Source organism: Ochlerotatus camptorhynchus, unplaced genomic scaffold, assembly GCF_037179485.1.
Source record: "Ochlerotatus camptorhynchus isolate MF236.1 unplaced genomic scaffold, CSIRO-AGI_Acam_v1.1 ptg000077l, whole genome shotgun sequence".
Lineage (NCBI taxonomy): Eukaryota > Metazoa > Arthropoda > Insecta > Diptera > Culicidae > Ochlerotatus > Ochlerotatus camptorhynchus.
Window position 1 is genome coordinate 1,966,932 of NW_027040567.1, and position 72,089 is coordinate 2,039,020.

General features: G+C 39.4%; 1 pseudogene; it reads left to right on the forward strand.

Moving 5' to 3' along the window:
* Positions 1–25,472: 25,472 nt before the first annotated feature.
* On the forward strand, positions 25,473–38,524 carry LOC135697656 (uncharacterized; annotated as a pseudogene).
* Positions 38,525–72,089: the final 33,565 nt, after the last annotated feature.

Below are 72,089 nucleotides of genomic sequence, written 5' to 3' on the forward strand. Positions count from 1 at the left end.
AATATTGAATATCAATAACAGCCATAAATCGTACTTTTGGTGTGCCGCTTCCGCTTGGAAAATAGCCATGGTTATCCATAAACACCGAAAAGCGTAATGCAAGCAATTTTGATTTGCCTTGATAAACATTTTATACCCTTCTCACTATCATGTGCATGTAAGTCTACATATATATTCGCATGCCACAGGAACAATATGCACACACTCGGGCAACGAACAGTGTGCTTCACTTGTAACATAGGGGAAATGGATGTAATGTTGGCCTCTGTTCCCCCAATTTTGGCCCATACATAAATTCAGCAATCGACTTAAATTTTCAATATAGTGACCAAAAATATCCATTAGTACCGTCCCATCCGTTTATCCAGATAAAATTTATAAATAGCAGATTTTTAGCGATGGGCCCAATCTTAGATCCATAGGCCAACATTAGAGCCATTTCCCCTACTACACGGTATTGGATGCTCTAGAATGTATGTAGTTAAAAGCCTGTATCCAAGCTGTAGCTACAGCACAGGCTCGCTGTAGGAAGATGCTGTCGCAGATTAGCCCGACGCCAAGCAGCACTGTGTACAACACCAACCAATCTGTTACAACTGCAAGTATGCTTTACAAGTATGTGAGAAAGGGAGAACAATGCCACTACACTGTACATTGACACCGCGGGATGCGCGACCTGTGTGAATTATGAATGGACTTGCTGTTTGGGTCACTCCAGAAGTGGATCCGAGATGCGTAACGAGGTCAATGGGACTGTATAGTGCAAGCAGTGCAGGCATCTAAAGCATCCGGAATGGATCGACGATGAATGGCACGTTCAGTTAAACGAGATGGCTTGGTATGATTATCATAAACAGAAACGCAAATTGTGTGGATAATGAGCCCATCCTCTTGGAGCGATTAGTTGTTATTCGATTAAAGCAACAGAATTTATCGACTCATTTGGAGCATTTCCTTTATCGAGCAAATTTGAATAAATTCTTCACTCCCATAAAGAGCAATATTTGGTCCATTTCCGGCGGAGAGCTTCAATGGGAGGAGGGAATCTAAAATAGAGATCTAATTATAATGAAAACAATCTCAAGTCGTCGAGGACGTCTTCCCTCCCCCTTCCAGCCATCCATCTACCATTCCTCAATTCGCGCTTTGTACCTTTATGTGTACATCTGGTTCAGCGATTTCCCTGCCATTAGCCGGTGAAGCGCGGGCTTCTGGTTTCAGATACTGTGCGCTTTTTATTCCAGAGGCGTTGCTGTCCGATGAACTCCCACCATTGGCGTAGCCAAGGGTTGACCATGGCTCGATCAAATTCTAGTGAACATATTTATGCCAATTTGCCCATTTAAAAAATCTAACTACACCAATGAATCTCCGCCGCAAACCCATCTCATCGCCCAACGTCTGCTCTTTCGTGCCAATTTCACCCAGACAAGGAGTCAACTGTGAAATAACAACAACAGTGGGTATCAACCCGGGGCGAAAGCTGCGTCGTGGTTCTATAAAGAAGAAGAATGTTCGTCATTTGATCCCGACACGACGCCGGCGATGGTCCTTTTTTTTTTTTTGAATTTCCATCGTTAAGAAAGCGAATGGCGCAAAGGAAAAGGAGCAAAAAGCTCAACGGTCGATGGTGTTGTGCCTTCTGCTGTGACTCCCGCGGTCCTGCTGAAAGAAGCAAACGGGGACGGCGGCGGCGGAGGGAGGCGAGAAAATCTCTTGACATTGATTAATTTTCGCGAGCTTTTTTCTTTCTTTTCCTTTCGAGAGTTCCATTCACTACGTGGCCGGGGTTCTTCCAGGCTGTTTAAATTTTATTGGTTTTTGAAATGAACTCATTCCGTGCGCTAAGCTGCGGCAGCAGCTCAACAGGAAGAGTGGTGAAATAGCATCGTCAGCACTAGTAGTAGCAGGTCGTGAGCTTCATTTTTCTTCGCCCCTGGAAGGACGGGGAAGGCAGTCACGGAAGATTGAAGAAGGATTTCGGGAAGAAGGCAACCAACCTGCCGTTCGCTGCTGGAAGTGCTTTGCAAAGCGATTGCTTCGTTATCGAATTCAGCAAGCACGCCGGATTCGATTTAGATGCAAGGTATCGTCTTTCCACCACTACCACTGCCCCCATTTCCACCGATGCTGGGGGTGGTTTACAAGAGTGAAATGGTTTAAAACAATAGCATTGAATAAAAGCTCATTATCCCGCGCGGATTGAGCTCGCAGCTTTGAATTCAGATGACTGTCGCATTGGAAGCGCTGGCTGCGGTGGTGGTCGGCGAAGTGGTATGGGGAAAGTGGCTTCCGCTGGATTAAGAGCCTAGGAGCGACAGGTTTGGGTAGAATTTGCAGAATCGTTCGTTTAGAACAAGATGCTATTGTGTGTGCGTTGTCGTTTGTTGGAGTGTGGATTACATTATATCGATTGATTGAACCTTCTATGCGGGGAACAATGTTCCACAATGGGCGAACGGAATTTGAACGTTCACGTCTGAGTTGATAATCAAATTTACTGGAGATGAAGATTTCCGCTCGGCACGGAATGGAAGAAACGAATGGAATCATTTAAACGAAATCGTCAGAACAGCAATGTGTCCAAAATTTCAAATAATTTCTTACTCATTTTATAGATAAATCCTAATTCAGCTGTGCAATGCAGATGCAGAAAACCGACGCTTTGTGGTGGAGACGAATGGTGATTTGTTTTTTTTTTTCAATAGATTTTAGCTAATATTGTAAGATTAATCAACAGATCCAACCCGTGTAAAATAATGCTAAAAAACCACATTCAGGAATAGAAGTCAGGCAATTTTTGAATGATATGCATGTGAGTCTGGCTAATAGATATTGAGTGATCTGGTTTGATGCATCGTATGATGGATTTTGGGTCATATCATATTTACACAGTTTGAAAAAGTAGTGTAAATTTCTGTCACTATTAGCGAATTCGTTTATTATTCAGTTCCAACCTGGATCGGGTATCAAGATTGGGTCTACTTGTTTTCTGACAAACGTCAGTTTGTTCGTTTGTTTTTAAAACCTAGTTCAGGTTGAGGTTCGCACTGACAAAAAGTTCGGTTTCGCACTGGGTTGGAACTGGTTCCAACCCCGATAATAAACGAATTCGCTATATGATGCACATAAATGGAGCGTCACATAGGGGAAATGTCCCTAATTTGGGCCCATCGCTAAAAGTCTGCTATTTATCAATTTTATCTAGATGAACGCGTTATTGGGACGTTACTAATGAATATTTTTGGTTGCTATTGAAAATTTAGTTAATTGCTGAATTTATGTATGGGCCCAAATTAGGGACACATTACCTGCATTTCCCCTATTATTCAAATTCACATTACAGATCGTGTAAATTTATGAGTCATTTAATGAACGATTCTAAATATTGTATGCAACCATCAATCTTTGTAAGCAATATTTCTTGCAAGTTGCTAGTTTACGTGGAAAGGAAGTTTACATGCTATAATTTTAGCATGCATGGATATTTACATCACCATTAAAATTCATAATTTTTTGGTGTGTAGGCTTCTTAACCAGGGACACCTAGAACATGTTTGTGTTAGGCCATTTTTGGAGGCTCCCTTAGCTCAGTCGGTAAAAGTGCAGCTACAAAGCAAGACCATGCTGGAGATGGCTGGGCTCGATTCCAGGTCCGGTCTAGGAATTGGATAATTTCTCGATTTCCTTGAGCATACACACCAAAAAATTATGAATTTTAATGGTGATGTAAATATCCATGCATGCTAAAATTGAAGTATGTAAACTTCCTTTTCACGTAAACTAGCAACTTGCAAGAAATATTGCTAACGAAGATGGATGGTTGCATTCAATATTTAGAATATTTCATTAAATGACTCATAAATTTACACGATCTGTAATGTGAATTTGTATGATATGTGACGCTCCATTTATGTGCATCATAGTGACAGAAATTTACACTACTTTTTCGAACTGTGTAGAGTAAGGCCCGTACTCGAAAAAAAATGCACCATTTTTATCCGTGTGTAACTTTTTTATCCGTGAGTAAAAAATGATAAAAATGTGAGTATAATTAGTTTGGAGTGAATTGTTTACATGTGCAAAATTTCATAACAATCGGTTCAGTGGTTATTGAGATGTCATCGAATCAAGAAGAAAATTGCCGGAGAATTTTGCGCACCGTCATGGAAAATCCGACTGCCAACATGAGATGGATCGGAAGACAACTGGGAGTCACCCATACAACTGTGTCTCGGGTGGTAAAATCGTTTAAGGAGTCCCAGACGACCGAGTTTCGGGCTGGAAGTGGAAGAAAATCGAAGACAGCTGACCCTGTGAATGCCCGGAAAGTGTTGGGTTATTTCAAGCGTGATCCGAACCTTTCGATTCGCGACGCGGCTCTGACGGCAAAGTGTTTCGCCTGGTCCGTTCAGCAAACCATGAAACGAGCTGGGCTTCGTGTATTCAAGGTCCGGAAGGCACCGAACCGGCGTGATCAACAAAACACGGCGGCCAAATCCTACGCAAGGAAGCTGTATCGAGAGTGGTTGACGAAACCGATGTGTGTGGTTATGGATGACGAAACCTACATCAAGGCAGACGCAAAGCAGATACCGGGGCTGGAGTTCTACGTTGCCAAATCACGATTTGATGTTCCGGAAGACATGAGGAAGAAAAAAGTGGACAAATTCGCCAAAAAATACTTACTCTGGCAGGCCATATGCCAATGCGGTAAACTGAGTAAACCGTACATCACAATGGGTACCATCAACAGCGAAATTTACCGCACCGAGTGCCTCCAGAAGTGTTTGTTGCACTTCCTGCGGTCCCACGGAGGCGAGACATTATTTTGGCCGGACCTGGCATCATGCCATTACGCGCGATCGACGTTGAATTGGTACTAGAGATGGGCAAACCGGATCAATTAGGTGAACGGTTCAGAACCAGATCATTCACAAAGGTGATCCGGATCACTTGATCGGATCATCGGATCACTTATACCTAGTGCATTTTAAATTTATTCGGAGATTCTACCTTGAGCACAGAAAATTCATTTACAACTTATTGTCATAAATTATTCATTTATTATTTCTCTAATGATTCGCATCTACAAACGCATCCGTTAGTAATTATGGTTGATGAACAAAATTTTGGAAATGTTCTTCGGAGAAAGCCGGCTTCTTCTGTCGGAACAAATCTGTCCAGCTTTTGAGAAAATTCGTTCGCAAGGAACAGACGTCGCCGAAATACAAAGCCGCTCTTGCATTACACCATACAGCCTTGGATAAAGCAATTTACTTGCCTCCCACCACTCCAGGGGATCCTTGGTTCTGGCAAGGTAGGGTCCTGTCAAATATTTGTCGATTTCGGCGATTGCCGATGCAGATGGATCCTTGGTGCTTTGTAATTTATTGACTTTTGCATCAAACTCCTCCCAAACTATGGATCGACAAAGTTTCTCGTTGTATCCTTCAATATGCACGTGCTGCTGATCAGCTTGTCCAATCTTCTCAATTAATGATTGATACGCCTCATTATAGTTCGAATCTTCGCTGAATCTTTGCTTCTTGAATCTGGGGTCCAATAAAACTTCCAGGCCCACCAACTCCCTGTTGGTTTCCCTGCCACCAAACCGCTTGGCTAATCCATCAAGAAGTTCCTGTCCCAACTTCCGCACTATCGCTGGTGATGATGACTCTTTTTCCAAATTTTGTTTTACTTGTTGGCTCATGATTCGGACTTGGACTGCAGTTTTTGACAGTGAAACATTTTTCGCAGCTGAAATTTCCTCCGTAACGGCGTAAAAATCTTCAAAATCTTGACAGCTCTTTCAATTAAATCCCACTCACGTGTTTCCAAACGAAGCTTCGATTCCAGCAATGCCAAGGTTGATACCACAGCTTCTTTGTTAATAAGAAGCCGTTGCAACATATCGTAAGTGGAATTCCATCTAGTGGCAACGTCTTGCATTAGTTTTAGCTCTTTCATGCCAAGTTTTCCTTGCATCTCGTGAAGCTAAGCCAGCGCAGAACTGCTTTTTTTGAAATACTGTACGATGGACTTGCATTTAAAGGGTGATACGGTCAAAATTTGGTCAAGGGAAAACGCGTGTAAATCGGTGAAATCGTTTATTAAAAAAAATCAAATTAAATTTCTTTTTCAAGTTCAATTAGTATAAAATTCAGGAAAAATATTCAGTTAGGCTTCCGCTTTTCCAAATCCGAATTGCCGGGCCTTACGCCGGGCCTTACGCCCTTACCCCTGCCATCAGATTTTGTACAGCCACCTTGTCCACCTTCTTCGCCGCAGAAAGCCAGTTTGCCTTGAACTGCTGCTCGCCCTTAGCAGTTTTTTTGGTCTTCTTTAGGTTCCGCTTGACAATAGCCCAGTATTTCTCAATTGCGCGGAGCTCTGGCGTGTTGGGAGGGTTCTTGTCCTTGGGAACCACCTGCACGTTGTTGGCGGCGTACCACTCCATGGCCTTTTTACCGTAATGGCAAGATGCCAAATCCGGCCAAAACAGTACGGAACAACCGTGTTTCTTCAGGAAAGGCAGCAGACGTTTATTCAAACACTCTTTCACGTAAATTTCTTGGTTGACAGTCCCGGAAGCTATGAAAATGCTGCTTTTCAAGCCACAGGTACAGATGGCTTGCCAAACCAGATATTTCTTTGCGAACTTTGACAGTTTCATGTGCTTGAAAACATCTGCTACCTTTCCCCTTCCTTTTGCCGTATAAAACTCCTGTCCCGGAAGCTGCTTGTAGTCGGCTTTGACGTAGGTTTCGTCGTCCATTACCACGCAGTCAAACTTCGTCAGCATCGTCGTGTACAGCCTCCGGAATCGCGCTTTGGCCGTCGTATTTTGTTTATCATCGCGATTTGGAGTCACTACCTTCTTGTAAGTCGATAGTCCGGCTCGTTTTTTGGCTCGATGCACGGTTGTAGACGATACACCCAGCTTATTTGCGGCATCTCGGAGAGAGAGGTTAGGGTTTCGCTTGAAACTACCGGCAACTCTCTTTGTCGTCTCAGCGGCTTCCGGTTTTCGATTTCCCCCCGATCCAGACTTCTTGGCTGTCGACAAACGTTCCCTAAACACTTTAATTACATTTGTAACGGTTGATTTGGCAACTTTTAGCGATTTTGCCAACTTTTCGTGCGAGTAGCTCGGATTTTCGCGATGCGCGAGCAAAATTTTGATACGCTGCTCTTCTTGCTTGGACGGCATTTTGACAACTGAAGAGTGAATTCCAAAATCAAAATAGGAGCAACATTCTACACACACACACCTTCAAAATGAGGGGTGTTCAGGTTTTTTAAATGCAAAATTGAAAGAAATACGTCAAGTTGATATTGACCAAATTTTGACCGTATCACCCTTTATCTACCACCAGCTGGATGGAGTTTGCAATGCTGCATTGAACAATCAAATTGAGGGAGTGAGCAAAACATGACAGATGAATAATGTTCAATTTTGATGCAGCTGTCTTCATATTAGCGGCATTATCAGCGACATTCGTGATCCAAACATAAATGTTTTCTCCAGTATGAACTCGGAACACTCCAACAAGTAAGATTGGAGCCGTGAATTCTGACCAAAAAAATGAGCGGTTAAAGCATAAAATCCGACATTGTTTGAGTTGGTCCATCCATCGCAAGTTGGACAAACAGCCGTAGCAGCCGACAGATCATTCATAACTTTAACCAATAGTTCATCGTAAACGGTTGGGAGTAAGCTGTTTGTTAACGTCTTTCTGCTTGGCAACGTGTATGATGGGCACAACATTTTCACAAATTTACGAAACTCATCATCTTCGACTATTGAAAATGGGTGGTATTCCTTATACCTATATCATTTTCAACAGTTGTGTGTCAAAAAGCCTGCTTTTTTGCACCGACATTGGCTTGACGACGTCAACAAATTTCGACATCGTTGTTTGAGAGGTAGATTGAGCGGAAACTGGAGCCGAACTTGATTTCGGAGATTGATCCAAATCATCCTTGGGTTTGCCTGTACTTACAGCAGCAGGATTTGAAATCTTTTCATATTTTGCTGGTGGTGCAGGACTATCTGCTCTCGAAAACTGAATCGTCGGATGTTTGCCTCTAAGATGCCTTTTTAGGTTTCCGGTCGAACCACCGGCTGTTGCTATCAAAGCAGAACAGTGCTGGCATTTACCTTTGCCCGCCTCCTTCGTGAAATGATACCAAATTTCACTCGAAGCTTTTCCTTGAGCAGACATTATGCAATCAGTTCCTAGAATACATAATTGTTTGTAAAGATTTAATTTGATGACCAATGATTCAAATTAGTTACTCACACATTACGAGAATAGACGTAATTTTGTCTTCCAGCTGGAGGATTTTGTTTTGCTTAAAGCCCACACTCATAACAACAAAATTTTGACAGCAGTAATCAGCAAAACAGTAAATGAACTTCTGCAACGACCGAACTGCAATAATAAACGTTTGGATTTCGTTGTAACACCGGCATCATCAGATTTCAAATAATATGAAGAATGCTATATTTGCCTCCACATCTAAAATCCAAATTATTTGAAATAAGTTAAAAAAAAAATACTGTTAGAAAACATACAATAGTATTCGATTTATATTCATTTTGTATCCAAATTGTAAAAAGTGTTTGTTAAAAAATATTCTTCGTCTCAAACGTATCATCAAAAATCATTGGGTACAACAGCGGGTTTCCGCTGGGCTACCTGACGATAGTTGTCAAATGTGGGAAGACGGATAGAAGCAAAGCAACATGTAATAGCGAGTGAGAGAGAGAGATCCGAATCGTTTTTGACAGCTCGTTTTCAATCCTTCCGATCCAAGAACATAGAGAAAAAGAGTAGTGAACTCTACTGAACCGCTGAGTCAGTTCTCATCAAAAATGAACCGTGGACCATTCATTCTCCGCGCTGATCCGGATCTTTTGAACGGATCTGGATCTGATCGTCCATCTCTAATTGGTACAGAGACAATAACGTTGTTTTTGTACCAAAAACCGCCAATCCCTAAAATTCACCAGAGATTCGTCCGGTGGAAAGATTTTGGGCCATAATGAAGGCCACAGTTCGAAAATCGTCCAAGGCGTTTAAGAACGAGCTGGAGTTGAAGAAAGAATGGATGAAAGGTCGGCTCCACCATTGCACAAAATGTAATGAGGGGTCTTAAGGGAAAGGTGCGGGCTTTCAGCGATGGAAAAGAAATTGAATAAAGTAATTATACCGAAACATAATCCATATATATATAAGTTCATTTCCTGAAAGTTTCAAGAAAATCCGACTTAAAATAAATTTTTGGCGAACACTTTTGTCTGGTACATTTTTTTCGAGTACAGACCTTATGATTGAAATCTCGCACGCAATAAACTAATATGCGTTAAGTAGTAAGCTTAAAATGCGAATAAGAAAAAGAAAGAAAAGTTAAGCCATTTTGGTCTCAGCCTTTCAATCTCACCGCCAATATTTACTAACTTACTTTTGTAAGGTGATCGACATTCAAGTGAAGCTATTATTGTTTTTGAAAAAAAAAGAAGATAATGAGCAGCAAAGCAGACATGATCTGTTGGACACGGAGGCGTCAGAGCTCAGCATTCGAGATCCAGTTGTGAAGCCACCAGGCATGAATTATATACCATAGGCAACGGTTGATGAATACCTTCGAACTTATGGGTACTCTCTCAGGATTGACTTCCAAATATTTTGTAAACTCGCAAAGATACCCTATGTCGCTCTTGGTGCCGCTGTCTGATGCTGTCTAGCTGCCATTGGAATCTTTCGACTTTCTCCACTATTTGGCCTGCTATCGTAAAGCTGGATGAGTTTTCGGTGTTTACATCCAACGATTTTGTATTGTTGACGTTGATGGTTATACCTGGAGTTGAAAAGGTTAACGTTTTTTTTTCTACTACACTCACTTCTTTGTCTGTTTGTATTCGTACACTCATGCTCTACCGTCGTCTCTCTCACATAACACAAACGGTAGAACAACATTTGAGCAAAATTAAAATTATCAAATAACTATCATATGACAATGTGTGATTTCTTTAAAATTCCTCAATTTTGTGTAAATTAAACCATTTCTGATCAGAAATATTATTACTAAAATATCGTTGCTTGCTATTTCCAGAATTCACACAAGCGTAACATTAGCAGCACTTATTGTATGAATGTATGTATGCATGTATGTAAAGGATACCACTCATTGTTGCAGGGCACAGACATTAGACAGTGGACTGTCCACCGATCAAGTACGATACCTGGTTGTATTCAATTTACCATTGTATGAAGGGCCAAAAACGGAGGGTAGACCCAGAAGCAGAGACACTTACGCATGATCCACGGGAACAAGAAGAATCTCCTCCCAATGATAGAAATGTTCCAACCCGATACAGAACAAGCCATCATTTGAGGGGATGTCCCAATGAGTGGGGAGAATAGCCCACCTTCAATTCACGAAATGTTATCAACAGGGAGTTGGCAATTCCAGTCTCCCCACTCTTCCAAGAATACATTATGTTCAAATAAAATATGTGTAATATAAGAATATAATACTATCATTTTACATTACCTTCTTCAACTTACCATTTGCTGACCTACTTACCTCTGGTCGGAAAAGACAACAATAGCTTTATTAATAACAACATTAGCAGCTCTTATTATGAGAAAATCAAACATTCATAAATACGTGATGGTCTTCGGCGAGGAGTGGTCACTCCACACCCTTATTTTGCGCCAACTTTTTTTTTTCAGTGTGAATCAGTGTGCCGCAGCTGTGCCGACAGTGCCGAGAAGTCATTGAACTGACTTTTGTTTGCTTGTGAATAATGCCTTGTTTGGCAACCCGGTATTTTAACAGCTCTTGTTTTTGTTTTGTGGGGCCTTCCTTAGCTCAGTCAGTAAAGGCGCAGCTACAAAGCAAGACCATGCTGGAGGTGGCTGGGTTCGATTCCCGGCCCGGTCTAGGAATTTTTCGGGTTGGAAAATTTCTCGACTTCCCTGGGCATAGAGTATGATTGGACTTGCCACACAATTATACTAATGCAAAAATGGTACAGGCATCGAAAGCTCTCATTTAATAACTGTGGAAGTGCATCTAGAACACTAAGTTGAGAGCACGCAATTAGCTAAAATGCGATAAGCATTAAGCTTGAAATGCGAAGTAGAAGAAGAAGAAGAAGTTTTTGTTTTGTTTTTCAATGTTTACAAAAACGACACTGACTCCAGTTGTGATTACACATTGGATGCAGCCGTCTCCAAGGATGCCTGCAACGGACGAGCTCCGTTGCTGCACGATCCTTCCATCTTCGGCGGAAGGCCGACATCGCACAACGAACGTCAATCATTAGTCAACCAGCACTACTGGGAGCCGGTGGAGGAAACGGATTTGCACCGAATTTTTCACCGCCCGAGTATATCCGTCTGTAAACTGGAAACCATCACCGGCTGGAGCACACGTCGGATTGATGAAGGACGCACCGCTGACCCGAAACGAACCACGGATGCAGTGCTGCTGTTTCGTCTCGTACAACATTCTTTTGACGAATTTTAGAGGAGACGGACCAGCAGAAGGAACAGCAGCAGCAGCAGCAGCATTGAAAGCAGTCGCAGCCGTGGGAGCTGTATCGCTAGTTCGTGTAGCCGTGGCCGGAAACCTTGCTCAGGTCGCTGTCAGCTGTTCTTCGTTTGGGAGGAAATGTGGACGCGACTGCCGTCACGGGTGTAACGATTTTGATAGCGGAGTGTTGCTATGCAAGCGATTGCCCTGATCTCTTCAGGTGGTCGGAATGATTGTTAGCAGTCAGGCGCGAAATGATATACCTAGCTCTTCGGACAGACATTAGGATGTGCGCTGACAATACGATTTAGGAGAATCCATGGCGAGGCTTGGTGGAGATTCATAGTTGTGTTCTGAAAATAATTTGATTATATTGTGGCAACATCAATAACAAATTTTGACACATGAACACTGCGCAGACGCAGAAAAAGTTCAGTATTGCCATTAACTTTAAAAATTCGAAAAATTGTAACCATGGGTGCCAAACAGCGCCAACGACTGTGCCCAGGTGTGCCCAAGTATGTATTTGGCACACTGTGCGGAGTGAGCATCCCCTTGTCGGCGACAGAGTCTGTCATATGAAATTTTAGCCAGGTACTGTACTTTGATAGTTTTTTTTTTTAAGTTTCGGAAGCAACGGCAACCGATTATTATAGGAAATGCGTCGGCAACGGTGACCTATTACAACACTGGTTATGCCCACCGCAGAGGAGCGTTCGACTAGGTCATTGAATTTACTCTGCATATCGCTAAGCGCTGTTAAGCTAATAGCACAAAATCATTAGTCAAATTAAAGTTCTTGTGATGTTCCATAATAATAGGCTGCCAAAGCATCCTACGTTTCGGTATACGATCAATTGCACCTACCATCTCGTCGATTACGTTTAGAAACAATGGCGGCAATCTTCCTAGCCTTTTTCCAGAATGATTTACGAGTAAGCTTGATTGTGATTGTGAAAAAGATTCGTTTAGTTGTGAGATGAATTTCAAGAGAGTTCTAATGTGTGAATGGAAAGATATTACGAGGAGAACTCAAAGGGTATGTATCAATTTCTCAGGATAGTTTCAAAATAATTCTGAGGCGAATTGCAAGGATATTGTGAGAATATTTTCTAGTGATTTCTTAAGAGAGTTCCGAGAAGAATACCAATGAAATAAAATTTTGCGACTTCAATTCCAAAGGAATTCTGAGAGGAGATTCAAGTAAATACCAAGGATAATTCCACGAGCATTCCGAGAAGCATTGAAATTAAGACTGCTCCAGAAAGTATAGACCCACCAGTTTTCAGTGAAAATAATACACAAGTGTTGGAAAATGGATGCAATGTCAGCCTAAATGTCCCTATTTTGGGCCCATACATAAATTCAGTAATCGACTAAATGTTCAATAGCGTCCAAAAACATCCATTAGTACCGTTAAAATGACGCGTTCATCTAGATAAAATTGACAAATAGCAGATGTTTAGCCATGAGCCCAATCTTAGACCCATAGGCCAACATTAGATCCATTTACCCTATAGTGATAAGATTAGATTAGAACAACAGATTAGGGTCCTCAATATTTGCTATCTATCGATTGTATGCTAGATGGGGCACTTTTTTGCGAACGTTCTTCATAAGATTCAGCACAGACTTCTTGGTAACAAGTTTGGATACTTTCTCCTTATCTTTTTCAAACTGTTGAATGGTTTCTGCTGCGGAAACATGTTTCCTGAGATGTACCTTGGTCAATGCCCAAAATTTGTCATGTCCTTTGAAACGAATGTTACCTTATTGCAGGAATACTATTCTACCATTGATTTTGCGTAATGGCAAGACGCAAGATCTGGCCAGTAGACAACAGTACCCTTGTGGTTTCGAATCATGGGTAGAAGTTGGTTTTGTAAACACTCCTTGATGTATATTTTGCCGTTCATCGAAGCAGTTTTGATGAAGAGTTGCGAAATCTTACCGAAGGCACAAATAACTTGCCAGTTCTTATCAAACTTTTCGAGTTGAAATGATTTTTCAGACTGGTCCAATATTTGTCCTTCAAATATTGTATAATATTGTGGCCCCGGCAAGGATTTGTCGCTCAATTACACGTAGGTATCGTCGTTCATAATTATACAGTTATAATTCCCAGCAATTTGTTTGTCGAGCACTCAGCTGTGTGGATGTCGGCAAAAAAAGTAATAGGTTGGAATATTCGGCAACTGTGTTAGGGAAACCACTTTTTCCCTTTACAAAATTATGCATTTTCGTGCACAAACGTTTGGTGTGACCAAATGAAATTCGATTTTGAAATCTATGTTAGGGAAAAAAAAATCGGTGATAATTTTGATCTCCATTGCAACAGTTGGACATTTTTGTAATTTTCAATAGTGGTCTATTGAAAATTGATAAAACGTTAGTTTTATGAGATTTGTAGAAAAATTTCCAATCGATTGGCTTGTTTAGAATTAAAATCCATGCGCTATTGACAGAGTTATAAGTGGTCAAAACCTGACCACTTTCGGTAACGAGGTCAATTTTGTTTTTTTTTTACTGCACCCCCAATATGTTGCTGAAAGACGTAATCCTAAATATGTCAAAAATCCGTGATTCACCAAGAGCACCTAAGTGTGTAATATACATCCTTGTCTCATACCAGCGGTTATCCGGATAGGGTAGTAAAAGGCTCCGTAATGCAAAACTCTGCACGTGAAAGCCTTACAGTGATCTTTGATGAGGTTAACGATTTTATCCGGAACTCCCTTGCGTTTCAAGGCGCCTTACATATTTTCGTGATTGAGTCCGTCGAAAGTTTTTTCATAGTGAATGAGTACCAAATACAGAGATTCTTGGATTTCGTTGACCTGCTCCTGGATTGTACGGAGCGTGACAATATGGTCCAACCAATATTGCACAAATCTCGTGTCGATTTTCTCCTGTATCCGTTTCAGCATAACTTTACAGATTCCTTTGAGAACAATGCACAGTAACATGATGTTATGCCAATTGTCGCACACAGTCAGGCCTTCCTTATAAGAGACCTTTACTAAGACGTCCTGCAGCCAGATATTTATTACAGAATAATTGATGCAAAAATTTTGCGGATCTCTGCTGATATGCGATGTACCCCGGAATCCTTGTTGGATTTAATGCTTCGAATAACTTTTTCTCTCCTGCAGTGCTGGAGGTTCGGAGCTGACGCAAGTGTTTTGCATCACTACCAATATCTTGTTTTTTGAATTCTCATTGGGATACGTGTCAAATCGTATGATGTGTTTTGGCTAATATAAAATTCTGGCCACTTGCTTTGAACCAGCACCGTAGTGGGTGGATGGTGAAAACGACTCCAGCCAAGATAAGGCCACAAGCCAAAAGGACGAATTTCAAGAGAGGGTGAACGCCAACGTTATTTTGAACATTTGCATTAGCTAAAAAATCTTGAACAAATGATTTTTCGTCCAAAATTTAGATAAAGTCAAAGATATCTAATTAACAAGATATCGCACTAATCAATTCCTCGAACAAGGCAATGGATACACCACCCTTATGTGATCGCTGTGCCATCTAGTGAGTGCACTTTGAAATTTGTGTGAGTCCTCCGCCAACTTCACCACCAGGGCTCAATAACTAACAGCATGACAGATGCCAGGTCGCGACGTTGATGATCAGCTGACGGTATCATCACAGAACAGAAGGGGAAGTGCAAACAATCGATCGAATCAAAAGGTGGTTCGTTTTTCTGCTCAACAAGCAATGTTTGTGGTAGTGTTCCACACGGGATTTCTATGTGCACTCACATATCATAGCATGCTGCCTATCTTAACTGCAGGCAGAAGATGCCTTCTACCGCTAGGTGCGCTAGTGTTCGCAAATGACAAGTGTAGCCACTTTCTGATCCGAAGTTCCACTCCTGTGGTATCATCCTCGATGTCATCAGCATTATATTGCGACTGAAACACTAGAGAAAACAATCTGGATGTGTTATCATGATGGGTTTGTAAAATGTTATGCTTTCAAGTGAAAGAGTTTCTTTACCGGTATCAGTAAGATGCAAATCTCTAATTGTTATTGATGATTTGGGAAGCTTTTGCTCAATATAATCATTATAAGCATAGAAGTAAACATAGAAACGACATTTCCTCCCCCCAAAGAATTAATCCAACACCCTAGCCACTTCAAATGCAACGTATCAAAATCATTGCTAAACAAGCGTTATAGAATATGCAATCTTCCTTGGCCAACGCAGCACACATTCTATTCAAAAATTACGTTTGATGATTACTTTCCTATTTTATAACGTAGGAAGGCATTTGTCAACGCCAGGGAATCAAAATGCAATCGTAAGCTGCCGAAGGTGAATGATGAGCATGAGTGATGACACCGCTTCTTGTTTAGATTTGCGCTGTACCGTCCGCTCAGTGGTGTGGTTTCTTATATGTATAGATGTTGGTGTGAGTGTTGTATTCCAACGCTGCAGTTCAACGTTGTCTCGTCACAAACCGTTTGGCGCTGTAATCTGTCTCTATAAATGCCATAGAGTGACGCGGGTCTGATAAAGCCCTACCAATGGATCAATGCAAATGCTGAGGGTTTGACAGAACTATGCTGTGGCTACCACTGTTTTTTTTAAACATTTGATCGTCCATATACAGTAGCGCCAAAAGCATGCTGTGGTGGGTTAAAAACTTGACCATCTAAATTGATCAATTTAGAAACGGAACGCTTCTTTTTACCCGGTACAGCGCTTCTAGTGATCGGTTCTGGAATATTCTGAAAAACATTTGTTTACAATGTCTTTCTCTTGAAATTCTGTGCAAAAAATTTAAAAAAATGTTTATGTTTTCTCGCGATGGAAGAAAAACGAAGAGAATTAATTCTGCACACAAAACATGAAAATCCAACATGGTTGGGTACGAGGATCGCACAGTAGTTGAAAATGGCCAAAACCACCGTCTGTACAGTGCTGTTTGATCAAGGTGTCAAAACAGTACAGTGGACCGTAAACTGCGTCAAAACGTCATGAAGGCTTTCAAAGCGAATCCAGGACTTTCGGACGTGGATGTGGTCAACAAACTCGGCGCTGTTCGTAGTACAGTTCGGAATATACGCATTCGGGATGGTTTCTTCAAGTATCGGGCTATTAAGCAACAGAACCGTACCGTAAAGCAAAACGTGGGCTTGAAAGCGGTGCTAACCAAATTCAACGGATGCATCCTTATGGACGATGCAACGAATGTCACATCGGACTTCAAACAGCTTCCGAGACAGAAGTTTTATGTTGCCAGGGGTCACGGAGATGTTCCCAAGAAATAAAAATTTATTTTTGCGGATAAGTTTGCCGGTAAGCTGATGATCTGGCAGAGAATCTGCAGCTGTTGACAGAAGACTCCGATTTTCATCTCATCCAATATGATCGGACAGGAGCATTGAGTGAATTTTTCAAAAACATGTAACTTAAAAACGAAAAAAAAAACACTTCGCTGTTTTTTTATATGTTGTATAAAAAAGCCTAAATTTCCAAGAAAAAAAAAAAATATTGCGCCCTCTGTCTACAAATCATGAAAACCATAAAAAAAACAAATACAATAAATGTTTTTCAATAGAAAATCACAATTTTTTGATTTCGTTATATTTTTTCTATAAAGTAATTTTAATTATTTTTTATTGAATATTGAAATCGGCCCAGTGGTTCAATAGTTATGAATTTTTGAAAAAAATAATAAAAAAAAAATACACTTTTTTACCACCCTAACATTAAAATGGATACCTTAATGACAAAATAATAAAATATTGAGAACCATTTTATCGTTTTGCTATGGAATGGCTGTATCAGCATGCATTTTAGAAAGTAAGACGTAGCCCAACTAACAATTTTCACAACGTAAACGCTTTACTCATTTCATGTATACAGCCTCAAGCTGAATTCAAACGTTATAAGATATAAAGAAACCTTTACTCAACCTCTATACAAGCAAATCTGGCGAACTTACTCAGCTACTTATGGCTGTTGGAACGGTCGGGAGAAGCTCTTATTGCATATCCATTAACGCTTCTATACAGCTGCTATCCTGCTGTTTAGTTGTGTGTGAACTTAAAAGGCGCTTATTCAAGCTTTTCCCGGTTATCCAATAATCACTACACAGCTTTCTCTTGAAGCCGGGTTAAATACTGTTTACGCTTTTTTATGAAGGAATTTATTGAGTTTATTTTGCTGTGAATCTATTAATCGAAATTAGTTGCAAATCATCACCAAATTATTTACCCTGCACCGGAGGAACCTGGAATCGAATTCGAGACGACCTCATTGGCAAACGTTGACACTACCAACTGTGCTACGCCAACACTTTGAACTTTTGTGAACAAATCAACATTCCCTTCTACAACAAAATCACTGTGTAGAGGCTTTATAATAGTGCACATGAATCACTTTTCTCGACTAGTTATAAAAGAGCAGATTAAAAGCTGTAAAACTGCACAAGTCTAAAAATAAACCAAGTTGACTGTGAAAATGCTTCCGAAGTTGCTCTAACACAGTTTATAAGCTGAGTACAGGTTGTTTAGTTGTTGAAAAAGCACTTTTGATGTTTATGTTATTCAGCAAGAGTGGTTGGTTGTGTAGAAGCCATCAAATGAGTAACATATTTACTTTGTTAGCTTTGTTTTGCCGCTACAAGTTGAAAGTTGATTAGTGTGTGTATAGAAGTGACATTAGCGTTTATTGGCTGATGTTATTCAGTGCGACTGACAAATTGAATAATGGTTGTGAGAAAGTTGAGTAAACGCTCTCCAAAACTATTTTGCTAGCTTTTGCTTGTAGCTGTATCTGCAGCTTCTTTTCAGCTACTTTACAGTACAACGCTGGAAAAGTTGGCTTACAAAGCTGAAAATGTTAGTTGGGAAGTAAGTTGTCGATAGACATTCTTTTAGAGTTTTAGAGTTTGGAAAATTTGAGACCCTGGAAAATAAATACTAAGTACCATACTAATAGAAACATATTGAAGCTGTCAGTTCGTTTATTAGCTGTAGAAGCAGCAGCAGTTGAATCTCCCGATGACAATCGCTATCGACAGATTGTTTACTCCATCAAGTGATTGTTCCGAGCGCTTTTGTTCTTTTCCTGCAACTTGATCGCTTTTATCGTTCCCCGGAATCGGAAGCTAACCATTTGATAACGGGTGGCGTTGACATTAAGAATACCGTCAAGTTTTCTTCCGGGAATAGAAGTGCGAAATCCACCATGGGCAATCTCGTCATTTTCGTGAGAGCACTGGATACGGATCCCGTTCAAATGGAAGTGACATACAAATGACAAATCTCTCTTCGTAAAGTTTAAGCAACAATCAATACGAAACTAACGATTTTAAATTGGCTCACTACTTGACTAGCCTATTGGTCCCAAGCAAACGATTAACGTACCCCATTCTAGTCGAAATTCTAGTACTATGCAATGTTTGTTTTGTTTCGCTATGAAAGTTTGACAGATAAAATGAGGGGTTAGTGGATTTTCCCATGTTTCGAGGGGTGAATCGATTAGCTTGGGACCGAAGAGAGTACCAGAGCTGAGCCAAAAAGTTGAGCACGTTATTTCGGGACCTTCTTGTCTTAGAGTTACCTCTATGGTTTAAGTCCGAAGAATCAATGCTCTATGCAATTTATAAAAACATCCAAAATTCATTTAGAATCATCGATGATATTATAAAAATAATGAAAATGTTATTTAAGTTTGATGCTCGAAGAGTTAAAGTGCATTAAATATTTGATTCGGATTGATGGTTATCGATTAACTATATTATAAAGTTTATGATAATTGTAAATGATCCCTCATTAATATAGTTTGGTTTAGTTTAGTTTTATTTATTAATGAGACTTTCAGCCCTCATTAATAATATTTTAAATTATTAATCATGATTTAAATATTGTCAAATCACTAACTCTCTAAAGGGGGTATTTTTTTTTTCCTTTGGTTTGTTTTTTTCCGTCGATCTTGTTTTCCGTGCTGAGCACCAATGCTACTGACGTGCCAGGAAGGCAGCTCCCACACCTGGACCCAACCTATCGACCCATCAACTCATGAACCGGGGACCAACGGCTTTACTTCCCATCCGAAGGAAGGCTTGATCAGAGATGTTATGCCTCAGAACATCCCGGCGGCGCCGACTGGGATTGAACCCAGGCCTGCTGGGGTGAGAGGTAATCACGCTTACCACTACACCACCGGCGCCGTTGCGTTGAGAAGATGTTTGTTTCGTTGAGAAGATGTTTGTTTCGTTTCGAATTCAGGAGCAGCGGAGGGATTATCCCCCTGGCATTGATGGAACTTTTTAAGGTTGACTGGGTTTGCTGTGACGGCCGGAACTGGAACATCTGTGATGCATCGACGTGTGGCTAAGTGGAAGTGAGTAGACGAGCACAGGTGGCTGGAAGCAACAAACGTTACTCGACGCGGAATGTTCATGTTGTGGGGGTACTTACCTGCTGCGACAGAGTGGAATACCCCTTCACCAACATCGCACACAGGACCGGGATGGCTGCAGATCGCTGGCGGTAGTGGCTTGACTGTTGCGAAGGGATTCGGGGATTCGGTGAGGCTTGCAGGTGTACATCCCGGCGGCGTCAGTGCTGATGATGCGAAGGGAACAACGCTCGACTGGATTCGCCAAGATCATCTGAGATAACAGGCTGGAAGACCCCTTTACCAATATCGTACACAGGACCGGGATGACTGATGGACGCTGACAGGAGTGGCTCGACTGTGACGAGGGGCCTCCGTGAGATTTGCAGGCGTGCATCCCGGTGACATAAGTGCTGACGATGATAATGTTGATTGACTGGATATGCCATGAACATCCATGTTTGTAAACAAATCTGATGGCGATGAACGGCTGGGAGCGATGGGCATTACCGGAAGTGAATTGTTTGAATCGATTGTGTACTTGCCTGTTGAAGCGGTGTGGAAGACCCCATCTCCGCACCCAAACACAGGGCCGGGACGACTGAAGAGCGCTGGCAGGAGAGGCTGGACTGTAGTGGGGGGGATGAAGGTCTTCCAAATCGCTTGATTTATTGCGTCCCGGGCTAGAAGAGATCAGCTCAGATCCATAATGGGAGTAATTGGGGATGATTAAGCTTCCGTAGGTACTAACGGCGTGATTGTTTTTTTGGTCTTCAGAGCGAAACGAAATTTTTGGGACCCGTAATCCTTGAACTCTTGAAACAGCAGTCCTTCAGGCCAAGTAGCAGGGTCAAGTGCTTTGCTTTTAAGCGAAGGATCGAGTCCTATTTTGAAAGACACGAACGAAAGCGTGTTGGTGTCTTTGTCTTTCGACACGAGCTTCACTACCGGTTTGCAAGAGAGTTCGTGGGGCAATACCAGGCGGGATTCATGGGTGTCCGCGCTACCACGGACCACATTTTCGCGATTCGGCAGGTTCTGCAGAAATGCCGCGAATACAACGTGCCCACACATCATTTGTTCATCGATTTCAAATCCGCATACGACACAATCGATCGAGATCAGCTATGGCAGATTATGCACGAGTACGGATTTCCGGATAAACTGACGTGATTGGTGAAGGCGACGATGGATCGAGTAATTTGCGTTGTTCGAGTATCGGGGACACTCTCGAGTCCCTTTGAATCTCGAAGGGGGTTACGGACAGGTGATGGACTTTCGTGTCTGCTATTCAACATCGCGTTAGAAGGTGTGATCAAGAGAGCAGAGATAGACACGAGTGGCAAGATCTTCAGGAAGTCCGTCCAGCTCCTTGGCTTCGCCGGTGACATCGACATCATGGCAAGGAACTTTGAGGCGATGGCGGAAACGTACATCAGACTGAAGGCTGAAGCTATGCGGATTGGACTTGCCATCAACGCATCAAAGACAAAATACATGTTAGGAAGAGGTTCTAGGGAAGACAATGTTAGCCTCCCACCCCGAGTTCAGATTGACGGTGACGAAATCGAGGTGTTAGACCGGTGGTCCTCTACGGCCACGAGACCTGAAATTGGAGAATTTTTCAATCAGTTGTACCAAAAAAATGTGGCCTTCTAATTATTCAAAACATGAATTAAGTAAAATTTAGAAGTAAATTTCGATCTTTCAATGACAATTTAAGCATATAAGCTCAAAATTCAAAAGACTTAACCAGGCACATCTTGTATCTCTCCCTCTGTGCGTCAAAACATTCCATCGCAATCTTCAACTCACTGTCTGACTACACAAAACACACATTGTTGGGAAATTCTTCGGAGGTATTTCACTCACCCTTCAACCGCTCCATTTATCGGTTTTTCGCAAACCCTTCTCTCCATTTACTGAATTACGCACTTCCCGTCGAACATCGGGTATTATTCTCCTTTCAAAAAGAAAGAAAAGCCTTCCTTATAAGCGTAATAAAAATAAACATCACTTTTACAACCTGAAAATAAAAATTTAATATGTACATTTTTCTCCATCTGTGTGGCTCTCACTACCCCGCTCTGATACTACCTACTTGACAGACATAATATTACCCCTTCTTCCGGCACTCCACCGACCAATGCGACGTAATCATGTAGGGTGCTGTGCCTTTTTTGGTCTACTTAATGGTTTTTTTTTTTTAATGTGTGCTGTTATGGAGGGTGACTTCTCCTTAGAAATCCCGTAAGTTGCTTCCATCTCCACAGCATTCACATTTAGCGTCTTGACAAAATAAGAAGTTCCTCCTATGATTGGTCTTGCACTTAAATATTCAAAATCAAAGCAAAGGGTAGATCTTAACTTCTATACCAGTTATCTTCAATTTTTAGGTTACAAAATAAATAGACCGAATTGCAGGCAATGAACTAAGCGCACTGAAACAATATCTTGCATTGGGTAGATAATTCTCCGATATCGTGACAACCGAGAGGTACAACATATTGAAATAAATATGCCAGAACAATAGTGAGTGAACTGAAAACAGCAAAACAATTATTTTAATATTACATCAAAGCGGATACACTTCAATCGTGTGGAAAATATGGTGTTATATTACTTGCCAAAAAGGACAATTTTTTCATTAATACAGTGCATGAACTGACATTACGCTACTTTTACTGCATTTGTTTATTTTTGTGGCCATAAAAATAACATGAGATTTTCGACATGGTTTCCTTTGGTTTGTTTTTTCCGTCGATCTTGTTTTCCGTGCTGAGCACCAATGCTACCGACGTGCCAGGAAGGCAGCTCCTACACCTGGACCCTACCTATCGACCCATCAACTCATGAACCGGGGACCAACGGCTTTACTTCCCATCCGAAGGAAGGCGTGATCAGAGATGTTATGCCTCAGAACATCCCGGCGGCGCCGACTGGGATTGAACCCAGGCCTGCTGGGGTGAGAGGTAATCACGCTCACCACTACACCACCGGCGCCGTTATTTCGACATGGTTGAAGTGCATCATTTAGATGTAATATTAAAATTTATTTTTTGCCGTGAAAGATTGTTATTAGAAAAAGTTGCTTTAGTTTATGCGGTTAGCGTTAGCTGCACTGCAGCATACATACAGTAGCAATTTCAGGTGAAAAGGGGCTCTAATTTCCGAGGTTTGTGTAATTGAAAATTCAAGGTGGAAGTACATTTATAGGCTACAAAGCGGCTATTTATGGACTCTACAAGGAATCACCTTAATGCATTTGTTCTAAAAATCATCTTGTGTTTTTTTTAATTAAAAAAATGCTTTTTTGTTAACCATAAGCGGAAGATGGCGCCAATAGCCACAAATGTCACATCACCCTATTCCGACGAGACCAGTGTTCATATCCGTTCTCCCGTATTCCAGTATGCCTACGGCTATGCAGCTACAGCGACGGTACCTACCTACCTACCAACAAACCGTAAGCAGAGGTAGCACGTGTTCATCCAGCAATCCTGGGAAGGGTGCAATGGAAAGGATCCATTTCTTCGTGCTTGAAAGTGTTCAAGACTACCCCCTTCATCATTCACCCACCGACTGAACCGCGTAAGCAACAACCGAGAAGAGTCATGTGGAGACCGTAAGAAAGAACGTAGGTCCCTCCTGCGCCGTGTCCTTCTTCATCGTGTCGGTCGGCAAGAAGCAGCATAAAGAGGGGATTTCATACACCTCATAAGCTCCATGGGGGAACATTATAGATTATTACCTAGCTTTTCTCTTACTTCGGATTCGGTGTGGATGGTTTTCCAGCACAGCACAGCAGAAGAAAACTTCAAGTTCTCAAGGGGACTATTCGATTGTGTGGTCAGCTGCTTGTAGTAGAGCACGGAAGGAGCTGTTCCAATTCCACAAACATGGGCGGTACTTTCGGGCTAACTTGTAAGCAAACAGAAGAAAAGAAGTACATAATTATAATGAAATTCACTGAAACGTGCCAATTTGTGGAAAAATAGCATTACTTCACCATGCGTGGGTGTATCGTCGGCCTAAATATTGGTTCTATTACATTCTTTTCCCTCTTTGAAAAATTCCAGACAACTGCGGCAGCAGCAGCGGAATGCTTATAGGTTGTCAAAAATAATGATATTTCCTCCATACATTTTGATAAGCTACAAGAAGGTAAGGAAATTACTTTCATACACGCTTTTCGTTCTGAGTGAAATTTTGTCGACGCTATTTGCATCTCAAAGGAGAGTTTGGATGGAGGTGGAAGCCATATAAATATACATAATAGGAAACATAAGGAAGTGTGCGAAGAGTTTTTCATCAAGCGTGCGTCATGTAACGATCAGTTATTCTCAGTATATTTAGGTAAGGTAGCGTTTACGGGGATGACTTAATTCGGATACTAAAAAGTAATACAAAACTAAAGAGAATTAATTCATGAAGGGTGATGAGTCACTTTATAAGAAACGTCCTACTGTATCTTTTCAACGGATATTGATCGGAGCTCTACAGCGATTTTGGAGTCAAAAAAAGCGGTTTTCAGTTTCAAAATGTGTCAGATAGGGTTATTGGATGTAATGTCAGCCTAGCCCCGTCAGGGTCAGGGTCAGCAATAATACACAATAGTAATGAAAAACTTATACCACATCTGCTGTAAAATTGTAATCCGTAAATTGACTGCCCATGTTTGGGACACATTTTGAGCATTTATTGCTCTTTTTTTAAAGAAATTTTTAGTGAAATTAAGTTAATTTTCGATTTCTAGGCGCCATGAACTTTCCACTAACGAAAATCTACAGAGCTGAGCACCAATGCTACCGACGCCAGGGAGGCAGCTCTCACACCTGGACCCTTCTTATCGACCCATCAACTCATGGACCGAGGACCAACGGCTTTACTTCCCTTCCGAAGAAAGGCGGGATCAGAGATTGTATACCTCGGAAAATCCCGGCGGTGTCGACTGAAATTAAACCCAGGTGCTCTGGGGTGATAGGCACTACACTGCTACGCTATTTCATGTTATATTTTTTCTTGAAAATTAATAATTTTTTCACAACATATAAAAATTCAACGATCTACGTGTTTTCGTTTTTGAAATTATATTATCCAAAAATATTAAGTTTGAATAATGGAAGCTCATGACAGTTTATGATTAAAACAAAAAACTTAAGATTTTTGAATAATTTTAGCTCAGAGGTGAAGAAACAAACATCGCTGAATGGATTCTTCGAATTAAGCATACAGTTGGAATTTTACCAGACGACATGCAATACAAATGTTTGGTAAATGAAACGAAAGGATTTGGTTTATCTACGAAACCCGCTTTCACGAGATGAGCAAGAGATAATTTACGAATACAAATTTTCAGTGTACTGATCTATTTCATTGCCATTCAATTTAATTACTCCTCTAGATGACACGAACGCTCTCTACGATGATGTAGGGACAACGATGATGCCGGGTCTGCTAACGTTGCACTATCGGTGGGAATATCATTTGTTTATAGTTGACATCATGATGCAGCTGACTGTTGTGGGAACGAATGAACGATGTTGTGGAATGAACGATGTTGTGGAGTGTAATGCTGGGTTTCAGGTCTTCCAGTTCCAACGAGGGCTCCAAGACGAGGGTGGGTTGATGTTTAACTACTTCTCCTTCAAAAGAAGCACGTCCCGTGTGTTTCTTGAAGTATGTTGCTATTAACGGGTGTCCACTAAAAATTAGAATGAAAAGAATTTGTCGGGAGTGAAGTTTAGTTCAAACTGATTTATCTCGTACAAAGGGTTAACTTAAGTCAGGGCTTAGTAAATATTGGATGGCTACCACATAGATTTTCTGGATGCAGATTTTGTTCTGTTGGTGAGTTGCTATTCTGGGCGTAAAGGGTGTCCCACATCAAATTGCATCACGAAAAAAAACACTGTAGAAAATTTCCTAGTTGACCGATGCTTTTCAAACTTTCATACATTCAAAAATAACCCATTAATAAGCTTTTGGCATATTTATTTCATTCAATTTGAATACCATAACCATGCGCTTGCACCTTATGTTTAACTCAACTCATTAGGTTCTGTACAACATCTGGCTGCAGCTTTTTCTGTACGGAAACCCACTTTTTCTTCATGTCTTCCTCAGATTTGACCTCTTTGGGGTGCTTCCGTAGTGCCTGCTTCATATTATGCCAGTATTTTTCGATGGGCCTTAGTTCCGGTGCGTTGGGGGCTTCATTGGGTACGTTGGCTTCGTACCACTCCTGGACAACATTTTAATAATGGCACGAAGCTAGATCCATCCAGAAGATCGTAGGGCCCTCGTGTTGCTTCAACATAGGAAGCAGACGCTTCTGTAGACACTCCTTGAGGTAGATCTCCCCGTTTACAGTCCTGGTAGTCACGAACGGCGCACTCCGTTTGCCACATGAGTAGATCGCTTGCCAAATCATGTATTTCTTGGCAAACTTTGAAAGTTTCTGCTTCCTTACTTCCTCCGGAACATCAAACTTGTGCTGGACAGTGAAGAGCAGTAGCCCCGGAAGCTGCCGGAAGTCCACCTTGATGTAAGTCTCATCATCCATGATGAGACAATGAGGCTTCGTCAGCTTCTGGGTGTACAGTTTCCGCGCCCAAATTTTGCCGTTTTTCACGATTTGGAGCCTTCTGCACTTTGTACGTATGCAGTCCCTCCCGGTCCTTGGTACTCTGAACGAGTCACCTTTTTAACCACATCCCTGACCGAAGCATTGGGATTCCGCTTAAACGCTTTCACGACACGCTTGTGATCCTGATAACTAATAGAATATCCATTCTGACCGCATTTCTCCTTCCGTTCGGTGCTCAGAGTTTCGTAGTAACGTTTAATCACACGACTCACCGTTGACTGCATGATTCCGAGTTGTTTTCCGATGTCCCGATGAGAGAGTTGGGATTTTCCAGGTGCTTTCGCAAAATCAATTCGTGACGTTGCTTTTCGGGTGACGCAATTTTTTCCAACTTTCGAAAAACTGACAGTCATAAAAAAAAAATGCAGTGTAAACAACACATTTTAAACTCTACTTCTATCCAAATTTTCTAGAGAAAATACGCAATGGTTAATTTTCTACAGCGTTTTTTCCGTGATGTGGGACCCCCTTTAGTGCGATGATGTTTTCGAAGAAATGGAATGAGTATTTTCTGAAAACCCTCTCTCTGGTACAATTCCTGGTTGATGCTCAAACCGCTTGGTTTGAACCACGGCTTATAAATTCCCTTATCGGATATTGCCATGAACAACATAACCTTCGATTCAAACTTTTGCTTGAACTTGTACATCACCTTTGGAGGAGTAGTAGATTTGTCTTTAGTGTAGATAATGATGATGATGATGATCATGGTCACAATCACAGGTGCAACCAGTTATCAAGAGTCCAAGTTTAATGCTCGACAATACTTCCATTTACACGTGACCTGGTATTTATGGCTTGCACAGTGCCAAGACTATGTCCAGGGAAACGACTACCAGCCATTTATACCTTTTTTCCGCACGAGAGGCTCAAACCATTGTAGACTTCTCAAAGTAATTTTTTACTATAACTACTACAAAATCAAAAAAAAAAAAAACTACGACCAATGTAGTTTTTTGTATATGCTACACAAATTACTAAAATGACTTATGACCGTATCCATACAGAATAATCCTTTAGAGATAACTTCGTCAAGATACATTATTTATCAATTCATAAAAATATAACTACTCAATGAACAGCTTTAACATGTGAAATGAAGCGTCTCTTAAATTATGTAAGTGTAGTTGCACGCTTGATGTGTCTAGGCATCGAATTGAAAACATTTATATTTTTGAAAAATAATGAATTTTGTGGAACATTATTTCAAAAGATGTGGTGTTCTTACTTCATCCGCGTTTCTAGTATTATATCTATGAAAATCACTTCCTCTTTCAATCCGATCACACAAATATCGAAGTATTAAACCGTTAACAACTTTATAAATGAACACCATAGTTAAATACACAACACAGCAAAAAAATAATTTAGATATCACATCAAAGTGGATGCACTACAATCATGTCGAAAATTTCATGTAATTTTTATGACCACATAAATAAACAAATGCAGTAAAAGCAGCGTAATGTCAGTTCATGCATTGTATTAATTATAATTTTGTCCTTTTTGGCAAGTAATATTACATCATATTTTCGACATGATTGTAGTGCATCCACTTTGACGTAATATCAAAATTATTTTTTTGCTGTGAATGCTTACACTATAAAAGTTGAGGAAGTGAATCTATTGCATCTTAAAATCAAACGAATTACTTTATTCTGCAAACACTGTAATGTCGATATTTGTATTTCATTGGCCAAAAATATAATGGACGGGTAAAGAATTGATGAGGGGAGATGATTGATTTGTATAACTGTATTTTACTACCAATAGTTAAATCATTTTCCAAGCGTCATAGAATTCCATACTTCTTGGCAATTTTCTTGATGACATTGTCACTATGAGAATTGAACTTGAGTTTGTCATCGATAATCACGCCAAGATATTTAATTTTTTGAACGCTATCATCAGAGACATCATCATCTACACGATTCCGCGAAATTACCATGAATTTAGTTTTTCTTATATTTAATTTCAATTGTTTATACTTCAACCAACTACTTAGAGAAAGCGTGAAACGGCTTCTTCTAAATCTTTAGCTGCAATGAATAACATAGTATCGTCAGCAAAAAGATTATTTCACAAAACCGTTAAACTTGTCGCATGTCATTAATATACATATTAAATAAAAAGGCCCTAATACACTTCCCTGGGGCACTTCAATGTCATTGCCAACCAGACTGGATACAAAATCATTAAAAACAGTCCTTTGTGTTCTGCCAGACAAATAGCTTTCAAACCATTTGTATGCAGAACCCGAAATTAAAAAGCGCTTGATTGTTATCAACAATAAGAACCTAGAAATTGTCTCAAAAGCACGTTTTAGATCCAAAAACACAGCAACAATCGTATCTTTACGCTTCAAGTTTTCTTTCCATTTAGCTAACACTAAGTTTAACAGGGTTTCACAAGAATGACCTTCCCGATAACCCGATTGTTCTGGTATCAACAAACTATTATTATTTAAATACTCCAACAGCTGGCCTTTAACAACAAGTTCTAAAATTTTCTCTAATGGGTGCAACATGTTGATGGGACGAAACTCTTCGGCTTTAATCGTTCCAGCAACTTTTTGAATAGGAACCTCTAAGGATTCCTTCCAAATTTGTGGCACATGTCCAGTTTGCAATGATTCATTAATAAGGTCAAGCAAGATGTGGCCAATGACATGAAAGCAATCTTGAATAACTCTAGCATTAATATTATCTACTCCAGCCGTTTTTCCTAAAGAAAATCAAATATGTTTAAGTTCATCTAATGTTATTGGATGAAAACCATCAACATTTAATCTACAGTTACTATTATCGGCTGTTTTAATTTTGTCCGGTTCATCGACCAGTTCAATAGATTGATTGATCAGTGCAACGTTTTCCACGAAATAATCATTAAACTTAGCAGCAATTACTGGTTCTGACAGTTCTAATATGCCATCAAAAGTTTTGGACAGCGATTTACAGCTACTAGGCTTCATCAAAAATTTCAAAATTTTCCACAACTCTTTGCTGTTGTTTTGATGCTGATCAATTTTCCTCTTAATAAATTCACATTAAGTTTTTTTTAACGATTGTGAATATTTATTACGCGTGGCCGTGTAAATTTCAAGTCGTGTAAATTTAAAAACCAATTTAATTTTACATGAATATGCATGCTCTTTTTATGTGCATGGAAATTCGTGTAAGAATTACAAAATAATTTTAACTGTGTAGTTATTGGTTGAACCAACACTGCATGGTGACTTAAATTGCGGCTATCGTACAATCATTAAATTAAGTGGATTATTAGTACTAAGTGGAGCAGCTTTAAGTGAGAGATTATTATAAAAAGGGGTAATAGCAACAATCAATCCGAAACTAACGATTTTAAATTGGCTCACTACTTGACTAGCCTATTGGTCCCAAGCAAACGATTAACGTACCCCATTCTAGTCAAAATTCTACTACTACACAATGTTTGTTTTGATTTGCTATGAAAGTTTGACAGATAAAATGAGGGGTTAGTGGATTTTCGAGGGGTGAATCGATTAGCTTGGGACCGAAGAGAGTACCAGAGCTGAGCCAAAAAGCTGAGCACATTATTTCGGGACCTTCTAGTCTTAGAGTTACCTACCTCTATGGTAATAGCTCGTAGAGTTTTTAGGGAAATGTACAATTACAACCTCTTTTCTCTTGATCAAATTATTTCATAATATTGTTACATATTAAAGCGTAAGTTGAGGAACTATACCATTTATTTAGATTAAAAATAAAAAAAATCCCGTGTTTTTATTCACAGAGAGCAACACATTATTTAAAAAAAACGGCCTTTTGCAGAGTCTATCAACTTTCACCTTGAAACAGACTGTTTGTTGTTCCTTTAAAAAGTTAAAGGTGTGTTAGCCAGGTTTCGAGCTAGGGAGGGGCGAAAAAAAATTCTATAGAAAATTTGGCCGAATGCCATTTCACCGAACGCCATTTCACGGAAAGCCTTTGTTTTTCTGAGTTTAGGGGGGCAGTTGCCTCCCCTGCCCTCCTCTGGCTACGCCTATGTGTGGTAATAATGATAGAAGATTTTCTTAGGAATAATTAAAACCATGATATGTCCGAAAATTAATATAATCCTGCAAAAATGAAGATTTTATGAGGATCCAGTTTGTTTTTGGTTGCATTTGTCAAGTTATTTTTTGGAGAACTCTCGCGAAACACGGGAAAAGGACCTATCATTGTTGATCGATTCTCTTCATCGATTTTCTCTTTAGCGAATAACCCGAATGCAAATGAATTTCCAATTTAGTGTGTTGTTTCAGGCGCAAGCTAACATAATCTTATGTCGAACTGTGCTGCGACCTTATCGAGACATTCGTTTATGTTGCCGTGGTGAACCAAAGAGAAAGGCGATGAAGAGAATCGATCAACGAGGATGGCCCTTTTCAAATAATACGCGAGATACTGTTGGCAACGCTAATTATTTACCCCAAGTTCTGCAGTAATACAGTAATAGCAACAATCAATACGAAACTAACGATTTTAAATTGGCTCACCACTTTAGTAGCCTATTGGTTCCAAGCAAACGATTAACGTACCCTATTCTAGTTGAAATTCTATTACTACACTATGTTTGTTTTGATTCGCTATGAAAGTTTGACAGATAACATCAGGGGTGTGTGGATTCATGCAGAACATGCAGGGGTGAGTGAAATAGCTTGGGACTGCTTGGGACCGTTGTTCTGGAGTTCTGGTACTGAGTGAGCCAAAAATAATAATGATTTTCTTCGGGACCCAGTGGTCTTAGAGTTACCTCTATGGTAATAGCCATCATTTGAGCCATTTCCTCAATATTTGATGTCTTCTGCTCGATAGGCCGAACATTCTTTGATTAATGGGGGATTAGGCCGAAGACAATAGCGGCGCTGGTGGTGTAGTGGTAAGCGTGATTACCTCTCACCCCAGCAGGCCTGGGTTCAATCCCAGTCGGCGCCGCCGGGATGTTCTGAGGTATAACATCTCTGATCAAGGGGAGGAAAGCCGTTGGTCCCCGGTTCATGAGTTGATGTGTCGATAGGTAGGGTCCAGGTGTGGGAGCTGATTATCTGGCGTTGGTAGCATTGGAGCTCAGCACAGAAAACAAGATCGAGGGAAAACAAATCAAAGGAAAAAAAGGTCGAAGACAATGTTTACCCTAAAGAGCCTAAATTTATAAAGAGGCGACATGTCAAGATTGTAACAATGGATTGTCTGTCAAAGTCAAAGGAAAAGTCATTCCAATCGAGCAGAAGACCTGTCAAATGGATAAGATGTCGTCTCTTCATAAATTCAGACTCTTTAGTTTACCCTATTCCGCATCGTATCAAATCCCGATCTCGATCCCGATGCATTGTGGGTGGGTCTACAGAAGCGCAATCATTTGCCACCTTACACGCTTATTCTGGTCAATTCAAAATTGAGTCGAATGTACTCACCTCAGCGGCAAGTAGGCTACTCAAAATTGACTTGTTGTTGACTCACTTTTGAGTAAACGATGTTCTCACGTAGACTGAGTCAAATCCACTCGGCCATATTTCCAGTTGCGGGGAGGGTTTTGTTGTGATTTTTTTTTCAAGGATATGGAAATTTCCTGCTCCGGATTAATTCAATTACTAGTTACCTGAAGGCACTTCAACCGGTTTTGAGTAACATTTCTTAGGACGTTTCCTCCGACATGACTGGCATTTCTTCTTCTTCTTCTTCTTTCCTTTATTTAACGTCGGTCTCTGTTCCGCAATCTAGTGCCAATCACCGACGGACATCGATTGCCATCCATTGACGGCAATCGAATGTGCAGGAAGGCAGCTTCCACACCTGCGTAGGATATCGCACCCATTCACCACACATGGGCCGGGACCAACGGCTTTACTTCCCTTCCGAAGGAAGACGTGACCAGAGATTTTTATGCCTCAGAAAAATCCCACCCACCTCGGCTGGGATTGAACCCAGACCCATTGGGGTGTTAGAAAGCAGTCACGCTTACCACTACACCACCGGCGCCGGCTTGGCATTTTTTCTAAGTCCAGGATTTTGCTGACTGATTGGCTTTTACTTAGTTTGACATATCTGGTTTACTCAGTTTTTGACAACTCGATACATCGGACGAAAGTGAGTACGATCGACTCACCCGGTGAGTAAGCTGAATTTAGCGTGTGCGCTCAATGCTTTCATGCTGTCATGCAGAACATACGCATGGGTGCTCATGCACTGTAGGCTTGCATATCGAAAGGCGCAACAAAGTATAATTCCAATAAGAGTGTGTTTGCTGCCTAAGGGGTTCTTCGAGTAGTGAAAAGCGGATGAAAGAGCAGGAATATAATTTTCTTTTTATGGCATAGAAATAGGCGTATTTAACAAATTCTTATAAGACTTATTATAATTCTTAAATTTAAGCCAGAAATCTGGGTTAAATTTCGAGCACCAACCAAAATAAAAAATTTCACCTAGGGAAAATGGCTCTAATGTTGGCCTATGGATCAAAGATTGGGCCCATCGCTAAAAAATGTCTATTTATCAGTTTTGTCTACATGAACGCGTCATTGGAACGGTACTAATGGATAATTTTGGTCGCTATTGAAAATTTAGCCGATTGCTGAATTTATGTATGGGCCCAAATTAGGAGCATTTAGGCCGACATTGCATCCATAATGTCTTTGGTAATTGCATTAGGTCCTAAGTAATATTGTTATATAATAAGTAATATAATAATTCTTCCTCGATTTTCTCTCTTGTTAATAACTTGAGCACACGTATTGGATGCTAGATAAAAGATTATTTTATCGATATGGGCGCTGAAAATACCTTGAAATGTTTTTACATAGAGAAAGTCGGCGAAGAGAATCAGTCAATGAAACTACTCTAAAGTGAGTAAACCCATAGTTACTCATTTTTGAGTAATGAATGCATTTGTCAAACTTAGAGTAACGACTACTCAGTGCTGTATTTGGAAAAACAAGCGAAACAGAGTAAATGTGAAATGTGACTCAGTTCTTGTAAAATTATTGTTTTTGAAATGAGTAATTGGGTTTCTCATTTAATACAATGTTAGGAATATAAATATATCAAAGGTCTTTTTTTCAAAAATAATCACGCAATAATATTTATCATCACCATGCAAAGTTATTTTAGTATGGCCACGTTCTGAATTGAAAAATATCTTGGTAAACCCCCTCGCAGACTAGAAATTGGTACTCCTAAAATGGAAGGGAATTTGATCTATCTACACATTCACGGAATCAGTTGAGAGACATCCCAAGAAACAATCGTCTATTGAAGCAACGACTTCTTGGCCATTTTATTCAACTGCATGCTTAATAGTACTTGTACTATTTTTAATAATAACTTCTGTTCAGGCTTTGTTCACACAAATCTGGAGAATTTATTCAACCACAACATTGAACTATACTTGGTGCTGTATTAAGGTATGTCGAGAAGCTTTTATTCGACTGCATGCTTAATAGTACTTGTACTATTTTTAATAATAACTTCTGTTCAGGCTTATTCAACCACAACATTGAACTATACTTGGTGCTGTATTAAGGTATGTCGAGAAGCTTTTATTCGACTTATATGAGTTGTAACAGAGTTTTTATACGATAATTTTTTTGATTACTCAGCGTTTATTAGACATCACTGCTTCCTTAAAACAGTGATGCTCTGTATAACGCTTGATTCTCATGTGAAGTAACGTTTAATTAGACATTATTATACATTTATTGAACGATTCAACTGTGGGAAAATTAATCCGAAAATAAGAGGGACGGGGACAGGGAAGGGTGTGTTTCTTAAGTGTTGTTTATCCATTATTTCTGACGTGGCTCGCACCACACAGAATTAGATAATTTATTAAACACTTATACATGTCGTTGTATGGTATGGAGTATGGGATTCGAAACATGTACCTTCCGATCACCAGTCGCTTGCCTTGTCATCTGAGCTATCCTAGAATTCATCATATGGGAAACTCAATAGTCAACAAAAGCTTGCATGAAAGTAAATACCTATCAGCACTCCCGATCGCAACTCTAGCTCCTTCAAGGCCCTGTGGGAATGATTAATTCATTCATCGTTGTTTAACAGGAGACCAATGTTACCTCTTCACCACTCCAATCCCAAGGAAGGAATGTTCGGTTATTTTTTGAACTAGATAAATGCAATCATTATCGTGAGTCATGTGATGATTACTACTTTACTTTAACTTTAAATTAATTAGATGTAGAACACAAATAAAAAAAGGGTTAAGCTTGGGATTGAACTCACGACCTTCTAATTGGAAAGCGGAAACGGTAACCACTACTCTACTGATTTCGCCTAGTTGTTAGAGTGAATCAGTGTTGTCGAATAATGAATCTAATACGTCGTTTGTAAAGCATTTACAAATCATGTGTTTACAACATGGACGCATAGTGGTATAATAGCTATTATGCTGACTGTATTCACCTTTATTCAGCAATATTGTAAAGTAATGCAATGAAATCTAATAAAGGAGCTGGAGAACATTTGTTAGACGTCTAATAAAGCATGTTATTAAATCAATTAACCACTTCATTCGAGATAACATGACGTTTGCTACCACTCGAACTTTGAAATGAAACATTATTTTGAGATTTTTTCTTCTAGAACCTCGAAAAAAGTAGCCAACATTTGTGCGTTTCAAAAAAGATTAGAAATTAGTTGGTCCAGTTTTGTGAAATCGCTGGTAGAAAGTCACGTCAAAACTGCTTGACAAAGTGGTCAATTGAAAACAGTCGAATTAAAGTGTCAATAGTACGAATTACACTTATTCAGTTTGTTATTAGATCAAACTTCTGGCGTTGAATTGGGAAGACATTTAACACTTTTACAGCTTTTAATAAGTAAATTAATCAGATCAGAGCAAACAGTGCAATAAATGTGCATCTATCGATCTCAATGAGCTTTTTCAGCACATAATTCGACAACTCTTTTTATTCAGCATTTTACACTGTTATACAGCATTTATTCAATATATATGCTTATTTGTGACTCTGAATTGTTTGTTGGGTGGTATAAGAGCTGTTTTGCTGAGTGTATTCACCATTATACAGCAATATTGTAAAGCAATGCAATGAAATCTAATAATGGAGCTAGAAAACATTTATAAATAAATGTTTTCTAGCTCCATTATTAGAGCATTTTATTCAATCAATTGAAAACAGTCGAATTAAAGCGTCAATGTATGTGCAAACTACACTTATTCAGTTTGTTATTAGGTCAAACTTTTGGTTCTGAATAAGGAAGACAGTCAACGTTTATAAAGCTTTTAAAAAGGAAATTAATCATATCAGAGCAAACGGCGGAATAAAGACGCATCTACCGATCTCAATGAGCTTTTTTCAGCACATAATTCGACATCCTGTTTTATTCAGCATTGTACACTGTTATATAGCATTTATTCAATGTGTATGCTTATTTGTGGCTTTGAATTGTTTGTTGGGATGCCATTGTGCTTGTTGATTGACGATGGGTTGGAATAGCTCCAAGAAATGAATCTATGGCTGTACACAGAAAAAAATTCTGAATTTTAACTATCGCTTAAAATCTCCCTTCGTTTAATATTGAGCTATACTTGGCACAAACAGCGAAATCGTTTACAAGCTTGCATACAATATTGATAATTTATGCGATATTGCGCTTAAATTTACACGAAATATCGCGTAAATTTATGCCAAATCTAGCGTTAATTTTATGTGCGCTATATCTCGCATAAATTTACATGAATTTTTCGAACGGTGTAGGACAGATCTCACTCTAATTTGGTAGTAGTCCATATAATGACTACCAAATTAGAGAGAATGATTTGCCCTACAGCCATGGGTTAATTAGAGCACACGAAACGGTGCAACGGTTTGAGGTGTATCGGTAGCTCGGTATAGTCGAAAAACATTTGCCATCTTCATCCGCTAGACTCCAAACTTCTCCTCGGATATGACAAATCCCGAACCACCTTAAACTATAAATTCCAGGTTATATCGCAGCTCGGGATTTTGTTCGGCTGCTAGCTGTTAATCGTAGGTTTCTGCAGTTGTTGTATTGGAGTTTCAGCTTAGTTTTCAAGTAAGGGGCTGTCCATAAACTACGTAGACAGTTTAAGGGGGGGGGGGGTTGACAATTATCCACGGCCCATACAAATTTGAAAAATTTTGTATGGGCAATTGTCTACGCAGGGGGAGGGGGGAGTCAATAATCCAAAAAAACTGTCTACGTAGTTTATGAACAGGCCCTAATTTGATTCACAAGTGCACGTTTAACTAAACATTTCAAAATACAGTGTAAACAGGACGCAAGGGACGAAAGTGAAGAGTTTGCAAGCCTGACAAAACACGGTGAATAAAATGAGTGTGGGATTACTCAAAAGTTAGTAAGAATTAATTTAAGACAAACAGAGTAGAAGTTTCTCACTTTTCCTATTTAATGCTACCACAAACGAAGTGACAGACGACTAACTGCGAACAGATCAATTAAAATAATGTGGTTCGCTGTAAAAGAATTTTATAAAAACCTTATGCCATCATCCACCAGATAGGCTAGTATTTTGTTTTTGATTTGAACAAAGTTGATTTTGTGAGCAATGATCTTTGACAGTGTGCAAAGAGTGTATCATTTTGTCATTTTTTATGCTTTTCAGTTTTGAGTAGAGTGAGAGAGATAGAACCAAAACATTCTAGTACATTTAGTGTTGCCATGTGGTACAATCCAGTAGTAGTGTTGCCATGTGGTACACTGAAAAAATGCAATAGAGTTCTCCAGATGCACAAAAGTGTGCGTGAAACCGCTCGCTATCTTTTTAAGTAATTGTGATATCGCTGAATGCTGGAGCTAGTGTTGGTGAGGAAACAAATCAAAACAATCTCCTGTCAACAGTTATGAAAAATGGTAAGAAATGCAGCCAAATTTATTTATAATTATGGATATTGAAACATTATGCTGATTGTTTCAAAATATTTCTAGGATTCAGCTAAAGCGACGGATCGATACCGACAAAAGAAAGGGTTTTGCCATGGACTTGATCCCTATAGTATAAAGGTTACACAAAAAACATTCCATTAAATGTGACATTCGCGAAAATCTACCAGTTTTTGGTGCTGGATCCATGTCTTTTCTCCGGTAACCCGAAGGATTGTTCGAAGGCCATGGACGCAATCCTGCACCTTAAGAATGGCTGGGTGAAAAATTTAGCAGGGGCAAAAGTTCAAAATGTTCATGTTGTTCACGGATTTGTGCACCACTCGTTTGCGCTGAAGGAGAAACCGTTGCAGCCTTAGATTATAATTAACGAGGAAGGCACCATACTAGCGGCCCACTGTACGTGTGCCATCGGAATCATGGAAGCTTGTAGCCACATAGGTGCAACGCTATTTGCCCTCGATGGAATCCGAATAGCCGTTTTCGAGAAGAAGGTGATTTTCATTGTATTTTCATAAAATCACATATCTTCCGGCTTATTGGAAGAAGCCACCGAGTGCCATCACTGAGGACCTTTATAAAAAGTTGTCTGAAATCAACTTCGGGCGGAAAATAGCTCGAAATTATTCCATTAAGCAATCCAAAGTTTCATTCGATTCGCGGTGCCGAGACATGTTGCTTCTGATCCAGGAAGATGGCTGTGAAGGAGCTGCCATGGCGCAGTTCTGTGGCGATGCCTCTATCGATTTTAAATGTTTGCCATGCAAGGAGGATGATTGTGTGAAACAAACTATACAAGACTTCTTTTTGCAACAACTATTCAACAGTGCCAACCAAACCAAAAGTCTCGATGAGCTGCGGAAAATACCTATGAGAATTTCTGAGCGATTGCCCCGGAATCCAGAAGTGATTGTCGATATTGAAAACCTTACCGTTGAGCAAAGCAAGTGCAAGTGGTGGAATTCGGTTCGAAGCGGTCGTATCACCGCGTCCGGAGCAGATGAGTTTTTCTTCACCATCTGTAAAATATGGTCTTAGGCATGAAGGAAGTGCAGTTGATAAGCTTTTTTCATCAGTTTCAGAAGTGCACCAAAACTTAACAAAGCATAAGACTGGATTGATAATATCACCAGATAATCCACACTTGGGAGCATCTCCAGATGCTATTTTTCGTTGCTCTTACCATGGATCCATAACAGTGGACGTTGCTCTTGCCATGGATCCATATAGAAGGATGAAAATCAAAATATCTGCCTAAACACTAGGCATAAATATTATTACCAGGCTCTGATGAATGTCCATGTGGCCCAAGCATCTTTCGGCTATTTTTACATCTGGACTCCAAATCAGACACTCATATTTGAGGTTAAGAGAAATAATGTTTTTTGGAATTACTGTAAAGACAAGGCGACAATTTTTTTTTCAAATACGTTATCATTCCGGAACTTTTGGGAAAGAAGATAACAGGGGAAAAAAATTGATTAATCCACATTGCAATAATTTATTATTAAATTTATTTTGTTGTACGTTTTTATTAAATAAAACTTGTTCCACAAAAATTCCGAAAAATAATTACGAATAGTTCTAATATAAGACAAACTGGTGCTCACTGGAAGTTAAATTTTACTGAAAGGCGGCCAACTATCTGCTCAACAACTTTCTTGGAGACACCAAGAAGTTTTTTCCTCCACGTTCCCAAAATCTGAGTTTCAAAAATTTTCATACTTAAATGGACCGTGAATACCACCAACTCTCTTCGCCCCTTTCCTACTCCTCCAATACTATCATCGTAGCATGTGAATACCCACCTACAATTACAAATATTTTGCCATTTTTCTAAATAAAATGGTTAACATTCTTTTATTATTTTTTTAAGTTTAATCATGATGTAACTACACTAGGACACAGATTTACTGATGTTGCTGCAATGACCAAAATTTGATCAACAGCGAGCATCCCGTTATTCCATCGTTCTAGCATGGATATTGGAAGCGTATCCGAAAGAATCAAACATTTTTGACGAAGAACACCAATGAGACGCTCAACATCGATTCGAAGTGATGATAACTCTTTAGAATGAATGGCATCCATTGGCTCCAATTGTCGGTTTTTTTTCTTGAATGCAGGACATGAAACGTTGGCATTCACCGTTAGTAGAAGATCTGCTATTAAAAAACCTCGATCGGCTAAAATGAAGCCTCCTTCTTGTAAATTATCTAAAATTTCCGACAATCTCACAATCTCTTTGTCAGATATTCTACCTCCAAAAGTGGGGGATACGAAGATTATACCTCCAGAAGGACTAATGCCTATGAGCACTTTGACGGTTTTATGACGTTTATAAAAGGAATAAACGTTCGCGTTTGCTGCCATGGCTTTTGGATCAGGTGATTCCATATACACTTCAAAGCAGTCGATGATCACTGTTACGTTGTCTTCGTACCTTTTTTTGAAATGTAAGTGGCGTATGCTTCTTCAAAACATTCCGCGGAGGTAAACGCACCAACTGCTTCATAAAAGGATACATACACGGCGAATGAGAACGACTCAAATTTGAGTATAGTTCACTCATAATCGCCAAAAGTGCAGGAACTCAGCGATGAGTAAAATTTGTCTCATGGTTTCCTGTGGAAAACCTGAAAAATCCTCCGGAAATTGAGAAAAGTGACGAAAATTTTATTCAGCCTCGGAGTAGTACCAATAGACTGAGTGAATCCAATCTTTACTTTTCTCAAATTCGGGATTTTTTCCCTGGAAAATCCTGGAAAAACCTGGGAAAACATGAGGCAAATTTACTCATCGCTGAGTTCCTGCACTTTTGGCGATTATGAGTGAACTAAACTCAAATTTGAGTCGTTCTCATTCGCCGTGTAGCATTTATAGTTGCATAGAATCGCTTAGAAATCGTTGTCTGAGAATATTGATAAATGTAGCCCAGTCAGAATGCCTCGTTTAGCCTCAATTTTCGCAAAACCATAATAAGTAGCTGATCGTTGGGAAATTCATGACATTCTGGTAGATCTTGTCGCAGCGCATCAAATAAACGTTTAAATACTCGTCCACAGCTTAGACCGGTATAGTAGCGACATTTCTTATCATCAAGGATCAACGAAGCCGCGGAGAAACGAGTGCCCTCTTTAGCGATGTATGTAGCCGTGTCATTTTTTTGAATGAAACTTCGTGCTTTTTCTCGAAATTGCATAGTTTGTGTTTCAAGTCCCGGATCTTTTTTTCAGCGTTGCCATTGGCTTGCGTGCACACATCAGAATTAAATGTCTGTTCCTTCATCTCAGCATCGATATTAAATGTCTGTTCCTTCATCGTCAACATCGACTGCATCACTCGAAATCAAGTTCACGATCACGTTTTCAGCGTTGCCGTTGGTTTGCGTGCACACATCAGAATAAAATGAGTTCTTCTTCGTTTCAGCATCGCCTGACTAACTCAAAACACATCTTACGTAGGAATTGGTATGCTTTGTAATATTATAACCACGGCAGGGATCTTCAATAGATCTAGAATAGAATGTTGATGTTTTAGTTCAATAAATTGGACCAATTATTTTATTTTATTTTTCGTCATCCATGAAAAACATGCAACACTATAATTTCCATGCAATGCCACTAGAAATATCCACTTTACCTTTTGGAAATAGTTCCGATCGTCAAGGAAGGATATTCGTTAAGCCTCAGCGGGAGATTTTTCGTTGGTATCCAATCGATGTTTTTGATGTCATCTGGATTGGCTGGCTTTCCGGACACAAAGTGGTGGCCGCACACTCGATGATGCTGTCTTGGAACTGCCGGTAGCTGGCAATTTCGAACCCACTGTGAGTGGTGAATTTCCGAAAGGTTTCGGTGTGCTCCGGTGGCACGGACATTAATTTTTGGGATCCTGAAAAGTTGGTGGTTCTTGTTGCTCGCGTAAACAAGACAATCCGGCACATTACACTTTAGAGTCATATTGCGCCGATCACCGATTCTTGCCAGAAATTACAACAATAAACATGAATATTTATCGGTTTGAAAAAGCACGGCCGACTACACGGCGAATGAGAACGACTCAAATTTGAGTTTAGTTCACTCATAATCGCCAAAAGTGCAGGAACTCAGCGATGAGTAAATTTGCCTCATGTTTTCCCAGGTTTTTCCAGGATTTTCCAGGGAAAAAATCCCGAATTTGTGAAAAGTAAAGATTGGATTCACTCAGTCTATTGGTACTACTCCGAGGCTGAATAAAATTTTCGTCACTTTCCTCAATTTCCGGAGGATTTTTCAGGTTTTCCACAGGAAACCATGAGACAAATTTTACTCATCGCTGAGTTCCTGCACTTTTGGCGATTATGAGTGAACTATACTCAAATTTGAGCGGTTCTCATTCACCGTGTAGATTCGACAAAGAAGCGTAATCATTGACTGCGGCTGTCACCATTCTCCGTGTGTGTGAAATGTTATTCTTCTTCTTCTTCCTTTTTATGTATATTATACGTTGGACTTTAGTGTTCGTGAGATCGTGCTTGGAGATCTCTATAGCAGTTTCGTCAACAAAGTTTTCGAGACGCTCCGTCTGTCAATTCGTTTGTGATGCTACTCAGCTTTTGACATTTAGCATGAAATTACGAAACAGAGTAGAAGTTACTCTATTTTGAATAAAATAGAACGTGCGCGTATATGGAATAGCTCTATTATTTAGGTTATCCACTATAGCCACTAAACCCCAAAATATAGTTTCCATATTAAATATGTATTGATCTCTTGATTCTGAACAACATAGAAAAAATTGCAAGGACAGTTTTTATAATGTGGTCACTTTATCGGTCGTTCCGTATCCTCGTTTAGGCCAGTAGAATTTCTCTAAGGGCGTATATGGTGTCTTTACACCACATATACTTAGTACTATCAATTTCCAGTAATATACGTTAAGTAAAGTGTAAAATTATGTCGATAGATAGTGGAATTTCCTACTTTTCCGGGACCTCGAGTTGATCCTGGCCCTCTATCTCGGTACGCAAAAGTCTCCGGCCAATGAAACCACCAGCAATCAATTCAGCAGAGTTTTTTCTTTGTGAATATTAATAGCATGTTGACTGAAACCGTTTGGCAGCCGAGATATTCTATTTTGTCGCGGTTTTGTAAATTTTTGCCCACTGTGCAGTGTCATGGCTGTCTTTTTCTTTGGCTTTATAACGTCCCTACTGGGTGTGTTTTTTAGTACTTCCACAGTGTATAGGTGAGAGGTTTCTAAGCCAGTATCATTTTTGCAATAGTATTATTGTGTGACAAGTACAATCATACTCAGGCCCAGGATGGATTGGGAATTGAACCCAGCATGGTCCTGCTTTATAGCCCCAACTGAGCTAAGGGTGACCCCTACCAGTCATGGCTATAAGTTTCAATTATGGTGTGTTTCAATAATGGCATATGGAAATTCCATAGGCCATAATTGGAAATGGTGAGTTTAGAACGTATAACCATGACTGGTACATCTAACCTTCATATTAAAAAATTGACATTAAACCGACTGTGGGAGTTTTACCAAGCTATATTGAGTGTGCAGATAGATGCATACAAGAGTCATTCTTCAAGAAGAGTAATTCAGAAACAAATCTTCAAAGTAAAAACTATCTATACAAAGACACTCAATACTAATTGTGTTCATGTAAATACAATTTACATAGCAGATAGAGCATCCTTTGTCGACCATGCCATTCAACAAACTTCTTGTTTTAGTACTTACCCTTATTGTGAAACAACCTTTCCATCTTCTGTGAACAACAATTTTCCCATGCATGCAAAAACACACTTCATTTCAATATCGATAATATGAAATGTCGAAAACTCGACTAGAATCCATTGAAGAATTGTTCGAGCACTACTAAGCATATGCACGAGTGGATTTATCCTGGAAGGTCCTTTATTGTGCTTTCTTCTCGTTTGTGCATGGATGCTCACGAGTGATGTTCTTATTTACCTTTTCTCGACTGACTGGCATCTTGCTTTGATCCAAATGTGATTGGTTTAATAATTTAGCAATTTGATTCGTTCTTCCATCTCAGGGTCCAATGTTTACTCGGAATCCCATGTTGTAATTGATTGGTCCACCTTCTAACGGTCTGCAAATGTTTACTTTCCATATTTTTAACATGCCCTGAACATAAATTGAGGCACTTGTGTTTGCGTCCGATTTTGTTTTACTACCCTCTCTGCATGTGCTTCCATCCACGCATCCCCTGCGTGCGTTAGGGCTGCTGTGGCATTTTCCCTTTTTGGTGAGAGATTAGGGCGTAAAAAACAAACCAAAACGATGCCCGGTGCGCACTTGAGGTCGATGAAAAAGAAAAAGAAAAATGAAATTACGAAATGGTCCACTGCTATCTCAATTACCACCCCGAATTGAACGAGCAGGACCCTTTTGAATGGAGGGACGAAGTGTGAATGGTACAGAAAATGTGTTTTGTTTTGCGATCGGCAGTGTCTGCTTTTTATCATTTACCATCCCACGCAAGGAGTAGCGCTTCAACCCAGTGTAGGTGACGCGTTTGTTGATATTCACCAGTACTTGATTATCCAATCCAAATTGTCAAAAACAGAAGCGATCCTCCGTCAAAATGATTATTTTAAATATTTCCAACCCCAGACCCTAAAACCTCTAAATTATCATCCATTCAGCATGAGGCATTTTCCCATCGATCTATGTGTGAAAACCAACACAACACGTTCTTCAGCACTATAGTAGAAAAAATTTGCCAATTTTTGATCGTTCCACCCTTTAGAGACATGTTGGAAACTCGGGATGTCTCATATATATATATTTGATTATTCAAATGTTTAGTGACGTCAAGGAGACGACTCCTAAACCAGGACCCTAGATAACAAACCCAGTTACAGGATCAACTGTGTTACATTCCTTCCGAAGGAAGATGTGACCAGAAATCTTACACCTCAGAAAATCCCACTGACCTCTGTTGGGACTGACCTCAGACTCACTGGGGCAAGAAAACAGCCACGCTATAAATCAACCACCGGCGTCACCTTAACTATTTTTAGATGATTATCATATATTTGACCGGATAAGCTATTGTTCAGCCATTAAGTCAGTTTCAGTGTTAATATCTAGAATAGCTTTGGATGCAATTTTACATTAAATTTCGTCAAATTTCTATGAATGAATCCATTGGGCACCCTTTCCAAGTACTCCATGAAGAAAATCCCCTAACTTTTTTCACCCTCATCCTCCGAAACTCAATTTTCGGAGAACAGTTTCTCAGAACAACGTTGCTGCTATTTGGTATATCGCAATTACCGTTCACCGGAAGGTAGACAAACTTGTCCCACACATCCTACACCATTCGTGACATCTTCCTCTCCAGTTACCCATCCCGACGACCAACTACCGACCGGCCGACTTCGGTCATCAGCATTATCGTTATATGAAATAATCTGGGAAATTGATAGTCTGTGTGAATCCTGTGCGTCACATGTTTGTTTACTGGAGAAGCTGGGCTTCACGAAATTAAAGCGGCCACGGTTGCCCTTGAAAGCTGCCACCGATGAGCTCTTTAACCGAATCAGCAGCAATCATAATGCTGCAATGCCAACGGCAACGGTTGGTCGAGAGGGAAGAACATCGCAAAAGTGTTCCTTTCAATCAGAGTAATAAATTAAGCGAGAGCTTTTGTTTCGTTCTGTATCGTTATGTTTGTTTTTATCTCTTTGTTGCCGGACGCCATTGAGTGTGTTTCTATGGCATCGTTCGGGTTAGATTGCTGGAATTTGTCCAATCTGTCCGCCCATTGCGGAGGATGAATACTTATTGCATTTACTGGAATGGGATTTGAGTGTGGTTGAGTGTTTGCTGGAATCAATGCGGTTGTTATGGAACATTGGGTGGGGTTGATGTGTGTTTGGGTGGTATTTACTTTTTGTGTATTCTTAGAATAAAGATTGGAAGCTCTAGTCTGATCAGAGATTAAGGTAGCTTTTAGTTACTTAGAATTCTTAATATAGATGGGATGTACTGCAACAGTTATTCAGTTCACCACTTCAGTTATTTGATTATTATGTTACATTTGATATTAAATTTTAAGTGATTTAGCCTAGATGCTATTGATCCTTGACGTTTGTTTTATTATAAATACATAGTTGGTTGGAAATTCTATCTAACATGAAGCTTTAGTGTGATAATTTATTAGCTAGAGAAAGATCTGATGAGGATAGGTTGATAGTTCTACTAGAGTACGGCAGTACGAAAATTTAATAGAAGTTTCAAATGAGCAAAGGGCCATTAATACAACAGTACTAGTCAAACGCACACTTCTTTACCTTTTTTTCCTCTGTTCGGAACCTAACACTACTGCAACCAGTAAATTGATCTATTGTAGTATATCCCGTGTCCTTAGTTTAGTGCATGTCGTATTACTCCATCACTATTGAGAAATGATGAACTATTCGATTTTTTTTTACAGTTGCCACTCCTGCATTTATCGCAAGAATCCGACTCTAATTGAAAGGTCCCGCTATTTATACCCTTCGGAGTGTTGAAACACCCTCCAAAGGCGCGCCCCTTTGTCAGTCAAAATTGGATTCCTTAGCAACAAAATTAAGGTATGACACCGATAATGACCATGCATCAGAACCCTCGTCTTAACCACTTCAAACTAGGGAACAACGAAGAGAAGATTAGGAATCACATAGATGAAGACAACTAACTCATTTTTTTTCCTTGTATCAAGATCATCCTCGGTAGACAAAGCCGAATCTTGTCACTATCAACAAGGCATAAAAAGTAACAAGGACTAAGATGTGTTCCTTGGATTACTGAAAAATCCTGTTCCCCTAGTTTGAAGTAGTCAGGACTAGGAATCGGTGGTAGATCTTACATCCCGTAACGTACCACGAAAAGGTGATCTACCCACGTTACGGGGCAAACTCCTTTACCTAACTCATACATTAATGGATGACGAGACTTTTCTTCAACTCTCAAATAAGCTGAAAATGAAGGCAACCTTGAAAGATAAACCAACAACCTTTTATGACTGAATTCTATGTCAAAATTGAGCACTTAAATTTACATGATTTTTTCGAAGCGTGCAGGTAGTTCAACACGGTAAGAAAAAAGTACCCAACGGCCAGTTCACTTTTACTTACTTTTGACTAGTTTGTCTCCTTTTCTCCTTCTAATGTTGCCAAAAACGGAGGAGCAAAACCACACAATAGGGGTAGTAAAGTGTGGGAACCCAACGTTGAGTATAATCATATTTACCTACTGTTGAGTACAACTGACTTAATTTTGGTTAAAAAGTCAGTGGAAAATTCCATACGAACTGCACATAAAGTAAATGAAAATTACTTTGACCCGCTTTACCTACTTTTGGGCTCGTGCACTATAGTGCCGAGATGAGTGAAAAGAACTTAATTTTGGGTACTTTTTTTCTAACCGTGTAGGAAATTAATAGCAAACCGCTGTCAGACTCATTTTAGCGGGAAGAATCCATACATTTTGAGGTTAGTTTTGGGAAATCATTGAGCAACTTCACACGGTGATTGTGTCCGTTAGTGTGCGTGCTTTAAACGTCACTAATATCTATAGGAAGCTTCCTCTGATATTCAGATGATGAAAGAATGGCATGGGGCAAAGTCTACTGTTGTAAATTCATGAATTTTGATAACCATATTGTAGGGGTTTTTCCCAAACACTTCTATGGTCACTAGAAGTGCTGTGTAAATTTGATCAAAGTAGGCCTTGATTTTCCTGCGCAATTATATGGAATACAGTAAAATGGTGATTTCTGAAATATTAGCTGGTCATTGGCTCCAAATGGTCACCAGATGACCCACCGAAAGATCTGGAACATCCGTAAAATTGGTTGTTAAGTAAATTTCATCAAAGCATGCCTTGATTTTTCATTGCAACTGTATATAATGAAGTAAAATTATGATTTTTTATATATTAGTTGTTCAGTGGCTCCAAGTGGCTCGCCGAAAGATCCGGAACATCCGTAAAATGTATTGCTGCGTAAATTTGATTAAAGTAGGCCTTGATTTTGCTCTGCAACTACGTGAAATGTAGTAAAATTGTGATTTTTGTTATATTAGCTGTTCAATTGTTCCGAGTGGTCACCAGATGGTCCGTGAGAAGATCCGGAACATCCGTAAAATTGATTTATGTGTAAATTTTATCAAAAGCAGGCCTTGCTTGTTCCCTGCAACTAAATGGAATGTAGTAAAATTGTGATTTTTTTATATATTCACTGGTCATTGGCTTCGAGTTATCACCAGGTGGTCCAGAAAATACGGAAAATCCGTAACATTTATTGCTGCGTAAATTTGATCAAAGTAGGCCTTGTAAAATGTGGTAAAACGATGCTATTGATGTTGCTTTTTACAGTCGTTAGTTGCTACCCTGAGGAACTCCTCTCTAACAGGTAGTCGATTAGATTTTGAATTTTGATAATTTACCTGCAGAGTTCTGTCAGTTAAATAATTTTAAACTAATTTCATGAGTGGAAAATTAAACTTTTTCAATTTAGCAATCAAACCTTCATGCCAAACACTGTCGAATGCTTTTTTCTATGTCTAGAAGAGCAACTCCATTTGAGTGGCCTTCAGATTTGTTTGAATGAATTAAATTGGTAACTCTTAAGAGTTGATGAGTAGTTGAATGCCCATGGCGAAATCCAAACTGCTCATCTGCAAAAATTGAGTTCGTATTGATTTGAAGCATCATTCTATTTAAAATTATCTTTTCAAAAAGTTTACTTATTGAAGAAAGCAAACTTATTGGACGGTAGCTGGAAGCTTCAGCTGGATTTTTATCCGGCTTCAAAATTGGAACAACTTTTGCATTTTTCCATTTATCAGGAAAGTATGCCAAATGGAAACATCTGTTAAATAATTTTACCATGAAAGACAAGGTACTCTCTGGGAGTTTTTTTGATGAGGATATAGAAAATTCCATCATCACCTGGAGCTTTCATATTTTGAAATTTTTTAGTTATAGACCTTACTTCGTCCAAATCAGTCCCCCAGGAATCATCAAAAATATTTTCCCGAGAGAAAATATTCAGATAATCCAGAGCCAGCTGATTCTCAATAGGACTAGTAAGACAAAAACTAAAATTATGGGAACTCTCGAATTTCTTAGCAAGTTTTTGAGCTTTTTCCGAATTTGTGATCAAAATTTTACCAACTTCTTTAGGCGCTGGAATAGGCTTTTGAGGTTTTTTTTTTAATTTTTGTGAGCTATCAAAAGGGTTTGGAACTCGGGTCTAATTTAGAAACATTATTTTCAAAAGTTTTGTTTCTCAGGGCAGAGAATCGCTTCTTAATTTGTTCTTGCAAATCCCTTCAGATAACTTTCATGGCAGGATCGCGTGTTCTTTGATATTGTCTCCTACGGACATTTTTAAGACGGATCAAGAGCTGAAGATCGTCGTCTATTAAAATTGAATCGAATTTAACCTCGCATTTTGGTACTGAGGCAGCTCTTGCTTCTACTATAGAAGTAGTCAGAGATTCAAGAGCATAATTAACATCAATCCATCATTTTTGGATTGTAAAGGAATTTTTGGATCAAAGCTATATTCCATAAATGTTCGATATTGCTCCCAATCAGCTCTATAGAAATTGAAAATAGAGCTGTTGGGATTACAAATTATTTCTTGGGATATTTCAAAAGTTACTGGAAGGTGATCAGAACCGAAGTCAGCATGGGTTCAATTGACTACAAATTTGACATGAATCAGTTAAGACCAAATCAATATTTGAGGGATTTCTTGCAGAAGAAAAGCATGGTGGGCTGTTTGGATATTGAATAGTGTAATAACCTGCAGAGCAATCATCAAACAGAATATTACCATTGGAATTGCTTTGAGCATTATTCCATGAGTGATGTTTTGCATTAAAATCACCAATAATGAAGAATTTAGACCTATGATGGGTAAGTTTCTGAAGGTTGAAAAATTTTGGAATGCGACATCACACAGGTACTACCTTTAAATTTGGCTTGATCGAGTGGCGATTTTCTTTTCTTTAGATCAAGACGATGCAGTTTTGAAGAAGACAACGATTTAACTATCTGCACGGTGGATCAACATATAGCCATGCTAGAGGGATAAAACATCAATTTATTTTCATAAAAATTAAACCATTACATGGGTTAGTGAAACAGAAGATCTATTTCATTCAGACTTCTTCGGATTCAGTGATGGGGACACCATCATGAGAGGAACCGATTCTGGCGAAGAAGTCGGTCCGAGACAACGACAATAACAACCCACAAAGCACCCCCAGTCAACCGATGATTTAGCAACACAAGTAAGCCCAGAATTTCATAGGTTAGTTCACACAATCGCTATATTCACATGCTACCCCAATAGATCCCTAATCAAATGTGTTAGCAGTGCCTTTTTAACCACCATTGCACAGTGATCCAGAATGCAGATTTAGGTGGAAGGATACGTTTAGAGCTTGAAAGTGAAGCTTAAGACAAAAAGTGTTTCTAAAAAGTTGTTCCTTATTGTTAGACCCTCATTTTTATGACAATGAAATCCGAGGTTCTTATTATAATTGAAATAAAAAATTAAACTTTTTGTGAAGGTGAATTAAGGTATACATTCTTCAGCAAAGTTATAGCTGAGCTAATTTCAAGCAGGCTTGTTTCCGCTCACTTGCTATAAAAAAAATATTTTCGGAATTTTGGAATCATTAGATGTTATAATGGTTTTTTTTTTCATTTGCTAGATACAAGAATAGGTTGAGAAACAATTGTTTGAAACATAAAACCTGTCAAATTCGCTTTCAGGTAGTCACAATCAACAATTTAACGACTCGCGAGTGCTCACGAATCATGAAATTGCTGATTGTGACACTCTGAAAACAAAATTGACAGGTTCCATGTGTCAAAAACATACTTTACAACCTCTTCTTTTAACTTACAAGTACAAAATATCATAACAACATCCAATGATTTTACATTTCCGTAAAACATTTTTTTATAGCAAGTGAATGGAAGCAACCCTGATTTCAAGCAACTTTGTGAAAAAAAAACCTTTATCGTATCTTTTTAATTGGCCGATTTAGAGTTTATTTCTTGAATTGAGTTAGGGTGTCTCCAAAAAAAAAACAGTTGTTTTGCTCTGGTTTTCATATTTAAAATTTGTCAGCTAAATTTTCTTGCAATAACTTTAATATCTTTTAAAGGCGCACATTTTTATTCCATAGAGCTTGTCGATACCTTTCGCCGATCCAGAGTTATTGAGGTTTATCTTTTAAAAACATGCCCTTTTCAAATAGTAATATCTCTGGTTGGGGCAAACAAAAAAATGTTAGAAGAGATACAGGTAATCATTGTTCAAATGAAACAACCGTCTTAAAGAGCTTTGAAAGTCTTACGAAGATGATTTTCAGGAAAAACTTGAACTTAAAAAAATCATCGACAAAAGAAGGTTTTCTTAGGACCATTCTAATGACAAATTTATATAAAACTAGCTGAACCCGATGCGAGCGTTGCAACGCTTGCAACTAAATGAACGAAAATTTAATAGAACTGGCGCGTTTATGGTTGTTTTTCGGAATGAGTTTTGTTAAAATATGTTCGTTTGCTAATGTTTGACTTCGATTATAGAGTTTTATTTTTTTGTTTTTATTTTTGTGTACGTAGCTGTGTTGCATATGTTATTCTATTCTCAAAAATTTTCATCTGAAAAAAAAATACAAAAATTATTCTTTTATATATATTTTTTTTTCATTTCTTCAAGTACCTGGATTACTGTTGGATATGTTGTTAACAACCTGAGAGCAGACGTGTCTCTGCGTATTTCTCTCGGTCGATGCTCGGTCATGCTTCTCGGTGCTCAGTTTACTCAGCGGAATGCGCTTCTGTGTGATGAAATCGGTTGGTTTCTTTTCTGCTCGGTGGTCTCTGGATTTTGCGTTAAAAAAATATTTTCGTTATATTTACCTTTCTCATACTTTAGTTTTTTTTCCAGTACCTTTTCAAAGTAGAGCTGTGGGATATGTTATATTTCTCGTTTTTCCGCCTGGTGCATAAACAAATAAGTTCTTCAGGTTTCCTACGCGGGAGCAAGCGACATAGAGTTGTCCTTGGGAAAAACATGGTCGTTCAAGATCCAATCCGCAAACTTCAAGTGACTTCCCCATGAGCCTTGTTGATCGTCATGGCAAAAGCCATTCGTACCGGGAATTGCAGCCGCTTAAAATCAAAGGGCAGATCCGTTGGGATCATCGGAATACGTGGTAGCAGAACATCCTCTCCTTTGTGTAGTAGATTTGGGCGATGAAAATAAAATAATGAAATAATTATTCAAAATAATGTAATAATATTTCTCAGTGTATGCTATTACCAACCCGCTCTATAAAGAACGCACTGCTTTCATGCTGTCAGTCAGTATAGAATCGCTATCCCTTACCGGAAGAAAGCTACCGATCGTATAATTGAAGGGGAATGATCGGGAAAAGAGCTCGGGTTTGGTTATTGCTTAATACGAGCAACGAGTATTCGGGATTTGTCAGCGCTTGTTGGTTGAGAGGGAAATGCGGAAACCCGATCATGACAATCAGCGGTAGTGGACTTGGTTCACGAGAGAGCTTCTCAAGCAAGGTAGCGAAAGCGAGAGCGTATGACACTCTACGATTCATTGAAGCAAGAAAGGTATAGAAGTTACGGGTCGTGAAAGAAAGGTGAGAAAGAGAGGACCTATCGATCAGATAAATGTTGGTTCTCTCGTGTGATCCGATAATCCGACGAACATTGGAGTTCGTCATTCTGTTGGCGATAGTTACCGCGATTAGTCGTACGTTCACTGCAAACAGCAATTTTAAAAATGGCCGGAAAGCGTCACGACAATGGCGCAGTGGACGCTCCCGAAAGGTGAGTATATTAAAATATTACCGAATGGAACGTGTTAAATTTTATTTATACAAAGTTCGGGTAGAAAATATAAAATGGCAGATAAGATTAAACTCGAGGTGCAGTGAATGATTTTGTAAGTGTAATGAAAGTCAAATTTGTGTGATAAATATCAGTAAACAATTCAGTTTCCTTTCCCTTTAATTTTGATTTTTAAATTAGTGTTAATCGCGTGTTTCATTGAGGTCTTACTAAAAAAATGGGGTGGGCTAGTAAAAAAAAAAAGGAAGAGAAAAAGATTTGGGCGAGAGGACCCATGTCGCAAAAAATAATAAAATAAAAAAAAAAAAGATGGGCGAGAGGACCCATGCTCAAAAGGAAGCGAGAGGACTTCTTATGCAAAAAAAAAAGAAGCGATTAGGACTCACGAAATAAAAGGAGCGAGAGGACTCTCAAAATAATAATTGTTTATTGAGCGAGAGGACTCAATGTGTAACAGGAGTGAGAGTAAAAAAAAAAAAAAAAATGTTAGCGTGAGCATTCACTTACTTAAAGGAACTATGTTAAGGTCTAGTAGAAATTAAGCCTACGGACTGATTAGTTCTCGTAGGAAATGACATTTTCCGTGAAAGCTTTTCAAATACCTATAGAGAACCGATTTTTAACGTTTGTATTTCTTCGATTTACAGAAAAATCAAGAAGAAGAACTCGAAGCTGGATGAAATCGTAAAAGAGTTGGCTGAAGTGAAATCGTCAAATGCCAAGCTAACCGAACAACTTGGAAAAGCACACGAAACCATCATGTCGCTTCAGGCCAGCTTGCAAACACCGCGACGTGAGAGTTGGGATGTGGAAAGCGTCGAATTTAACGGGAATGTTGGTCCCTCGAGCACCCATCGACAGGCGAGTCGACCGGGGAATGAATCAGGAAACGAATTATCACGGTTCATGTCTTCAATTAATCAGATGTCAATTTCTTCAATCAGCGTACCGGAGTGTAAGGCATCGGTGGAGGGGGAGCAGATAGGAAGACGTGATTTCGAAGCCTGGAAAGACCTGCTTACTGATTCACTCAAGTTGGCTGGAGTAAACGACGAGGCTACTCAGTTCGTTCTGTTCAAGGTGAAGGCAGGATCAATGCTTCTAGAAATCTACAAGAACACCAAGTCGTCCGTGGAGGCTCCGAATGCTGAATTGTATCCATTTTCGAATGCCCTGTTCCGGCTGAAGGCGTATTTTGGTTCAGCGTCGGATATCATGCTTCAGCGTCGGAAGCTTGCGGTGATGGGCCAGCGACCGGAAGAAACGGATTTGTCATTCATCATGAGAGTTGGGGCTACTGCTCGTCTATGTGATTTCACTGAGGGAAAGGAATTTGAGGAGATTGTGAGCACCGTCGCCGAACATGCGAAAAACAAAGAAGTACGCACCGTGGCACTGAAAATGCTAAGCCGCCAGGGCACGTTTACGGACCTCGTAGACAAAGTCCGTGAAATCGAGGCAGTGAACATGAACGAAGAATTCTATCGTTCGAAACACGATAAACCCTATCAAGCGACGGTGGCTGCTGTTAGTGCCGAATATGGCAGAGCCGGTCCATCTCGACGGGGATCCTTCCGAAGCTCGGTACCTCGTGGTAAATTTGGCTATCCATATGCAGCTCGTGGTGCATTGCGATCTCGGCTACCCTACGAAAGGAAAGAATTGGCGAATCAACAAGAAGCTGGGCCATATCGGTGCTTCAGATGCAACAGTGTTTACCACACGCCTGATTCCTGCTTCGCAATTGATAAGGTTTGCTTGAGCTGCGGCCACAAAGGGCATATACAGAGAGCTTGTCGCACTGCTATGCAGATGCAAAATCGACGTTTGACGGATAGCGAGAAACCGAATGTCGTACCTGGCAAGGTTGCTGCGATCGATGTGGATATCGGAACGAAGAAAGAAGTACAATCTGCAGATAACAATGTAGGTGACGTAAACTCTGTATAATTTATCATTGATTATCATTCTTTTATGCATTGAAAATTGTTTTCCACCCTTTGAAATGTCGAATTATTTTTTTTTTCTTTATAATAACATTTGAAATAAATAAGTTATCTTATTTCAAAAATGAACATAGACCGTAACATGCGCAACCAGAATTTATTATGATTCAGTGTTTCATTGTATAGAATGTTAATGATGATACTTTCAATTTAAAATTATTTATGTAGTAATCGAATTAACCTTCCAACAGCTGAATATTGCAACAATGTCGGTTCCTTTGAAACCTGAAAACGATGGTTTAATAGTAGCAAAAGTTGCAGGACTACCTTGTGAGTTCCTTATTGACTCCGGAGCGCAGGTCAATACACTAACCGAGCAGCGATTCAGCTTACTATGTAGCAATGAAACGTATCGTAAGGGGGTGTTCAATATGCAGCACTGCACCGATCGGCCACTAAAAGCATATGCCTTAGCAGGTGAGATACCAGTCCTTGCTACGTTTGAAGCTTTCCTGCATATCACAGATGATCGCCCCATTCTACTGGAAAAATTCTACGTCGTTAAGGAATTCCGCTCCCTTCTAGGTCGAGTGACTGCCACACGATACAGAGTTTTATTACTAGGACTGAAAGTGGCCTTGAATCACGAGGAGCTACCACCACGATCCTGGTATGACTCTAATGAAATCGCAACGGTTTCGATGGCTGAAATCTTTCCAAGATTTAATATCCCACCCGTGGAGATATGCTACGACAAAACAAGACCACCATGTCGAAACATCTTTATGAATATCCCGATTGCTGTCAAGCCCATCGTTGAACAACGACTTAATCAACTCCTTTCAGCAAACATAATTGAACGGGTAACGGATGGCATGGATGTTTCATTCTGCTCATCAATGTTAGCAATCCCTAAAGGAAAGGATGATATAAGGCTGGTGATCGATCTAAGAGGGCCCAACAGATACGTTCAAAGGTCACCATTTACCATGCCTTCTTTGGAGCAAATCCTGGCTGATTTGGATGGAGCCCAATGGTTTTCGACTATAGATTTGTCTAATGCGTTTTTCCATATTGAGCTGAATGAGAACAGTCGTCACCTGACGAACTTCTGCACAGAGTTTGGTATGTTCCGGTACGTTAGGTTGCCCTTCGGGTTGTGCAACGCACCGGACATATTCCAGGAAGTCCTTCAGAGGACAATTCTTGGAGGTTGTAAGGGAACAAAGAACTATTTGGACGACATTTTGATCTTCGGAAGAACCCTGGAAGAACATGATCAAAATCTGAGGGCTGTGTTAGATCTTCTTCATCAGCACAATGTTCGGATCAATACTGACAAGTGCACTTTCCGTACCCAATCCGTCAAGTTCCTGGGGTTTACGCTCACCTCAAATGGCTGGCAAATAGAAGACGATAAATTGAGTGCCATACGAGACTTTCGCCGGCCGGAAACGATTTCGGAAGTGAAGAGTTTCTTAGGGTTAGTGACGTTTGTAGACAAGTTTGTTCCACATCGGGCTACTAGGACCGAGAAGCTACGAGCACTTGCCAACGCAGAAAATTTCTACTGGACAAATGATGAGGATGCCGAGTTCTTGTCATTTAAGGATGAAGCGTTAAATCTGGTCCGAACGCTTGGGTACTTCAATATTGCGGACAGAACGGAATTGTTCGTCGATGCGTCTGCAATCGGACTTGGAGCTGTCTTGGTCCAATTCAACAATAAAGATGTTCCTAGAATCATTGCATGTGCCTCAAAAGCGCTAACGACCACTGAACAACGATATCCACAAACTCACAGGGAGGCCTTGGCTGTTGTTTGGGGAGTCGAAAGGTTTGCCTTCTACTTAACTAGCCGAACATTTACTGTCAGGACGGACGCCGAAGCAAACCAGTTCATATTCGGATGCAATCATCGAATCGGTAAGCGGGCAGTTTCGCGAGCAGAGGCTTGGGCTCTGCGTCTCCATCCATTTGACTTTACAATGGAGCGAGTTCCAGGGGACGAAAACGTTGCCGATGTTTTATCGCGACTAATACAGTCTTCTCAAGAAGCACAGCCGTTTGACGACAGCAGCGACGAGGGTCATATTCTGTTTGCGCTGGATACAGGAAACATGGAGATTTCTCTGGGAGAGATCGAAGCTTGCGCTGAAGTGGATGATGTGCTGGTAGAATTACGCAAGGCCTTAGCGTACGATAGATGGCCTCGTGAGCTACGTAAGTACGAAGCGCAAAATAAGAATCTTCATCATCTTGGGTTTTTAATTTGCAAGGATGATAAGATTGTTCTACCCAACTCTTTACGCATAAAGGCTTTGTCTTCGGCACATGGTGGACATGTCGGTGAGGTTGCGATGAAAAGAATTATGCGAGAGTTCTTCTGGTGGCCAGGGATGGCATCGGATACTGAGAGGTTTGTTAAGGACTGTCAAACTTGCTGTATGTTATCACGGAAAAACCCACCACTACCACTTTCATCCCGTGATCTACCCGAAGGTCCTTGGGAGGTAATTCAAATTGATTTCCTTTCCATTCCGGGATTTGGGTCAGGTGAATTTTTGACTATTGTCGACACGTACTCCCGTTACCTTTCGGTTATTGAAATGAAACGCACGAACGCTGAGGCCACCAACGCCGCCCCTTGTAGCATCTTTAAACGTTGGGGATGCCCTCGTATTCTGCAGAGTGATAACGGACCCCCATTTGGTGGCTACACTTTCTGTTCTTTCTGGGAAAGCAAAGGCGTTAAGGTCCGGAAAGCGATCCCGTTAAGCCCGCAATCAAACGGCTTGGTAGAACGGCAGAACCAAGCTATAATTAAAGCTGTGAGCGCTTCCAAAATAGACGGAGTTAACTGGCGTTCAAGTTTAGAGCGGTTTGTGCACAATCACAATACATTGGTGCCACATGCAAGGCTCAATGCTACACCATTCGAGCTCATGGTTGGCTGGAAATTTCGGGGAACATTTCCCAGCCTGTGGACTGATTTTAACTCTAAGGATTTGGATCGAATTAATATACGTGAAAGGGATGCTGAGGCGAAACTCAACAGCAAACATTACGCAGACGAAATGCGGGGTGCAAAAGAGAGTACTCTTAAAGTAGGTGACATCGTGCTGTTGAGCCAACCGAGAAAATGCAAGACTGACCCGACATTTTCTCCGGAACGTTACACTATAGTGGCACGACAGGGAGCTAAGATAGTCGTCATGAGTGGAAATGGAGTACAATATGCTAGAAATGTACAAGATGTGAAACTAGTACCTCTCTTTATGGAAAGTGAAACAGACAGAGCTGAAGATCACCATGAGGATCTATCCATTGAGGACATCACAGAGGATCGTCCAAGTACTTCAAGCAGTGGAGGGATTACTTCGGATGGAGAGACAAATCAGGGTAACGCGGTTCAGAGTAGTAAACCAACATCACTTCGTCGGCGAGAAGATATTAGAAAACCATGTCGTTACAATGACAACTTTGTTTACATAATTTATCAGTAATTTGATCATTTGAACATAAATAAATAAAATGATGATGATTGTTGTCGAAATAAAATATTTATTTATCTCATTCGAAGAAAAAAAAAAAGTCTGGGTGATTACGTAATAAATAATATTTTCCTGTCTATATTAGATAAGATAACATTAATTAATAGAGTAGAGGAGAGGAATATTGTAGTAGATTTGGGCGATGAAAATAAAATAATGAAATAATTATTCAAAATAATGTAATAATATTTCTCAGTGTATGCTATTACCAACCCGCTCTATAAAGAACGCACTGCTTTCATGCTGTCAGTCAGTATAGAATCGCTATCCCTTACCGGAAGAAAGCTACCGATCGTATAATTGAAGGGGAATGATCGGGAAAAGAGCTCGGGTTTGGTTATTGCTTAATACGAGCAACGAGTATTCGGGATTTGTCAGCGCTTGTTGGTTGAGAGGGAAATGCGGAAACCCGATCATGACAATCAGCGGTAGTGGACTTGGTTCACGAGAGAGCTTCTCAAGCAAGGTAGCGAAAGCGAGAGCGTATGACACTCTACGATTCATTGAAGCAAGAAAGGTATAGAAGTTACGGGTCGTGAAAGAAAGGTGAGAAAGAGAGGACCTATCGATCAGATAAATGTTGGTTCTCTCGTGTGATCCGATAATCCGACGAACATTGGAGTTCGTCATTCTGTTGGCGATAGTTACCGCGATTAGTCGTACGTTCACTGCAAACAGCAATTTTAAAAATGGCCGGAAAGCGTCACGACACTTTGTAGTTTCCATTTAAAATGGTTGCTTTAATGATATTATCCATCATCCTTTTTTCAGCGAGCCGAGTACCGTTGCAAAGTCGCGGGGGATTTATGTTACGCAAAAGTATAATTGGAACGTCAGCTTTCAATTTCAGGACATGTGGCGGCAAACCGGGCAAATCAAGTGAGTTGAGGAATTCTGTCGGATAGTTAACCACTTCGTCAGTATTCGTTACTGTATGTTACATTACATTCTCCGTACGACAAACGTTTTGTCATGGGGCACTGAACGTTTACCTCCTAGCTTCGAACGAATCACCTTCCAACTTACAGGCTATGAAATTAAGAAATTTTCCCTTATTTTTCAAAATTTTTAGCACACACCAATAGATATTTTTTATTATCTTCTCTTATCATCCCAACCAAGGCCGACTGCGTGATTGACTTTTGCATCGGTGAAAAAGAAAAAGAAGTTTTGACGTTTGCTCTGCGATTCGATTTCATATGGCCCTTCAGAAACCTCTTTCTCGAGAGAGACGATGAAGTATTCTGAAGGGACAAATGTAATCTCACAGCAAACGTTAAAACTTCTTTTTCTTTTTCGCCAATGCAAAAATCAATGCGTGCAAAGTCGAATGTCAAATGGGGGATTGTTTCCATATCACGTAACGCATAAAGAGGAATGTTTGGATTACGCGATAAACTTTTTGGCTATAATCGGCTGCGTAATAGGGTGCATCTGCATTTTGTTAACAAAAATAAGGAACTAAACGAAATTATTTTCTGCAAAAAAACGTAGGTTTTATGTTTTTAATTTAATCCTCGAATCAGTTCTACCATAGTTTTTCATTCTATGTAGAAGCATTTCATAGACACACATTTTATCTTCAAACAACGCCATATCCTGTCAATTTGAACCAGAGAGGAGAGGGGTCTAGAACCACCATAGAAACATTTCTTGCCTTCATCAACCTCCACATGCCAAATTTGGTTTAATTTGTTTGATTAGTTCTCAAGTTATGCAGAAATTTGTTTCATTTGTATGGGAGCCCCCCTTACAGAGGAGGGAGGGGTCTCGAACCACCATAGAAACATTTCTTGCCTTCATAAACCTCCACATGTCAAATTTGGTTCCGTTTGCTTGATTAGTTCTCGAGTTATGTAGAAATTTATGTTTCATTTGTATGAGAGCCCCCCCCTTACAGAGAAGGGAGGGGTCTCAAACCACCTTAGAAACATTATTTGCCTTCATAAACCTCCACATGCCAAATTTGGCTTCATTAGCTTGTATAGTTCTCGAGTTATGCAGAAATTTATGTTTCATTTGTATGAGAGCTCCCCCTAACAGAGAAGGGAGGGGTCTCAAACCACCTTAGAAACATTATTTGCCTTCATAAACCTCCACATGCCAAATTTGGTTTCATTAACTTGATTAGTTCTCGAGTTATGCAGAAATTTATGTTTCATTTGTATGGGAGCCCCCCTTACAGAGAAGGGACGGGTCTCAAACCACCATAGAAACATTATTTGCCTTCATAAACTTCCACATGCCAAATTTGGTTCCGTTTGCTTGATTAGTTCTCGAGTTATGCAGAAATTTATGTTTCATTTGTATGAGAGCCCCCCCTTACAGAGAAGGGAGGGGTCTCAAACCACCATAGAAACATTTTTTACTTTCATAAACTTTCACATGCCGAATTTGGTTTCATTAACTTGATTAGTTCTCGAGTTATGCAGAAATTTATGTTTCATTTGTATGGGAGCCCCCCTTTACAGAGAGAAGAAGGGTCTCAAACCACCATAGAAACATTATTTGCCTTCATCAACTTCCACATGCCAAATTTGGTTCCGTTTGCTTGATTAGTTCTCGAGTTATGCAGAAATTTATGTTTCATTTGTATGGGAGCCCCCTCTTACAGAGAAGGGAGGGGTCTCAAACCACCATAGAAACATTTTTTACCTTCATAAACTTCCACATGCCAAATTTGGTTTCATTAACTTGATTAGTTCTCGAGCTATGCAGAAATTTCTGTTTCATTTGTATGGGAGCCCCCCCCTTGCAGAGAGGGGAGGGGTCTCGAACCACCATAGAAACATTTTTTGCCTTCATAAACTTTCACATGCCAAATTTGGTTCCGTTTGCTTGATTAGTTCTTGAGTTATGCAGAAATTTCTGTTTCATTTGTATGAAAGCCCCCCCTTACAGAGAGGGGAGGGGTCTCAAACCACCATAGAAACATTATTTGTCTTCATAAATCTCCACATGCTAAATTTGGCTTCATTAGCTTGATTAGTTCTCGAGTTATGCAGAAATTTATGTTTCATTTGTATGGGAGCCCCCTCTTACAGAGAAGGGAGGGGTCTCAAACCACCATAGAAACATTTTTTACCTTCATAAACTTCCACATGCCAAATTTGGTTTCATTAACTTGATTAGTTCTCGAGCTATGCAGAAATTTCTGTTTCATTTGTATGGGAGCCCCCCCCTTGCAGAGAGGGGAGGGGTCTCGAACCACCATAGAAACATTTTTTGCCTTCATAAACTTTCACATGCCAAATTTGGTTCCGTTTGCTTGATTAGTTCTTGAGTTATGCAGAAATTTCTGTTTCATTTGTATGAAAGCCCCCCCTTACAGAGAGGGGAGGGGTCTCAAACCACCATAGAAACATTATTTGTCTTCATAAATCTCCACATGCTAAATTTGGCTTCATTAGCTTGATTAGTTCTCGAGTTATGCAGAAATTTATGTTTCATTTGTATGGGAGCCCCCCCTTACAGAAAGGGGAGGGGTCTCAAACCACCATAGAAACATTATTTGCCTTCATAAACCTCCACATGCCAAATTTGGTTTCATTAACTTGATTAGTTCTCGAGTTATGCAGAAATTTATGTTTCATTTGTATGGGAGCCCCCCCTTGCAGAGAGGGGAGGGGTCTCAAACCATCATAAGAACCTTCCCCGGCCCCAAAAACCCATGCGTAAAAATTTTCACGCCGATCGGTTCAGTAGTTTCCGAGTCTATAAGAATCAGACAGACAGACAGACAGACAGACAGAAATTCATTTTTATATATATAGAAGAAGATGTGCTAGTACATTTGTTTCAATATTTGAACATTTAGTGTCTTCAAATAAGTTTTTGTGCTTAAAAATTCTCTTCTTGTGCTGTTGGCAACCGTCAGAGTGGTCCTCAAATTAGACTTACCAATTTGGTTTTACAAAATAAAGACATGTCTTGTTTAAAAAAGTTGTAGCTGAGTCAATTTCAAGCAAGTTTGCCGAAATTTTTTTTTAGAGTTATTTTTCGGAGTTGACTTAAGGTGTTCCTAGAAAAAATAGTTTATTAGCACTAACTTTTTTATTTAAAATTTCTCATGAAAGTCTTCTCCGAAAGACTTTTAAAGCTCTTTAAGCCAAATGTTTAATGCAAGCAATTGTTGCCTGTATCTCTTCTAATAAAAAAGATATACCCAATTATAGTAAAAAAATGAATAAATTTAAATTGATTTTATACGAGTTTTAAAAAAACATACCTCTACTCTTTTTTCATATTACTGAGAATGACATACGCCCTTTCAAATGCCGTAAAAAAAGTTTTATTTTGTTTGCCTCAACCAGAGATATTACAATTTGAAAAGGGCATATTTTTGTAGAAAAAACTTAATAACTCTTGATCGGCAAAAGATATCGACAAGCTCTGTGCAGCAAAAATGTGCTCCTGTAAAATATATAAAAGTTTTTTGAAGAAAATTTTAAATAAGAAAATTTTAGCAAAACAACTGATTTTTTAGAGACACTCTAACTCAATTCCTGAAAATAGCTATAAATTGGTCAATTCAAGAGATACAAACAAGTTCTTTTTACAAAGTTGCTTGAAATAAGCTCAGCTATAAGTTTGCCGAAAATGCATACCTTAATTTCTTCAAACAAAAAAGTTAGATTTTTGATTTCAATGATAATAAGAACCATCCTAGAATTTATTGTCATTGAAATATAGGCCTTACTCTAAGGAACAACTATGTGGAATACACTTTTTGTCTAAAGTTTCAACTTCAGGCTCAAAACATATCCTTCTACACACTTAGATTTTGGTTCCGTGTTCGGTAAATTTTACCGAAATCAGAACAGCTGAATGTTCGGTAAAACTTTGACTTTCATTTTAAAGGCTGTTGAATTTGAAAATAATTTTATAACATGTTCAACCTTGTTTAATTGATCAAATCTTGTCATTTTAGTGGACATTTAGTTTCAAAGTAGCTGAAAAGCAATTGAATTGAATTGCATAAATTTTACCGAACAGTTCAGCTGTTCAGATTTCGGTAAAAAATACCGAAGTCGGCGATAATTTCTAAGTGTGTACCTAATTCTGCATTCTGGACCACTATGTGCATTGGTTGTCTCTTCTGGTGTTCGAGTAGTGGATCTTTTGGCAGAGCAGGCGCAAACAACTGAGCCCCCAAACGGCTGCAATCTGTGGTCTGCCAAATAATAATAAAAAAACAATGACATAACGTTGTTTTATTCCAATAAAAAAAACAGTGCTTATACTTTCTGGGACACCCTATACATTGTGTGGCAAGCACAAAGATACTCTGTGCACCGGTGAAGTCGATAATTTGTCTAACCAGAAAGATTTTCAAGGCCGGATCGGGAATCGGCTTGGTAATGCCGTGCCTTAACTGACTGTGCTATCTGAGACCATGAATTGTATGACGTCCGAATTATTATTCTTAGAGTATGAGAATGGTCCATGTAAGCGTGGTAAATAAGAATTAATTTTATTTACTTCACGGCACATTCAAAGCATCGAAAGACGACACAGCATTTCATGTATACAATGCAATAAACTCAAACAAAACAGTACAGATTTGCAAACCCACAGTCTGAACACCATGTCAATCACTGCACTACATATTTGCAAATCTCACACCTCGAAAGTAGGTTACACCACCGGGATTACAACAAATTTAGCAGCCGGTGAATTTGCGTTGGTTCAACCACTTCAATCAGATGAATCCGTCGGTCGTCGTCGTCGTCGTCGTGGCAGTCATCGTCGTCGGTATGCTGGCAGACTGAAACCTCCACTCGAGAATCAGAACCTAAGCGGCGCGCTGTAGGGTGTAGGTGTACAATGTCTTCGACTCAGCCGGCAGCATCAGGTTAGAAAGAAGGATTTGGTACTGCAGCCAATGTGTAATCCATCTTTCAAGAGGATTGCTTGAACATGATGACGCCGCTCACCTTCGCCGACGTATCGTACCGAGCCATCGGGTAAAGTTCTTCAAAGAAGGCGATTCGTACGTGGGTTGTTGGGTACTTACAATTTGAGCACTTCGACGTAGCTACTATGGAGCAGAAAGAACGCCAGCCGAAATTTACTGTGAAAGAAGTTACGACCTGCAGTGGCACCTTGTCGTCGTTGTTCGGAGAGATCCATGGCAACCAGAGGTAAAATAGCATCATCCTTCAAATTGTGCTAGAAGCTGCTCCGTTGTAAGACATGTGCTGCTACAGCAAGCGAGAAAAGTATTGGGCGCCGAAAAAAAAAAGGAGGATCCAACCAGAACCCGGGTTCAAGTGAAGAGTTGGAGTATGGGAAAAGTAATATATTTGTAACAGATGTTGCACAACATTATCAACGTAAATGGTTATTTGTAATTACTTTGTTTCTGAGTTTCTTGGTGCTCTTGTAGGAATGTTCATGCTGGCTGGACGGACGTGAGTGGAAGGGTGAATATGGGTCTTGTGGGTGTTAGCTAAGGGATGGGACTTAGTCAGCTGAAGGCTGAGAAGGTGCTCTTGATATTCCAAAAAAATTTAGGTACGCAAATTAAGTCTAATAATTGTTTACATTTACCATTGAACGATTTATATAATCTAGGAAATGATGAAAGTAATTGAAGAAAAACAAACGTTCACTTCCACGGAACCATGCGGAACGGTCTGTACTGGGAGGCAAGCTACGATATCTCCAACATCAGAGTCTCGAAGTATTTTTTCTTCGTTTATTAGATCCAAACCCTACAGACAAAAAGCAAAAGGTCCACCACCATCCCAAAGCCGCAGTCAGTTAGCCAGCGTGAGCAGCCCTTGCAAGCAATTATGATAACAAAGAGGGTATCATTTGTCGTAACCATCGAAGCGTAATTAAGTGATTGCTGTAACATTTTCGTTCCGTTAGAAGGTCTTTTTTTTGCGCTCAGTAGGACCACTTTTAATGCTGGCATTTTGCACTCTCTGGTCGTCTTATTTGGTAGGTATGATGCATCATGTCAGTTGCACACCCCACCCAGACACGATACGCGTCGCTTACGCACAAGAACATGACCGTATCGTGACATCTGTCGATATTTTTTGCGAGATTTTTTATTCTTTCTCCCGAACGGTTGCTGTTATCGTCCTTCTGTTCTTGTTTTCTCACATGTTGTCAAACATGATATCTGCCTCATGAAAAGTGTTCGATGAGAGATGTTGAGAACCGTTAGTGTGATTTTTTTGGTTGAAATTTGTTGTAACGGTAATTTGATTTTTTGCTGTAGTCCTGTAATGAGTTTATCCAAATGCACCTGTCTGTTTGATGATGTGTGGCTGTCGATATGCAGCTGGACCCATGTTAATTCGACTAAATCATAGAGTTGAGTTATTTACTGAAAAGTAGAAAAAACTCTCACGGCCCTTCACTCTTCCACCTTTCGCTAGAAGGGAAATCATTCGACAGCAGCTTGTATTCTAAGTAGCACTCAAATAAATTAGCTGCTCTTCCATTTCTTTTGTGGATATTTAGTCGTACTCGGCAAGAGCTGAGGCATAATAATCCTTTCTGGAACTCTGCTCGCGCTTGTACCGTTGTCGTTTCAACTCATCACATGGTTCAACCCTTCAAAGCAGCAGCCTCTCCCGAATCAATCTTCCGAGACTCGTCGTGTCGTTAAACAAAATGCCCCGCGATTATCGCGATGTAATCCTTCCACAAAGGAGAAACAAATCGTTTAAGCAAACATACTTCATTCGGGAAGAAGAGGAAAAGCCTAAACGCGCACTGGCACAGACACCGGCACTCGGCGTTGACGACCGTTGGAATAAGACCATGGAAACCACTTGAACTGCGTGTGATTTATGCTTTCCTCGAGTAACCCGCTGCTACTGGTGATCGGGTTCCCTTTCCCGGCCGAGGAATAGGAGACCGCGCTCATTCCACAATTTTACGAGCTTCGTCGGGCTAAGCAAAGGGATAATTTGCTTTTACTTCGTTGCTCGGGGAATCATCGTTCGAAGTAAGAACCATTATTAGAACGTTAATAAACAGTGAGACGATGCGATTTACGGAAGATAAAAGTTTGGTAAAGATCGGGAGATTCGCTGAAACATTGAAATGTTTGACTGGGTTCAGCGGTGCCAGATATACAGATATGTCTGTATTTATACAGATATTTGAAGTTTCGTACAGACCCATTACAGACTACAGACATTATACAGATATTTGAAACTTAATACAGATTTTGTACAGATTTTTACCAATTGGTTCCTGAAATTTAACAAATTTGAACAGCTTCAAGCAATTATGGACTTGAAACCATTGAAAATGCTCCACCCGGCTGCCACACGCTGGTTGTCATTAGAGCAGGTGGTGAAACGGATGCTAGAAAGACTTCCAGCTCTCAGAGTGTAGGTACTTAAATTAAACTAATTCGAATGTGGACTAGATGCCGAGAAGATGAAAGAAATCAGCGGTATCTTTGAGAACCCCATGACGGAGCCTTGAGGTTTTTGGAATTTGTTCTAACAAAAGTTAACAAACTTAACCGCTTGTTCCAATCGGAAGCGCTTTGAATATTCTGACTCAATTCTGAGCTAGTTCGTTTATTTAACTACCTCGATAATTTCATGAGACCAGACTACATTGCAAAGCTTGAAGACCTGGGTTTGTTAATTTTGCAACCCAGAAACTACTATGGAAAAGGTTTATATGGGTACTGGCGTACAAAAACATTTGGATGATGTTTTGTCATCCAATAGCATCAAACTTGAGGATGTTCATCTCTTCAGAACAATGGCGATGAACTTCTACATAACGATTGTAAATCAAATCGGGAAACGTATCAATATGGATGATATGATTCTTGTAAACCATTGCCTGGTTTTTGAGGTAGGGCATTGACACAAAAAATCTCAAAAATAAAACGCACCCCTCAATGTACCCAGTTTTGCGGATGTTCCCAAATGTTATCAACGAATTCGAAATGCAAATGGTAGACGACGAATTCCGCGAGGTGAGAGACATGGATTTGCCAATGGATACTTATTTTGATGATGGTGTTGAATTTTGGGGAGTGGTACTGGCAACCAAACGGGTCAATGGCGAAATCGCTTTTCCTTATCTCAGACGAATTGTGCCAACCCTACTTGCCAATGCCACACTCCTCAGCGGCAGTTGAAAGGATGTTTTCGTCGATCACCCTAAACAAAACTAAACTGCGTAACAGGATGGATGCAGCTATGATGCAGGGAATCCTAGTGTCCAAGGAATATCAGGTCTGGTAGCGATCAATGCAGTCAAAAATAGTGATTTAAGTGACCATGTTGAAGAAATAAGTGACCAAATAGTGACTTATATTTATAAAAAAAAGTGACTAAAACGTGACCGAAAGGAAGAAAATTAGTCGTTCTGATGGCATACCAAATAAATGTTAGATTTTTTAGACTTATTCAATTAAAATCTTAAAAACACATATATACGTACGATAGGAACCTTTAGAGCGAAAGATTCGATAGAAAGTTTATGACTAAACCTCCAAGTGTATACTACTTGAGAAAACTTAAAAAGATGGGAATTCTCAGGGAATTTTATTCCTCCTGAAAATACCTGGAAGTCTCAGGGAATCTCATCAGTACTCAAGAAATTTAATATTTTTTTTACTCAGGATATTCCAAAGAAAAGAATGCATTTTAAAATAAAAATATTCAATATTCCTAGTAATTTTCATTCATTCCTTTGAAATCGGGGGTGAAGGGGATGCTAAAAGAAGTATTACAGTTAAATCTGAGAATAAGTCCAGGAGATCTTCAAAGAAATTCGGAAAATAATTCCAGGAGAGATTGCCAAATAAATTAAGGGGGGAAATCTAAGAAATTTGTGAGGAAAGTAAATGAATTCTTAAGAGGCTTTCAATGTGAGTAGAATTCCAAGTGAGATTAAAAAAGAAATCTGAAATGAATTCAATGCCCATTCTTTCCATAGAATTTCTTACTGAAGAGAATTTTAATGCAATTCCTAGGAAAATTAAAAGAAAATTGGATTCGGAGCATAGTTGCGAGAAGTATTTTAACTATATTCTTATGATATTGTTAAGAGAATTCAGAGAAGCATTCCAAGTGAATTTCTAAAATAATTCCATGAGAGTTTCGGTAGACGGTAGATGAGGAGAACTCCAAGCAAATTTTCATGAGAAATACCCTGAATTTAATTGAACTGTTCTAAAAATGTTTAAGCTTCCGTGAACTTCTGGACTTATGTGAAAACCTCCATAATTTTCTTATCATCTCTAAAGTTCTCAGAAAATCTGGAAACTTCTTGAAATTTTCTGCTAATTTAGTGAAATTAGCTGAACTGAACTCCCCTGAAAATCCCCTTGTTTTTGAGCTTGACTAAGCTAATTTGAAATGCTCACGAAATGTCCATATATGTTCCTGGAGTTCTCGGATCTTTCCTTAAGTTCCATAGACTTTTATGAAGTTCTCGAAAAGATTCTGAAAATCTCTGTACCTCTGGGAAGTTCAGGAACTTCTTTAAGCTCCCGCAACGAAATGATTAATACAGTTCTTTGATTTTCACGGAAGTTCTCAAGATTTGTCAATTTTCGAAACTAATTCGTAGCTTCTTCAATAGTCTAGCGTTTCTTGATGTTTTTAAAACTGCTCAAAATATTTCTCAATTTCCTTAAAATTATCTAGACTGCCCTGAATATCTTAGTATTTTTTAAAAGAACCCAAAATTGTACTGGCATTGGGTGAATTGCCTTTAAGTTCTACAATTTTCCTTAAGTTTTATAAAGTTTATACATGCTCACGGAACTTTGCCTTAAATCACTAATTTTCCCTGGAAGGTCCAGCCCTGAAGTTTTCTATGCTAACCTTAACTTCTCTAAATTGATCAAATGTTCCAGTGAATCTTATTTAAAATATATGAAAATATATTTATAATTCCCTAAATCTTCTAATGTTTTCAAATCAATCATAGAATTCTTGGAATATCCCATAAATCCAAGGAACTTCTTGTAAGTTGCTGCCTCTTTCTTTAAGTTAATGGTTTTTTTGTGATGTTATCTGATGGTCCTCGAAGTACTCGGAACTTCACTGAATATAACAAAACAATCTAAAAATATATAAATTACTAAGAAGTTCTCTGGAATTTCTTGAAAATGTCGGTGCTTGCTGACAGTTCTAGCATTTTTTTGAATTAATGGAACTTCGTTGATGTTCTCTAATAAATTTTCGAAATTTTTTAGATTTTGACATTTCCACATTTTCCGGATGTTCATATAATTTTTATTACGTTCCAGAAATTTTCTGTGAGCAAACCGAAGTTTCCGGAAATTTCCGGAAATTTTTTTGAAACTTCTTTAAGGCTTCTGCAATTTCCTTGATTTTTTAAACTACCCTTTAATTCTATGATCTGTCTTGATGTTCTCGGAGCTTCCCTAAAGCTCTCAATTCTAATGAAGATCTCGGTTCTGTTTTAAAATAAATGGAATTCTGGTGAACACCTTTACACATCCCTGGAATTCTCTGGATTTCTGTGAAGTTCCTGAAATATTTCTGAAGTTTTCATAAATATTCTGAAAGTCTCTGTACTGAATCTTTTGGAACATCTTAAGGGTTCTCAATTTATTTTTCAGCACATCATGGAATTATCCTGAACTTGTGTAAAGTCACGTTTATAGATTTTCAAACCAATCCAATAGTCTGGGCTAAAATTTCGGGGACTTCCACTTAAGATCTCTGGAATTCCCCAAAGATCTCGAGACCTAGAACTTTTTCTGAAAAATAAATCTATTTATTTTTTTAAGTTTCCACAATTTTGCTGGTACGAAACTTCAAGACATTAAACATGTTCTGATCTTAGACTTACTAAAATAAAGAAAGCTGTTTTTTAAACTGATTGTCAGGTCTTAAAAACGTTTGCGTTATTTTTTGTTGTTGTTGTTTTACAATAAATTATAAACCTGGAAATTATCCGCCAAAGTTATGGAAAAACCTGGAAAACTCAGTCGTAGGTTTGGAAATTGCAACTTTTGTTGCCTTCCTTCAAATAACAACTGAAGTGCGGTAAAAAATCGGTAGAACTGATTCAAACACACAGTTGGTACTTGAGCGGGTCGGTTTTCATCTCTTTTTGCCAGTGGTGGCGGGGGGACACACCCCTCACCATCCCTCTCCAAAGGGGGAGTTTGGTAAAGAGAGATGAAAAAACCGATTTGTACCTTCCTTAAAAGTTGTCCTAGCTCGCTATTCTAATATCTATATACAATCTTCACACTGCCGTACTCTAACGGAACTATCAACTCTATGCTTTCATCTACTCCATCTATCGTATAAAAATTACCACTACAGTCTTTTATTTGAAATTAGCATCTTCAACTATACATTTAAATGTTTTTCATTGTGTTCCTGCCTTGTCATATCAGTAATTTAAACAGGTTTTCTGAAAATTAAAAACTAAATCTAAATCTTATCTAAATTTAAAGAGAATTAATTGCTGCAACTGAGAAACACTGTCGAATGCTTTTTCAATGTCTAGAAGAGCAACTCCAGTTGAGTGGCCTTCAGATTTATTTGAACGAATTAAATTGGTAACTCTTAAGAGTTGATGAGTAGTTGAATACCCATGGCAAAATCCAAACTGCTCATCTGCAAAAATTGAGTTCATATTGATATGAAGCATCATTCTATTTAAAATTATCTTTCCAAAAAGTTTACTTATTGAAGAAAGCATACTTATTGGACGATAGCTAGAAGCTTCAGCTGGATTTTTATCCGGCTTCAAAATTGGAACAATTTTTGCATTTTTCCATTTAGTAGGAAAGTATGCTAAATGGAAACATCTGTTAAATAATTTTACCAAGAAAGACAAGGTACTCTCTGGGAGTTTTTTGATGAGGATATAGAAAATTCCATCATCACCTGGAGCTTTCATATTCTGAAACTTTTTAGTTATAGATCTCAATTTATCCAAATCAGTTCCTCATGAAGCATCAAAAATATTTTCCCGATAGAAAACTAGTAAGACCCAAACTGAAAATATGGGAACTCTCGAATTGCTTAGCAAGTTTATGAGCTTTTTCCAAATTTGTGATCAAAATTTTAATACCTTCTTTGAGAGCTGGAAAAGGCTTTTGAGGTTTTTTCAAAAATTTTGTGAGTTTCCAAAAGGGTCTAATTTAGAAACATTATTTTCAAAAGTTTTGTTCCTCGCTTTTTAATTTGTTTTTGCAAATCCCGCCAGATAACTTTCGTGGCAGGATTGCGTGTTCTTTGATATTGTCTCCTACGGACATTTTTAAGACGAATCAAGAGCTGAAGATAATTGAATTAATTGAATCGAATTTAACTTCGCATTTTGGTACTGGGGCAGCTTTTGCTTCAACTATAGTAGTACATAGTCAGGGATTCAAGAGCAAAATTAATTTCATCTTTGGTTTACAAAAGAATGTTTGGATCGAAGTTATATTCTATGGTTATTGAAAGTAGAGCTGTTGGGATTGCACATTTTTTCTTGGGATATTTCAAAAGTTAAAGGAAGTTGATCTGAACCGAAGTCAGCATGGGTAACCAATTGGCTACAAAGTTGACATGAATCAGTTAAGACCAAATCAATAGTTGAGGGATTTCTTGCCGATGAAAAGCATGTTGGGCTGTTCAGATATTGAATAGTGTAATAACCTGCAGAACAATCATCAAACAGAATATTACCATTGGAATTGCTTTAAGCATTATTCCATGAGCGGTGTTTTGCATTGAAATCACCAATAATTAAAAATTTAGACCCATGACGGGTATGGTTCTGAAGGTCACCCTTGAGAAAATTCTTTTGCTGGTCTACGCATTGGAATGGCAAATAGGCAGCTATAAACGTAAGTTGTCCAATTTTTTTTTCAACTGAAACTCCTAAAGTTTCAAAAACTTTGGTTTGAAATGAAGAAAGAATTTTTTGTTTGATTCGTCAATGAACAATGATGGCATCGCCACCACAGGGTCCATTAAGACGATCATTTCTATAAATCAAATAATTTGCGTCCTTCTTAACCTTATGGTCAGGTTTAAGGAACGTTTCAGTTATAACGGCAATTTGTACGTTATGAACTCTCAAAAAGTTAAAAAGCTCATCTTCGTTATCTTTAAGAGGTCGAGCATTCCAATTTAAAATATTTAATGATTTAAAATCCATTGCTGAATTTCAGTAAGAGCAGTATTCAGTAAATTTCCGTTAGAATGACGTTGG